Below are 72,089 nucleotides of genomic sequence, written 5' to 3' on the forward strand. Positions count from 1 at the left end.
AAGGAAGCATAGGGTTTGTTTTTTTTTAACACTTCAGCAGTGGTTTTGTGACTTCAACAAAACCATACAAACATGTACATACAGAGATTTACCTTTTTCTAGAGATATTGAATTAGGATATATGGAATATATTCAAGTATTTAAGTATAGTATCCCTGTAGAAATTCTATAAGTGATGAAGTTGGTTATTAAAAAGATAGAGGAACAAAAATACTGTTTTTATGTTCATTACTTTGTTTTTCTAGTAAGAACTATTTGCAAGTCAAAACAGATCTAAAGAGGTAAGTAGAAAAGCCTTTTGAGCTAAATCATAAAGCAAACCTTAACTCATAGAAACTAAGCTTTAGAATAGATAACTTCTCTAGGTAGCATAGACATTTTCACAATATTTATTCTTCCAATCCAGGAGCATGGAACATTTTTCCATTTCTTTGTGTCTTCCTCAATTTCTTTCATGAGTACTTTATAGTTTTCTGTGTATAGATTTTTAGTCTCTTTGGTTAGGTTTATTCCTAGGTATCTTATAGTTTTGGGTGCAATTGTAAATGGGATGGACTCCTTAATTTCTCTTTCTTCTGTCTTGTTGTTGGTGTAGAGAAATGCAACTGATTTCTGTGCATTGATTTTATATCCTGACACTTTACTGAATTCCTGTACAAGTTCTAGCAGTTTTGGAGTGGAGTCTTTTACTTGCCCAACTGACTTTAATTTAAAAGAGCTGTGTTTTGCAGATATTGGCAAGGGAGAAAAAAATCAATTCTTCCCTCTAATATTGCACAGTAATTGGGGTAATTTATACATTACTAATTTTCATTATATTGGTCTTGAAGCAAAAGGTTTTCAGGTTCACTTCAGATTAACCAAACCAAACCAAGTGGATTACATCATACCTTGTGAGGAGAATAAAGCCAGATTTAGTACAAACTATTGACATACTACCAAATAAGTCCATTTTAAATATTTCTTAGAGGCAAAGTCCTTCCTGTGTTTTATTTTGTGTTATAAGGATCTACAAAATTGCTTAATGCTCACACTTAACTTTCTTATTCCTTAGGCCTATGGAAGAGCTTGACTTATAAATTTGTTGTTTTGTTCTATATGTTTGTTTGATTTTGGTTTGCCCACAGTATTGTGTGTTTCACTTCCTCCATTAATACATTCGATAATTTTAGTCCCAGTAGACCTTATAATATAGAGCAAATAAACTATTTTTAAATTATAAGGATACCTTCTTACTAAATGTTATATAGAAAACCTATCTGTAAAGCAGGGGGTAATTTAGCTCTCTGAAAAGCCTTCTTTTTTTTTTTTTTTTTTTTAAGATTTTATTTATTTATTTGTCAGGTGCAGGGAGAGTGGCAGCAGAGAGAGAAGCAGGCTCCCCACTGAGCAAGGAGCCTGATGCTGATTTAATCCAAGGACCCTGGGGTAGTGACCTGAGCTGAAGGCAAATGCTTAATTGACTGTGCCACCCATGCATTCCCTGAAAAGCCTTCTTACTCCAGGTCACTGAAGCAACTCCATGGATGCTAGGATTTTTTTGAACTTTAGTTTTCTTATCAGTAAAATAGGAAAAACACCTGTTCTATCTGTATAGTGGACTTATTAGGAGAATCAAAATGAGGTATTTATGTTTATTGTAGGGTAAATTTTGTTCTGCACTTTGACAATATTTAGTGAGATTGTCATTGTGGTTCCCATAATATCCTTTACAAAGAGAAAATAAAGAGTAGCAAATCTCCAGGCTTAGCTTTTCTAGATGACCAGTATATCAAGGACATAAGCGTTCTAGAGACAGCTAGAAAGACCAGGTCAGTTTTTCATTGATTGGAAGCGAAATATTTTTCATGTGCGTGTATTTGTGGACAAACATCTAAATTTTTTTAGAATAGTTTTAGATTTAAAGAATTATTGCAGAGATAGTACAAAGTGCCTATATACACCACATCAAGTTTCCTCTATTGCTAATAAATTAGTTTGGTACATTTATACAATGAATTAAATAATATTGATAAACTGGTATTAACTGAAGTACATAATTTATATTCAGATTTCTTTAGTTTCTCTGCCAAATCCTATCCAGAACACCACATTACATTCCCCCCCCCCATCATGTCTCTTTAGGCTTATCTTGATTGTAAATTTCTTAGACTTTTCTTGTTTTTGAGAACCTTACAACTGTTGGGAATTGTTAGGTAATTTGTAGGAGGTACCTCAGTTGAGATTTTCCTGCTGTTTTTCTCATGATTATATCAGGATTATGTATTTTGGGGAGGGACCACAAAGGTAGACTGCTTGTTTCATCACATCATATAAAGGTCACACAGTATCTGCTAACCGCTTACCACTGTTGATGTTAAGCTTTGGTCACCTGCCTTGAGGTTTCCCCACCATAAAGTTGTGGTTTTTCTCCTTTCTACACTGAATTTTCAGGAAGGAAGCCACAGTGTGCAGCCCACACTTAAGGGATAGGGAGCTGTGCTCCATCTTCTTAAGGACAAAGTTTCTGCATAAATTTTTTGAAATTCTTATGCATGTGAAATTTGTCTAGTCTCTCCCACTTATTTATTCAACTATTTATTTATCTCAGTATGAGCTGTTCAATGTATACTTTGGGTTATAAATCCAATACTATTTATTTTGTTGTTTAAATTATTTCAGCTTTGTCCATTGAGCATTGGCTCCTAAAATATTCCATACTGATTGGTGTTTTCTGGCCCAGTCCTAGTGTTGGCTTTTTCTCTAAGGGGCCCTGGCTCTATTGCAGAGTGATATTAGAAACCAAGATTTTGTGCTAGGTGTGTTCATTACTGTGTAATGAATAACTATGTGTCATTGCTTCTAGGTCCTTTTAAGTCAACAGTGCTGAAAATATAAATGTGTCTATACTAATACATGAATATTCACATATTTACATGTAGCTGTTGATCTAAACGTGTGTTCTTACTGATGTCTCTGACCTTAGCCTATTATCACATGGGCCATTTTAGCCTTCTACCTTATTTATTTGTCCCTCTCACTCACACAGTAAGATACCTAGATCCCATCAGCCACCTCTGTATTAATTTGCAATCCATTAATGATAAAGTTGAACACATTTTCGTATGCTTATTTACCATCTGTATATATATTTTTTCAGATTATTTGCCATCTCTCTCTATATTTTTTTTCAGTTTCTTTTCCTTCTTAAAATTGTTTTTGAGTATAGTTGACATACAATGTTACATTAATTTCAGGTATACAACATAGCAGTTCGTCTTTTCTATATCTTACACTATGCTCACCACAAATGTAGCTGCCATCTGTCACCATACAATGCTATTATAATATCATTGACTATATTTCCTTTGTTGTATCTTTTATTCCTGTGACTTATTCATGCCATAACTGGAAACTAACCCTTTACCCATTTTGACCATATCACCATCCCACTTTGTACTGGCAACCATCAGTTTGTTCTCTGTATTATAGGTCTGATTCTGATTTTTGTTTGTTTATTCTTTTTTTTATTTAAAGATTTTATTTATTTATGGAGAGAGAGGGAGAGAGAGCGCAGAGGGAGAGTGTGAGGGAGAAGCAGACTCCCCACTGAGCAGAGAGCCCAATGGGCGCCTTAATCCCAGGACCCTGAGATCGTGACCTGAACTGAATGCATATGCTTAACTGACTGATCCATGCAGGTGCCCCAGTTCTTTTGTTTTTTTTTTTTTTATATTCCAAATATGAGTGAAATCATATGGTATTTATCTTTCTCAGTCTGCCGCCTTTTACTTAGCATACTAAGTATGGACCTTTAGGTCCATCCATGTTGTCACAGATGGCAGGATATCATCCTTTTTTGTGGCCATGTAATGCTCCAGGTTGTGTTTGTGTGTGTGTGTGCACACGCACACATACACCTTATTTTCCTTATCCATTTGTTGGAAAAACATGACTTTAATTTCCTTTTTTTCCTGTGCTGAAGATCAGTTGGTTATATTCCTGTAGGACTATATCTGGATTCTCTATTCTCTTTCACTTGATGGCTGTGACTATACCTTTGTCATTATTACAGTCTTGATTACTGTAGTCTTGTAAGTCTTGAAATCATATAGAGGGAGCTCTCCAGCTTCCTCTCTTAATTGTTTTGTTGGCTCTTTTAGAACTTTTTCATGTAAAATTTATAATCCATTCATCAATATCTACAAAATTACTTCCTGGGAATTTGATTGGGATTGCACTGCTTCTATAAATTATGTTGGGAAGAATGGCGTCTTAACAAAATTGAATCTTCAATCCATGAACATAGACTATCTCTTCATTTAGTGAGATCTTTGATTTTTTTCACTAATGTTTTTTACTTCTTTTGCGTTCTGTTAATATTTTGTTAGATTTATGCATCTATCATTTCAAATTACTTTCAAATTATTACAAAAATTTCAAATTATTACAAAAAATATTTTGTTTTCTTTGGGTAAATAGAATGAAATTATTGGATCATCTCGCATTTCTATTTTTAATTTTTTGAGGAACTTCCATACTGTTTCCCACAGAGGCTGTACCAATTTACATTCCCATCAACACTGCATGGGTGTTCCTTTTTCTCCACATTCTTGCTGACGTTTTTGAGTGCTATATTAAAATTTACTATTTGTTATAAATTTCAAATTTAAATTTTTTTTTAAAGATTTTATTTATTTATTTGACAGAGAGAGAGATCACAAGTAGACGGAGAGGCAGGCAGAGAGAGAGAGAGAGAGAGGGAAGCAGGCTCCCCGCTGAGCAGAGAGCCCGACGCGGGACTCGATCCCAGGACCCCGAGATCATGACCCGAGCCGAAGGCAGCGGCCTAACCCACTGAGCCACCCAGGCGCCCCTCAAATTTAAATTTTTTATTATTGGTATGTAGGAAAGCAATTGACTTTTGTATATTAATCTTGTATCCTGCAATAGTTTTATCTTTTCATTTCTAAAATGTGTAATTTTGATTTCCTTTTTTTGGCTTATTACACTACAAGGATTTTTCCATATGATGTTGACTAGGACTGATAAGAGGGGTTGCTTTGTTTCCAGTCTTAGTTGGAAAGCATCCAGTCTCATCATTATATAGGATGTTAGCAGTAGAGTGTTTGAAAATATTCTTTATCAAATAATAAAGTTTATCTCTATTCCTAGTTGCAGGGAATTTTTATCATGAATGGGTATTAGATTTTGTGAGAGGTTTTTTCTTTGACAATTGATGGGATCATATGATTTTCCTACATTAGTCTGTTGGTGAGGTGGTTTATAGTCATTAATTTTTGAATTTTGAACCAGCTTTGTATACTTAGAATAAATCCTGCTTGGTGATTGTATATAATTCTTTTCATATATTGTTGGATTTGACTTCCTAATATTTTATTGAAGATGTTTTCAGTTATGTCCATGTGAGTATTGAGTATTGATATGTAGTTTCCCATTGTAATTTTTTTCTGATTTTGATGTGAGGGTAATGCTGGTCTCATAGAATGATTTATGAAGTGTTTCTTCTGCTTCTGTTTTCTGGAAGAGATTTTGGAGAATTGGTATCATCACCCATGCCCCTCCCCACTCCCCCACTGACCACTTGATTGGAAGAATTCACTGGTGAAACTGTCTGGGTATGGTGATTACTTTTGTGCAAAGATATTCATTATTGATTTAATTTTTAAATAGTTATAAAGCTTTTCAGACTGTAAATATTCCTACTGTGAGTTTTGACAGTTTATATCTTTGAAGAAGTTCTTTAATTTTATTTATATTGTCATATTTATTAGACTAGAGTTGTTTATTGTACTTCTAGTTTGTAGAATGTACAAGCTAAACCTTTTACTTACTAGATTTTTTGTTGGTTTTGATTTGGTATTTTTGATGGAAGCATAAAGAACTGAATGATGTATCTTTAGTCAATCCACTTAAGAAATCTTTTTTGATTACCAAATGTCAATCAAGGACTGTGGCTAAGAGGCAGGTGATGAAAGTAATATTTGTATAAGCTAATATGTCATCTATCTTTTTGAACTTCATATAACCACATTTACTACAATCCAAGAAATATCAGATTTCAGTAAATATTTTCAGATTTAATAATAACATAATGAATTATTTATTTTTCAATCCCCCTGCTTTTAAGAACTTAGTTTTATATTGAAATCCAAGCAAATTCTAGGGTAGTTACCAACATTATTTTTCTTCGAAAATGCATCTTTCTAGGAAACTTTCCCTGTTTAAACAGACCCATTAGTGTAGGAAAAACATAAAGCTGGTTCAAAAGGAAATACGTTAGTTGTTACAATAAATACTGAAGAAATCAAATTTGTTATCACAATGACTACTGTAGTCTTTGAAATAAATATTCAAGAAATTTTGTCATTTAGAAAATCACATTGAACAGCAGAGCTTGTAGACAAATGTTTCTAATTTTGACTAATATGTTACTTATAGGTTACATATTTTTCTGACATGTATGAATATACTTTTCACATTGAGAAAAAAAGTATGGTATTTTCCCCCCGACAGTGGGCTAGATAACTTTCAGTTCTCAAATTCTAGATACTTTGAATAAAGGAGAAAAGACATATAAATGTGAAATAATTTTAAAAAGGAAGAAAAGAAACCAAAGTAAATTTAATAAGGGAAAGTGGAGAAATAGAACTAAAATAATAAGGTACTTGGATCATTTGAGGCCTAGGAATGCTGGATTTTGAACAATTCTGAAATGTTCAAGTTTTGTCTGTAATTGTACACTTTCTAAGAAAAGGTACAACCTGTTGAGAAATAATAGCAATTAGAAATTTCTAATAAAATATGTAATAAAGTGAAAGAAACATTAAAAAAAAAACTACACATCTTAGTATTTACTCATTTTGGCTGCTGTTTCAGACCTTTTGTAGCATCAAGGAGGTATTTTTGCTGTATTATGAATAACAAAAGCATAATTTTTTTTTTTCAAATGGAGGTGACTGTAAAAATAATCCATTATGACTGGTTCTTTAAAAACTGATGAAACTGAAGTCCATTTAGTGGGGGAAGTAACTCGTTCTCAGTCACACAATGTCAGAATTAAGACAAGAAGGAAGTCTCTGGGGCTCCCAGCTAAAGATATTTTTCTCTATCATTCAGCATCTCAGGGGAGCACACTGTCATTTTTAAAACCATTTAAATCAGATGGAATTAGCTTCTTCCCCTCTGACTTAGTGGACCTAAATAAATAAATTATTTGCAAACAGTTAAAAATCTGGAGAATATTTTCCTAAGTTCCTTAGTAAAATGTATTTCCTCAAGAATGTGGTTCCCAAGTTCGATTTAAGGGAATATAATCCAGTCATCAGACAGTGGACAGCTCCCTAGTACAGTAGTTCAGACAACTAAATTGACCTTAATTTGAAAACTGATGAAAGTATTGTAATTTTGAATAGTTATATAGAGGATACCTTTACATATTATGCTTCCAACGGGATTCAAGAAGAGAGGAATTAAGCTAAATCACCCGTACATTATCTCCTCCTGTCTTTATATATTTGAATAATTGTCCACTCAGAATTGCTAGTGACAGTGATACCTTGAGCTAAAAATTAGCTTGGAAGGTGTAAGGAAGCAAATTCTTAATATTTTGGATTAAAATTTGACAAATTAATTAGAAATATGCAATGATATAGGTGATGATACAATAACCTCAGCTGGGAGTTCTAAAGTAACTTTCAGTTCAGTCACTGATATCTTCTTCTGAATTGTACTGCTGAAAATTTCCAACTGATTCATGGATGCCTCATTTAGTTACCCCTTGAGGCTATGCTTTTGTGCAATTTCTACATTTCACTACCCTCTAATATACCTTGCAATCTTATACTTATTTTTATTAAGATTCTGAAAGGTATATTGGTAACATCAAGTTATTTCTAATATTCATCCATCAAAATAGGTAGAGTATGGTTATAATCAGATATACAATATTATTCAAAAATGAGGACCAACAAGCTAAAAAATTAGCTCTGAATTTGGCAGTAATTTAGATTTCAGTAAAGTCATTAGTTCTTTAGAGCCTTCTCCTAGTCAAAGTGCAACAGAACACAATAGTTAACTATAGGGAATCAAAACATGGTTGAATTTGTGCTTTAGTAATTAACAGTAAGAAATGAAGCCAGGGTCTTAATGTTTCTTTTACTTTTCCTGTTTTTAATATCATGTAAAAAGTATGAGAACTTTTCTTCCCAACTTAAATTCCTGCTCACCAGCTCATCCATTTCACAGTTTCAGCTGGCATATATTTAAGTGAGCATGTTCAATGTATTGTGCTGCTGCTGACATTTTTAAGTTTGAGTTGATTGGGAAAAGTCATAATTCAGCTTCCCCTGAAAATCACCTATCAAGATGCAAAAATCTAAAGCTTTCCCTTAGGGAACTCATCTAAATTCCGTCTTTTGCCTGTGATTTTTTTTCTCAGCTCCTGGCATTGAAATATATAGTAGTTATTGATCATTCTGACATATTTTTAGGGTGCTCTTGCAACTGGAAATCTTTGAACTTAATTTTCCAATTTGGAATATTTTGAAAGGGGACTTCATTCAGCTCTGCGAGATAGATAGGTAGATAGATAGATAGATATCTTAAACTAGAAGGCAGAACTAGCCTTTATTAGGTGAAGTTGGTGGAGTACAACACACTTAGCCTGGTCTGAGGAGTTGGAAGTCCCACCTACCCCCAAAATATTGTGGTTTGCTAATACCTCAAATTTCATTCCTAGGGGCATCCGTGTGGCTCAATGGGTTAAGTGTCTGCCTTCTGCTCAGGTCATGATCCCTGGGTCCTGGGATCCAGCCCCATGGCATGGAAGACTGTGGGCTCCCTGCTCAGTGGGGAGCCTGCTCTTCCTCTCCCTGCCCCACCCTCTCATGCTGTCTGACTATCTCTGTTTCTCTCAAATTAATAAATAAAATATTTTAAAAAATTTAATTCCTAGATTTCCAAACATTTGAGCTTTATACATAAGACTTTATGGTACAGGAATTTTGGGAGAAATAACTGAATAACTAAATTTAATAACTGAATAACCTGTTCTTTATAGAATGTGAAAATTCCTTTCCAGAGAACAAACTTTCCCAAAGTAAAAAAGTGATGAGAAAATAAAAAGACTCAGAGATTAGAGGGAAGGGTGGGGGAAGCGGTATCACCAAGGATGTAGAGAAGGAATGGTTTAAGAATATTAAAATGTTACCAAATTTGCCTCCTTCACAACATTTGCTTCACACTAAGCTCAGAAGTATGCCTTTTCCCCAGGAGTGGGATATTTTCCCCGAAGGGCTACATTTCTGATCTTTTTTGGAATGGTAAAGATGTCTGTTTTGAGAGAAGAGTTGTTCCAAGATGTTATCCTCTGGTTTATGTAGCCCTCTGGAAGGGAAGCTCTCTTTTGCTAGTGCTTAAACTTTCAGGCTGAATGTTACTTTAAAAAGAGCCCAGATACCTTTAATGGTAGAGTCAAGACAAGGTTCCATTCAGTCAATGTGAAGGAAACAAAAAACAATGTGACATTATACTGTATTTATAATAGCATTTTGCATTCCAAGAAAAGTTCTGCAAAACAATGTTATCATCTTTGAATGGCCTCTTGTTCAGGATGCTAATTATGATCCTGGTGTTCCTGAATTGAGTTGGTGTTGCTCTATTCCTTGATTATGAAATTCAGCTGAATTTTAACCAACCATTTCATAATAGTATGCTGTCAATCACAAGGTGGAATGATGGAAGAGAATGGATTCAACAATACAAACTAATAACTAAAATCTTTAATGCACATTGAATTTTACTATTAGATAAAGTACTAATTGGATGTCCTTGAAAAAGTCTCTTAATCTTTCTAGGTCTCAGTTGTCCTCTCAAGTGAAAGAACGACGTTACCCTCAATGATCTCTGTAATTAAGATGATATGTATCATCCAAGGGAGAGCTCTTGAAAACAAAAGGGGACAGACAGTGTTAGTGATTATACCTAAAACATAGGCATAAACTAGAATGCCTCAGGAAAACAAAAATGCATGAACACCCTACCTAAAATGGGCAGATAACTCTTGGAAGTTATGGGCAGTCCCACGTGCTAGGAACTTCCTGCTTCCTCCTCACAGCAATGATGAGCCTTCAGCAACCATTTTTGTAAAATATAACTTTTGTGTCCCAGCCTTAATTGGGTGCTTGAGGGGTAAACCATTTGAAAAAGCTGGGTCTGTCAGAGTTCTTCATCCAGGAATTTAGGATTGGAACTAAACTTTTATAGTTTCTTCTGCCTTTTAACTTTGAAGGGGGAGATTTAACCTATGCATTATAAATAAATATTCAGAAACCAAAAAATAATTCTACAGAGTACGAGTAGAGTAAGGGAGATAGACCCTTAATTTCTGTCACATTTACTCAGCACAGTGACCATCATAAAACAGACACTCAGTGAAAATCTTTTAAATGAACCTTCTGTTTATTAGTTGGTATTTAAATAGTGTTTGTCAGATTTCAAATCATATTTTCTCTCTTTGATGATTACATGTTCTCCAAAATGTGTATCATACTTCCAATAAAGATTCAGTGTGACTGACATTATTAACTTGCATATTAATTAAAAGCAAAATAAAATTAAGGGTGTTGATGAGTCTCTTGGTGATAGGAGAGAAGTAAATGGATCAGGAATTTTGTGGCTTTTGAGCATTAAATATTTTTTTGTGGTGAGGGAAGGGATGAGAGAGGCATTTTATGTAACAGAAAATAATTCTGGGGGCGCCTAGGTGGCTCTGTGGGTTAAAGCCTCTGCCTTTGGCTCAGGTCATGATCCCAGCATCCTGGGATGGAGCAAATAAATAAATAAAATATAAAAAAAAAATTCTGGGAGGGAGATTTATTGGAGGTTTTTTTTTTTTTTTGGATTTTATTTATTTATTTGACAGACAGAGATCACAAGTAGGCAAAGAGGCAGGCAGAGAGAGAGGGGGAAGCAGGCTCCCTGCCGAGCAGAGAGCCCGCTATGGGGCTCTATCCCAGGAACTGGGATCATGACCTGAGCTGAAGGCAGAGGCTTTAACACACTGAGCTACCCAGGCGCACCTATTGAAGTGCTTTAAGATAACATCATAATATTAAGGAACAGTACCAACCTTTGGAAAAGAAGAGAACAGGGAGATCTTTGGGACCTCAACAAAGAAGTTGGTTATTCTTCTCTATAGTACGTGTTCTCTAATATGCCTGAGCATATTTAGTCTCTCTTTAATTCCCTGGTAGAGATAGTATTGACCACCAGATTTTTATTCAGATTTTAATTCCCTGGTAGAGATAGTATTGACCACTGTGGGTCAGATGCTTCTGTTACTGGGCCAGTCAGCTATGATGGGGAGAGAAGAATCATGCAGCACAGATACGGCCATTGAAATATTTGTTGTGAGTTAAGAAGCCATCTTATAGGTGCTAAATAAATGTTATATCCCAATTTCAAAGATGTTAAGATATGGGGAATTTTAGCATTTTAAAGACAAGTTTCTTAGTTTGGGTTTCCCCAGGCACAGACCCTGAGAAAAGTATTTGAGTACAAGAAGTTTATCTGGAAGATAATCCCTGGAAATGCCAGTGGAGAAGTGAGAAAGTGTGACAACAAAGGAAAGGAGGCCAATAAAGAGGATTTCATCAAGCAAGTTACCTCTGTGAGCACATAGAGCTTAATATCACTGAAAGATGATATTAGATATCAGATATAATATCTGGAAAATGATACAGAATGTTCACCAATTCATGTGAGTTATCATTTGAGCTACACTTCTGGGGAACCTTCCTTCCCTAGCACTTCTGTCCCGATTATGGAAAGAGAGAGCAAATCTGTTTTGTTCCAAAAATATCTGGAGCAAAGCATCCTCAGGAAACAGGAGATAATCAATGAGCTTGTGGTCATTCTGAGCTCTAAAAAGAAGTAAAAATTCAGTCAAGTGAGAATTGAGTAGAATACAATATTGTTATGATATTTAGTTGAAACATTTACCAGGTTAGAGGACAATAAAGTTACTGTACATTGGTCATTTTCCTTTGAGGAGTTTACAATAGATTATTTAAAGTCTCTTGTTCATTCTTATGTGAACAGGCAACACAGTTAAAAAACTTTGTCAGGGGGGCGCCTGGGTGGCTCAGTGGGTTAAGCCGCTGCCTTCGGCTCAGGTCATGATCTCAGAGTCCTGGGATCGAGCCCCGCATCGGGCTCTCTGCTCTCTAGGGGAGTCTGCTTCCTCCTCTCTCTCTGCCTGCCTCTCTGCCTCCTTGTGATCTCTCTGTCAAATAAATAAATAAAATCTTAAAAAAAAAAAAAAAAACTTTTTCAGGGGCGCCTGGGTGGCTCAGTGGGTTAAAGCCTCTGCCTTTGGCTCAGGTCATGATCCCAGGGTCCTGGGATCAAGCCCTGTATCAGGCTCTCTGCTCTGTGGGGAGCCTGCTTCCTCCTCTCTCTCTGCCTGCCTCTCTGCCTGCTTGTGATCTCTGTCAAATAAATAAATAAAACCTTTAAAAAAAAAAAGCTTTTTCAGATTAACTATTGGTATTTAAGAAAATCCCTTTATAACTTGTGCAAATTAGTTTATTCAGCTAGGGGAAGCACACTAAATCATTAAGTAGAAAGCCAGTATCTTTATTTTGGTTAGTTAATTAATTAATTAATTAGAACAGGGTGGGAGGCAAAGCAAGAGAGAAAATCTTACAACCCTGATCATGCCCTGAACCAAAATCAAGTTGGACGCTTAACTGACTGAGCCACCCAGGCACCCCTATGTTATTCTATTTTTAAGTAGGCTCCAAGCCCAAAGTGGGACTCTAGCTTAAGTCCCCAAAATCAAGAGTTGCATGTTCTACCAACTGAGCCAGCCAAACACTCCTAGAAAGACAGCATTTTAAAAAATATAGGGCACCTGGGTGGCTCATTCAGGTAATTAGTTAAGTGTCTGCCTTCAGCTCAGGTCATGATCCCAGGGTCCTGGGATTAGGGATCTACCCTGTATAGGGCTCCCTTCTCAGCAGGGAATTGGCTTCTCCCTCTGTCCACCCCCAACCCATGCTCACTCTCTTTCACTTTCTCTCAAATATACAAACAATGAATTTTGGAACACTTTAAAAATTTTATTTAATTTTTAAAAAAATCTTTAAAAAAATTAATTAAAAAAATTTTCCCCAAATTCTTTTGCATGGAATAAACACCTCCTTCCCTAAATATTTAGCTTCAGTCAGCGGGAAAGTACAGCAAAGCTTTGGATGATCCAGAGAAAAATGTGGTTGGGTTTTTTTTTTTTCTCTTTATACACATAGTTTCTGCAGAACGTAGTTCTGAATCATAAGGATATGATGGCTTCTACATTCTTTCTATGTATCAAAATACCAATATTCATATTTCTTTGACATAATTTTTACCCAAAGCTTACCTGACAGCTGAAAATACTAAAATACTACAAGTAGAGAAATTTTAGTTACAGTATAATTTTGTACATTTTATTTATTATTAAATATGCAGTGTATAATTTGTGATTTTTAAAATAATCTGTTTTTTTTTAAGGTATTAGGGATCTAACTCTGCTGAAGCTTATTGTGAAATTATGGTTGTAATGCAATATAAGAACACATATAAATATACTTCTGCATGCTTTTAAAAATCACTGTTAATAATGAAAGTGAAAGCTTGTGAGTATAACATACTGGTATTGAAAAATGCATTTTAACATTAACTGTACAGTCACTAACTCTCTCTGTATATCCCAGAAATAATTTCTTAATTAAGAAGTGCCAGAACTTGAGTTTATTTCTTGGTGCATCAGATCATCTGTTTTTTTTTAAGTAGGACTCTAATTTTAGTTGTTACTACTAGCATTCCTTACCTAAAAGGCAGACATGGGAATATCAACAATCCAGGAAGGGTAGAAACAAGAAGAAAGGAGTTCCAATGATAGGAGATCAACATAGAACACCAAAAATGAGAACAATGTGTGTGACAAGTATGTACATATTTTGTTTTAAAAAAACTAAGACATTAAAATAGTTCAGTGATTCATTGACATATATTTGGTTATGAAGGGTATACATGGTTTCATTCATCTCACATATGATACAATCTGTATAATCAAGTTATTGGAACATCGACTTAAAATTTTCTACAAACCAAAGACTAGTTTCCAAATGAGGAAGGAGATTTTGTCAAATGCTGTTTCTGATTAACTCACATACATATTTTACAAACACTTTTCTTACAAACACTTTTTTCTCCGTGTTAAAATTCGTGACTTTTTTATTTTTTAAGCTGGCCCACTCACTCTATATGAGTACAGCATGTGTGAAGCTGATCAGGAATTTATTTAGTAAGAATGGAGTTACTTGCTTTTGGTGGTGTGTGCCAAAGGTGCATATTCTGTCTTAAGGAGTAAAATTAGAACTGTTAACCTATCTGGGATGGTTATTTTTAAGAAACTAACAAAGCATGTTGTGTGTATTTTTGTTTTGTTTTGAGGGCTTCCCTATATTGCAGACCAGTCCTTTTTCTGGTCGTTTCCATTTGTTGGGCGCCATGATTGTTATCATTGGAAATGGTCATTTTTTCCTGAGCGTTGATGTCCATTTGTCAAAGCCAGTTGAGTGCCAACCTTTATATTATATATCTAGCAGACCTCTGGGTAGGCCTTGATGAAATCCTGAAACTGTTGGTGGGTTTTCTCTGGATAGCAGGATAATCCTTTGCTGGAGTAATTATTTTTAAAAAACTTCCAGTGAGGAATCCGAATGAAGTCATGCTCAGTTCAAACATGGTAAAACTAGATAGAGATAAATAAAGTAGATAGATTAGATAGATAGATAGATAGATAGGAGATAACTAATAGATAGGAAGATGGATGAATGGGTTGGGAAATTTGAAATTCTACTCTCAGTGAATATATACGGAATATTCTCATATATTCATCTTCCTATTTTGGGAAGATTCTGATTTTCTTCTTAGAAGTGAAGGTGATAAAATATGGGTACAGCATCTGATAAATTCATAGCTAATGGGAGAAAGAAATGACTGTTCAGCAATCTTTATAAATAATACTCCATTGAATTAGGTAATTTTTCTCATTTTCTCCCTGCTCATTTTTTTATTTTATTTGTTCACTGCAGATTTATAATTCCTAGATGCCTCTGATTTGACCATTAACATCCTAAGAACACATTAATGAGTCAACGCATAGTATCTTCTATACTATCATTGCATTACAATGTCATTTCTGAGAGTCAAGTATTTATTTACCCACCTATATAGAAATTCTTTCAACATTCATAAAATTATGGAATGTAATTTGCAGATTAGCTTCTTCTATTTCCAGATTACCTGGTTAAAGAAATAGGTCTGTAGTAATCAAGGTTTTCTGTAGAAGGGACTGGCTTTGAGTGGAAAAGGAAAGATTCATTAGATCTCAGACACTGTGCCATCTTTGGGGTTAACGAATTTCCTTTGGGGATTACTGAAATCTGTTTGTAGGAGATTGGCTTCAGAGAATGGAAGTTGTTTGTTTGTTTACTCTTTCTTTACCTTTCTCTTTATTTTGTTAGAAAAGAGATTTGAAAGTTTTGGACCTAGGTGCACTTTGTGAGATCGAACCTGTTGAGCTGAGATAATGGAAGGCCTTTGAGAATTAGGAAAGGAGAGGAAAGGAAAGGAATCGGAGGATTTGAAGAAAGACTTGCCTAAATTAGGTTAGGACCCTGAGTGGGCATCTCGTGTGATGGGTGAGCATTGGAAGGGTAGTTCTTCATGGATGCTTTTCTATGTGTCTTAGAATTGAGACAATAAAAATATGTGTCATAATTATTAATTGTTGGAGTCAGGGTGTCAGGACTTGTTTCTGTGATGGCAACACTCTGTTTCTTTTATTCCCAGGTTTCTTTAGCATCTACCATTTCTGTCTAGTGTTTTCTTTTCCTCTGTCCCCTCTTCTCCCTTCCATCACCACTGACCTTCTCCAACATTTTTCTTGCTTTCCCCTCCCTCCTGCCCATGCTGAAAAGATGAGAGGGGAAGTAGAGCAAATAGCTGTTTTTTTTTTTTTTTTAACACATAGGTTACTTCCTAATAAGAGCTGAATAAATCAAGTGTTTATGTATTTAAATTATCTCATGACTTGTTTATTGAATTCCCACCATCTGTTCCTTTATTTTCCTGGATATTTGATTTCTTTTGCTAACAGGGATATTTGTCTATAATCTTCCCTCTGTAGATGCTGATCGCCTATTATATACATAGAATTACAATATGTATGATCTTCCTTCTTTTGTAGCTTTTTTCTTTCTCTTTCTTTCCTCCTGCCATTTATATACCACCCAATATTTGAAACAATAACTCAAGTATAGATAACTTGACAGTATGTGTTTTCTAACCTACCTACTTATTCAGCATTTGGCTGTTACCTAAATCACTTCAATTTGGGGATTATCTTTTGACCTATGTTCAATATGTTCAAATAATCATATTTCTTCTAGAATAGGGGCATACAGCCATCCAAGGACTTGGGACTGCAGGTAGCAGAATCACTCAGGAAGCTTATAGATAAGATTGACTTGGAAGGAGCATGAGCAAACTGGTTTATACTAGTTGGCCAGGCTGGATCAGGGTTCTAGTTTTATTTGTATGTTTTGTAAAAATCATATTGCATATCATAAATGGCTTATAGGTGTTTGATAAGTTTGAAGTTAGTATTAGTCCATCAGGTTTCTAGGGAATATGGAAACATTTTGGTTGCTTTTACCTGTGCTTGTTTTTTTGCCCGTGTAAAGGAACTTCATAGTTATAAATAAAAATGAGGTTAGAGCTATATAAATTGTGGAATTTCACAGATAACAGATTTGCTGAGGGGCTTTTTGTCCTCATAAAATTTATGAGTATGTTAATATTATAATGAAAAATTGCTGAGGAGTCAAATTCATAATTATAAATGACTTAATTTAATAAAAATGTTGATTCAAGTAATTATTTACTTAAAACTTAAGTTTACTGGAAAGCCTCTGGCAAATTTTTTATTAACATCATATAATAAAGTAATTGTGATACGTTTAATTAAATTCACAGAGCAATGACAGTATACTAATATGATTTTTTCTTTCCTCTGTATCTTTGAAAATTGTGACTTATCTAATCCCCTGATTCAAGATGTCAGAGAATCAAGCATTTAGAAATATGAGATAATCATCCATCAAGGTTGGAGTTGAGAAACTTGGTTCATGCTTTCAAGGTGCTAGAGCAATTTGGGAAAGGAAATTAAGAAATGTGTTTCCAATATTGAATTGTTTTTAGAGGCTGTAGTTCTCAAAGCATAAAGTTTACCTCTTGATTGGGACTTCTCTGGTGAGAAACAGAATAGTTAGTGACTTCAAAATAATAGATTGAAAATAGGAAATCAATAGAAAATGTCTTTAAGGGGCGACTGGGTGGCTCAGTTGGTTAAGTGTCTGCCATTGGCTCATGTCATGATCCCAGGATTCTGGGATCAAGCCCACCGCTCCACCCTCAGGCTTCCTGCTCAGTAGGGAGTCTGCTTCTCCCTCTCCCTCTGCCTTCTGCTCCCCCTGCTTGTACCACCTCTCTCTGTCAAATAAATAAATAAATAATTTTTAAAAAGAAAATGAATTTAAAACCCTTTAAAAAAATAGATTTTATTTATTTATTTGACACAGAGAGAGAGATCACAAATAGGCAGAGAGGCAGGCAGAGAGGAAGGGAAGCTGGCTCCCTGCTGAGCAGAGAGCCCAATGTGGGGCTGGATCCCAGGACCCTGAGATCATGACCTGAGCCGAAGGCAGAGGCTTAACCCACTGAGCCACCCAGGCATCCCCCCAGTCTTTAAAATTCTTGAGGATCACATTTTCATATTATCTTAATGGAGGTTTCCAGTAATTGACATATTCACCATTTATAGAGTATTTCTGAACATCCCTTCCCTCTCACATGAGATTCTTATTCAGTCTGCTATTGAAGAATGAAATGGATTTGTTTCTACACTGCAACATCTGCACACTTAGGAACTCTCCTTAAGCACGGCATCATGAAACCTAAATACCTTTGGATCAACCTTGTCAATTTTCTCTAAGCCACCATCATGGAGTGAAGTTATAATATACCGTATCAGAGATGGCAGTTTTAAAACCCTTTAAGTCTAAGAAATCTGTGTTTAAACATAGTTGCATAAAAAAGGTAAACATGAAAATTAGGATAAAGTTGAACTGCTCTCGTTAGAGTTGGCCCTCCGGCTCTGAGTTCCACTCTCTCACACATGTGTAGGGAACCCGAAGGGTACCTTTTGGCAGAAGGTTCATGAACCAATGGTCTTCAGGACTGTACAAATTGGCTTGAGAGGGACGTCTGGGTGGCTCAGAGGGTTGGGCCTCTGCCTTCGGCTCAGGTCATGATCTCAGGGTCCTGGGATCAAGTCCCACGTCGGGCTCTCTGCTCAGTGGGGAGCCTGCTTCCTCCTCCACCTCTCTCTGCCTGCTGCTCTGCCTACTTGTGATCTCTCTCTGTCCATGAATAAATAAAAATCTTATAAAAAAAAAAACAAATTGGCTTGAGATTTTGCCATTATTAAACACATGGACAATTTTTCTCTTAGAAAAGCAATGAAGAACTACCCTCCCATTGCCTACCCTCATTTCTCTCACTGCTTACCTATTTTATTTATGATAGCATCATGTTGAGTAAAACAGATGATACCCTAGGTAATTTATTTTTTTCTCAGTTTATAGTTTATTTTAAAAATATATCTAAAATTCTCTCTTTGATTATAGCATAATTCATACCTCATAAGAATATTACAAAGATTATATAGAATCATTGTGGAGTGAGTGTTTTGTAATATTCTTGAGAGGTGTATTTTTGTGATATTAATTGCATAGTTGAGCTTAGAAGCTAAGTCCTTTCCTCTAGAGCATGCTGCTGAGAATTCCACCACTTTATTTAACAGTGGGCCATGGAATATGTGGCAAGACCAACTTCAGCTCTGAGAGTAAATGCAGCAGTCTCTTGAAGTCCTTAGTTAGTCCTCACCCTTTTTTTTTTCTTTTAAGTAGGCTCCATGCCCAATGTGGACCCCACTGTGGGTCTTGAATTCACCACCCTGAGATCAAGACCTGAGCTAAGATCAGATGCTTAAGTCAGATGCTTAAGCGACTGAGCCACCCAGGCACCCCAAGTAGTCCCCATCTTGCGTATTAGAGAGAAATAGTAGTTTTTGTCTATATACTTATATTCTTGTGTATTTTATATTTGGCTGGAAGGCTTATAACACAAAAATTCAGATACAGTTTTATTTTTGTTAATTATATTGTAATGACATGCTTGGGTTTTAAATTTAAATTCTGAAGCCAAGGACCAATTTTGAAAAACTTAATTTTAAAACAGGATTTGGGCTTCTCCAATTCTGCATAGACAGCTTGTCAGTGGTTATTCTTTTACTCACCTTTCCTTGTTCATTCTATTCTTAGCTGTGTCGCTGAACTAGGTTTGTTGATGCTTCTTACTCATTTCTGGAACCATCAGTTAGATATATCACAAAAGTGCAGAGAAATATTTTACAGTTATAAAAAACCATAGTGAACTTAATTGTAGGCCTTTTTTTTTTTTTAAGATTTCATTTATTTATTCAATAGGGAGATCAGAAGTAGACAGAGAGGCAGGCAGAGAGAGAAGGGGAAGCAGGCTCCCTGCTGAGCGGAGAGCCTGATGCAGGGCTCCATCCCAGGACTCTGAGGTGAAGGCAGAGGCTTCACCCACTGAGCCACCCAGGCACCCTTAATTATGATTCTTAAACATAGCTCTTAATGGTTAAAGAATTAAGGTGTATCCGTGTGATAGAATACCATTCATAAATGAAACATGATTTTACAAATTAAACTTAGGAAATCAAAAGGAAAATATACTCTTGTTGAGTTGCCAATTGAAAAACATTATTTTCTTTAAAATTCTTTTTCTATGTATCTATTTCATCTTTATCTGTTTCAAAAAAAAAAAAAAAACAACAACAAAAGAAAACTAAACAAAATAAAACCCAACACCCTTGCTGTAGGACAGTTCTTTTCTTTCTTGTTACTTCGTTTCCTTGTGTTAAATTGTTGACAGAGTAAGATAAGTGAAATTTGGATTAGGACCAGGACTGCTGCCCTTGCATATTTTGTTACTCTTTGCTACCCTCATTAGCCTCCACATTTCTTCTTCACTTATGAAAGGGATGGTTCTTCAGAGATTAATCAGTATTAACAGTTGTATGACAGGTTATTTACTTGCCTGACACTTTTACTAATTCTTAGGCCTGATAATAGCTTTTCTCCCTCATGACACAGAACAATTTTTAAATGATTGACACTAAATGTTATTATAGTGTTACTGGACTCAATTAATTTTAGTCAAATGTTGAAGCAAGGGCTTTAATTATGAATCAAGAGCATTGTTTTAATATTGAACCATATTTTTTGTAATACAACAAACTAATAATTTAAATTTTAGTGTGCAACCTCTGTTCAGTTATATATCTCTCACAGCAAGAGATAAATTGTTTATTGCATTTCAAAAAGCAGTTCATAGGAATGTTAGTATAAATATTTAAGAATATCAAATAATTCTAGATGTAATACAAATAGAAAGTATTAGAAAGTTTTAAATCGTATCATTTTCATTCTCCTTCTCTTTTGTTCTATAATAATCACCAGAGCAGGTATCGTCCGTACTCAAGAAATATATTCTACAATTTTGAATTCTCATTTTTGACATGTATTGAAACCCATGTACATATATATGTCTCATGTTTCCTGCTTTCAAACATGGCACAATAATAATTATCATTTTATTTTCTTTAAATTCCACAAAAAAGTATTAATGCTTTTATTTTTTTTATGTAGAATTCAGTTTCCTCTTTCTTCTATATAAAATAATCACACTAGAATTAATAAAGATTAGAATAACATAATTTTACCTTGCATAAGTAGTTATAAGTAATGCCACTTATAAAAAAATACTGTAGGAAAGCCTGGAGCCTCTTAGAATCCTAAAAATACTAAGAGGAAGTAATAGAGGTTTTTATTTGTTTCAATTTAGCACATTTCTTAAAATGTAAAGCTCTTTTTTCCTTATGTTTAGCACATGATACCCCATCATAAGATAAATTTAAACAGATTTTTAGTATTGAAAAGTGATTATAAATGTCAAAATCGGTTTATTGTATTTTAAAATGATTTCTATGTGGAAATCAAATGAGTCATGGAATTCAATGTTAATATTCAGTATTAATATTCAGCTTCTAATCAGTAGGAATATAACAGGCAGCATGTAAAATATTTTCAAACTTATCAAAAACAAATTTGATTAAGCCAGATCTAGAGACTATTTACTTTGGATAATCATATTTTAACCAGAAAAACTACAACCGAAACTCAAATGTCTTTTGAAGTGCATACAAGAAAATTGATTTCTGTTTATAATGTTTTGACTTGAAATGAGCTTATAATTATCCTAAAGTAAGTCTGTTTTCTGCGTGGTTTTTCTGTAGTAGTTCAATTTGGGAATTTTTTTATATGTTAGCTGAGCTAGAAGAGTAGATTAAACATTTGGATTATTTGCTTGGAATTCAATTCTGTGCCAAGAAGACAAACCACATTTAGGTTGTTAAGAGAGCAACAATTAAATAGGCAAAAAGGAGGGGGTGTAGGCAAAATTATTTGAGCCCTGCAGGTGAGTTAATTAGAAACAAAGTTGAAGTCAAGGTATATCATAAGCCTCATATGTCAAAGTTAAAGTACAGTAGACTCTTATTGCCATGTATTCACTACTCTGTTCAAAATGGCATCATGAACAGGAGTCGTCTCTGCCTACTGTTTGGGTACTAAAAAATTGCTTTTCCTTTTCCATTTCCTTTCCTTTTTCTTTTCCTTTTTTTCTTTTCTTTTCCTCTTTCTTTCTTCCCTTTATATTTCTGTGACTTAGATATATTTTCAGTTGGTGATAGTTTCTTTTTTCTCTTCTGGTTGGGAAATATAGAACTTGACAAATGCGCTATTTTGAATGCTTTTAATAAGTTCATTTATGTGGCATAAAAAACTTATGGAGAAAATAAAATATAAAGACCAAATCAAGCTTTTCCTGAATTATCAGCATATAGTAAGTAATGTGAATGAAAATTAAAATATCTGAACAATGATAAATATATGTTGTCTTCTCTCCTTTGCTTAGAGCTAGTTGCATCATATATTTTCGTGATCCTCTAGTGCTTTCCACACGTGCACAAAGTGAGGTTTTAATACATGTTTATTTAATTAAGGTAATTAATGTTCACTTGGAACTTTTAAAAAATGAATTCTAAATGGGATGACTTCAGTGATGTACTGACTAAATTTCAATAGAATTATTGTCTGCAGTGAGAGAGACACACACAGAGACACAGAGAGAGAGAGACAGAGAGAGAGAGAAAGAAGACTAAGAGAACAGAGGAAAACAGCAGGGGCAAGGACAAGGAGTAAGAGGGAGAGAGAAAAAGAGTAGGAATAAGAAGAGGAGAAACTAAGATTTCTTGTGCACAGATAATATGCCTAGACTCTCCTTTTTCTTTTCTCTCCTGATTTTAAGATTCCTTCAGGCAAATAAACTTCTGTTCATAAAACTATAGAAACCATACTAAATTTATTTTCATTATTTTGTATTTATTGAATTGCTGGATTTTTTGTAAAAATTATTGATATATATTGTGGTTTTCTCCATAAAACTTGAAAAATCATGGGTTAGAGTTTATGTACATTTTCTCTGTATTGTGTCCATATTAAATGGTGCCTGATGTACTTTAGCCTTGCCCTGAGAGTGATCTTCAGTCCTTGAGTAACAAGCTTCAGCTTCATCATCTCAAAGGCACTTTTGAGCTTTCAAATTCTATTCCATGAGACCATGACAGTTTTAAAGTTGACATGCTTTTTAGAAAATAACTTTTCCTCTTTCGAGGAGAGGTGTCAAATACTTCATCTATGGCTGACTAATTTACCACTTCACTGATCTTATTAGCTAATTATATTACATTTCTTAAGCATATCATCTACATAGTAGTGGTAATCATTAAAATGATTTTTAAAAAGTATACATATAAAATAAATATATAAAATAATAAAACAAAAATATACACACATTGCTATAGGCATAGTCTTTCAAATGAGAACCTTTATAAACTAGTTGAGGCAAGTTAATTAATTGGGACAAATAATTTCCCACATTGAATTATATTTACCAATCTCATAGATAGTAAACTAAATAGATACTCTAGAGTATAGATAAAATCAAAGAACACTTAATGAGAGGATAGACTTTACTTCAGGAAATTACTTTATTCAAAAGTATGGCTTTAGATCTGTAAATTGGAGCCTGAGTGTGTAATTTGGGAGAACACAGGAAGGGGGAGCTGTAGGGAAGTGGAGACTGCCAAACTGTTCTAGGTAAGGAATTATCAGGAGATGATTGGGAGGTTGGTAATTAATAGGGAGGTTGGGAGGTAAGGAAGTAAAGTACAGAGAGTAAGGGGAATTGGGCTAACGAGAATAAGACTCCATCCTCCAAGGGGAGCAAAGGAAATACTGCAGGCAGGTTGTTTTAGCTCTCTGAATCTTCAGTCTTCTAAAAATGGAATGAATAGTATCTAATCTCTAAGAAGTATTTTGAATATTAAAAGAGATGTTCATAAGACATCTAGAGTACTACTTAACATACAGTAACTGCATATCATATATTAGGCCCCCAAGATACATGTTAATAACAATGAAACAAGCCTTATGTTTACAACTTTGGTAATCAAAAAAACCCTGTAATGAAAATAAAATCATATACTTTATTTTCACTTAATATCATAGACACATAGACTCTTAGAAGCTCCTACTTCAGCCAACCTCAAACTCAATGAATGCCTACATTTCTGTTCCATTATTAAGAATAACTTATCCCCAGAATAAGACATTTTAGGATAAGAAATATGAAACGCAGACTTTATGCAGTGATCGTTCTCCAGGACATGATGCCAATATCCTACATTGTCTTGAATAGTTAATACAAATCTGACCTATATAGTTTGGGGCCAGTATTATTTTGGGAGTTGAAAAATTTTGCATAAGGTGACATGGTAGAAGAAAAGGAGAGTAGGGCTGAAGTGGGAAGATGATCTGAAGGCAGACCTCTTTTCAGTGGAAGTAGTAGAAGTTAAAATTGAAAGAATAAATTTAAAAAAACACATTATTAACATTTGTTATGTAACTAGTTACTTATCTTCTTGGTCCTATCCTCTTCCATTATAACACTTAGAACTTTAATCTGGATCTTGATGCAAATAGATTACATATCTGTATTTCTATCCTTCACTCTTCGTAGTCTTTCTCAGCCGCATCACACTCCCTGAGACATTAGAGGACAGCTAGTTGCAGGTTTATACAATAAACCAGAGCATTAATAGTTCTCTGCAGTCAGAATAATCTTGCTAAAGCCCTTGTAAAAGGAATACCAAAATAGATAACCTGAATTTTGCAGTATTAGATGCTAGTATCCCTAGCTCAGTTTCCATTCTTGTATCATTCTCTATAGTTGAGCATCTTTCTCTCTCCTGTCTCATCCTATTCCCTCTGCCCCGCCAAAAAACCACCTAGCTTTCATCTTCCCTTTCTGTTTATTCTCTCACTTAACTTATCAAATCTTTAGCATAGATTCAATGCTTTCTAATTTCTAATTCTAGCATTATTTCATGATTAATATTCTTTGTCCACATGAATAAGAATGAAAATTACTTAATGAAATTTTAGAAAATTTCATGTAGTCATGCCTGATTTATACAGACAACTCTTCAGCTTTCTGAGATTTGGATAGTACTTAAACTTTATTGCATAAACCTGCAGCTAGTTGTCCTTCAATTTATAAATCTCCACATTATTAGGAGTCTGGATAATCTCCATTGGGAATCTCAGTACACAAGCTTATTTTATTCATAACTTGGGGAAAAAAACCAGAGTAGGGAATCCAATCTATGGTAACCAAAGACAGAATCAGAGCAATGTGACTAAATCAAAATCCCTAGAATGTACCAAGAATTAAATCAGCCATTAATTCCAAAAGCCAAGAATGAGAATAAATATGGGAGACGCACATCCCATAATAATGAGATGTCTATGCCTCTTGGCTAGTGACCATCTGCAGAGGCTGTGAGTGAGAAAGGAGCTCTGAATACTGGCCTGGTCAGCTGCAGAGAGGTTTAAATAGAGTTAGAATCCGTTACACACTATCCAAAATGTCTAAGTTCCAATTAAAAATAGTTATATCATGAATCAGGAAAATCTTAACTTGAATAAGAAAGACAACCAACAGATGTCAACACAAAGTTGACATAAATATTGAGAAATAACCATTTTAAAGTAAATATCATTAAAATGTTTTAATAAGCAATTATAAACTCTTGAAAATTTAAGAAGTTAGGAAGTCTCAGCAGAGAAACAAAGGATATAGAGAAAACCTTAATGAAAATTTTGGAACTGAAAAATATAAAATGAAAACTCACTGGAAGGACTCAATGACAGAATTGGGTTGAGAGGGGCGCCTGGGTGGCTCAGTGCGTTAAGCCTCTGCCTTCAGCTCGGGTCATGGTCTCAGGGTCCTGGGATCGAGCCCCACATCGGGCTCTCTGCTCAGCAGGGAGCCTGCTTCCCTTCCTCTCTCTCTCTGCCTGCCTCTCTGCCTACTTGTGATCTCTGTCAAATGAATAAATAATATCTTAAAAAAAAAAAGAATTGGGTTGAGAGAAGAAAGATTCAGTGAAGTTGAAGATAGATCAACTTTAGAAACTGTCAGCTAATAGAAATTATCCTATCTGAAAAAGAAGGTTAAAATGAGCAGAGTTTCAGGGACCTCTGGACAATAGCAAAAGATCAAACATTCATGTCATTGGAGTCCCAGAAGGGAAAAAAGGGGGAGGAAAAAATAATTGGAAGACATAATGGCTGAAAATTTCTCAAATATAGCAAAACACATAAATCTACATACAGTTTTAAGGAGCTCAGCAAATACCAACAAAATAAAGCTAAGGAAATACACATCCAGGCATATCATAATAAAATGTCTCAAAACTAAGGAGAAATAAATAATCTTATAAGCAACCAGAGAGAAATAAAACATTACCTGTAAGGAAACATAATCCAAATGACAGCAGATTTCTCTCCAGAAACCATGAAACCAGATGAAGCAGCACAAAAATTTTCTATTACTGAAAGGAAAAGTTACCCCACAATTTTTTTTATAGAGCAAAAATACCCTTCAGAAACAATGGCATTCTTAGATGAAGAGAATTAGTCACCAGCAGTCCTGCTATAAAAGAGGAACTATTACTACAGACCCTGAAGACATTAGAAGGATAATAAGGGAATACTGCAAATAGCTCTGCACACATAAATTTGACAACTTAGACACAATGGACCAATTCCTTGGAAATAATAAAACAAACTGCCAAAAGATTGTTAAAGAAAGTTCTTCAGCAAAAAAGGAAATGACAAAAGAAAGAAACTTGAAATACCAGAACTAAAAAAGTAACAATGATATAGGGAAAGATGTAGGTATATAGAAAATATTTTTTAACATTTGAGTTTTCAAAATTATATTAGTTGCTTAAAAGCAGAATTACTGTATTATCTTTTTGACAGTGTCATCAATGCATGTAAATGGTATCTTTATGACAACTAATCATAAAGAGGGTAACAGGAGCTAAATGGTGCTAAATTTCCTACATTTCACTTGAAATGCCAAAATATCAATATAAGTTAACAGTGTTATATATTTAGAACTATCACCAAAAAAATTATACAGTTATATACTCAAAACCCCAAAATAAAGCAACAGGAAACATTAAAGAGGATCAAGTAACTTATAGGAAGGCAGGAAAAGAAACACAGAACAAATAAAATATATAAATGGAAAACAAATAGTAAAGTGGCATATTTAATTCCTGTCAGTAATTATAATAAATGTAAATGTAAATGGTCTAAATACAGAAAGATACCAACTGGTAGATTGGACTAAAAAATATGATCTAGCTATATTTTTTATAGGAAACTCATTTCAAAAATAAAGACAAAGGTAAGCTAAAGGGATGAAAAAATATATCATGTAAATACCAATCACACAAAAGAAAGCTAGAACGAGTATACTACTATCAGAGCATATAGATTTCAGAAGAAAGAAAATTACTAGAATAGGTAGAAATGCTCCATAATGATGTAAGGGTCAATCCACTAAGTATAAGAGGATATAATAATTCTAAATGTGTCTGCACCAAACAACAGAACTATCAAATATATTAAGAAACAATCAATAGAACTCAAAGGAAAAATGGACAAACCTATGATTATAGCGGGGATTCTCAGGGCCCTTCTTTCAAAACAGAAATGACCAGCTGAAAAATCAGCAAGGGTATAACATCATCCAACAGGATCTTGTTGACATTTATAGCACTCTCCATCAAATATTTATAGAATATGTATTCTTGTCATATACTTATGGAACACTCACAAATAGGCCTTATCCTTGGTTATAAAATAAACATCAACATATTTAAAATAATTAATACATACATAGTATGTTCTCTTTCCCTAATGGAGTCAAACTAGAAATTAGTAACAGAAAGACATCAGGTAAATCTTCAAACATGGAAATTAAATGATGTACTGTTATATAATTCCTGAATAAAAGAGTCAATCTCATGGAAAATAAACTACCACCAACACTGAATTATATAAAAACAAAAAGATAGCATATGAAAACTTGTGGGATGCACCAAAGCAGTGCTTAAAGAGAAATTTGTAGCACCAAATGCTCATTTTAAATAATGAGATTCTCTGAAAACAATAATCTCAGCTTTAACCTCAAGAAAGTGAAAACAAAATAACTGTAAAACAAGTTAAATGAAGGAGATTAGAGCAGAGATGAATCAAATATAAAATAAAAAACAAATAAAATCAATGAAATTAAAAGCTAGTTCATTAAAAAAATAAAATTTATAAACTGTTAACAAAATTGACAAAGGGAAAAAGAAGATATGCATTACCAATATGAGGAATAAAAGAGGGTATATTACCACAAGCCCTGAGATGCTAGAAGGATCATAAGGGAATAGTATAAACAACTCTACACATATAAATTTAACAGCTTAGATGCAAGAGACAAATTCTTTGGGGGAAAAAACTACCAAAAGTAACTCAAAATGTTGTAGATAACTTGTATAGATCTACAATTTTTTTTTAAAGTTCTGAAAAAGAAACTTCCAGGCCCAGATGGTATCACTGGGTTTCACCCAAATGGGTTTCTTACTTAAATAAGAAAGAAAACAAGATTTATACATCTCTTTTCAGAAAAATGAAGAATAGTACTTACCAATTAACTTTTTGAGGCCAATCATACTTTGATACCAAAACCGAAGATGGTAGAAGAAAACTACAAATGGCTGTCTCATGAATGTAGATGTAAAAATCCTCAGTAAAGGGGCGCCTGGGTGGCTCAGTGGGTTAAGCCGCTGCCTTCGGCTCAGGTCATGATCCCAGGGTCCTGGGATCGAGTCCCACATCGGGCTCTCTGCTCTTCAGGGAGCCTGCTTCCCTTCCTCTCTCTCTGCCTGCCTCTCTGCCTACTTGTGATCTCTGTCTGTCAAATAAATAAATAAAATTTAAAAAAAAAGAGATTTAAAAAAAAATCCTCAGTAAAATAATAGAAAATCTTATCCAGCAGCATATGAAAACGGCTATATCATAACAAAATGTAGTCATTCCAGGAATACAGTGTTGTTTCAATATTTAAAAAATCCATCAATGTAATGCACCATTGTTAACAGACTAAAAGAGAAAAATCTCATGGTTTTATCAATGCAGAAGAATCATTTGACAAAACCCAAATTGATCCCTAACAAGAACTTCCAGCAAATATGGAATGAAAGGAAATTTCTTCAATGTCATTAAAAAACCTCTCTAAAAAACGTTTGGTTTACGTCGTACTTAAGAGTGGAACACTGAATGCTTTCCCCCCCAAATCAAGAAGAAATGAATGATGTCCACTCTTACCACTTTTATTTAACATACTAATGGAAATCCAAGGCAGGGTATTAATACAAAAGAAATAAAGAATGATTAGACAGAATTGATATTTAAACTATACTTAGAGATAAAGATTTAAATTGTGTTGTGATTTTTATTAATGTACTATCACTATATTTCATTTTATTGTTTAAGCTGCTTTTGATAATTTAATTAATGAATTTGATTAGATAATATAATAATAGCTTCATATATCTTCCTTACATTTGAAGGATGATATTTAGCTTTCCAAAATTTTTGGTAATTCACATCAACTATGACTATTCACTGTAAATATCCTGTGAAACTTGAGTATGTGTTTCTTATTTGACCTAAGCAGTTACAACAGTCTCTGTTTTAGAAATTTATGGTTAAATGAGGGAATAAAGTGCAATGTAAATATGAGGGTAAGGAAAAATAGTTATGCACTAGATGCTTTAATGACTCCCTAGAAAAAAGATACAAATTTAAGAGGAAGCCTCATTTATCATCATATATCCAACAGTGACACATGAGGGTAATAGAAGAAAACAGTTTGGCTGTGTGTGGGTGAAGGTAAACATATAGATTAAGAAAACATAAGTTTTAAAATTCATTAATTATGAAGAATGATGTCAAAACTATATAAATAAAGGGTGGTTTGGGGCTTCATTTTGTATCTACTTAATTTTTTTGTTTGTTTCTATTTCTCAGGGAGACAGTAACCAGCATTATAAAGGAAATGAATTTATCTTTACACATAATTTCAATTTGTTATGGGCATTACTTGGCAATTAAATAACATACTATTTTTATATTCTGAGAATGGGGTTGTTTCATTTGATGCATTCAAGATTACATTGAATAGTAATTTAGTGAAATGGACAACAAAACCAAATAAGAACAAAATAGATAAACCAGACTGATGTAGGTGGTATATTAGTGAACAAAATAGATAAACCAGACTGATGTAGGTGGTATATTAGTGATGCCTGTTTCTGTAAAACCAGCCTGATAGAGCTAGTAAATAATTCCCAGTACTCTGGTGGGCAATATGCACTTTCTCCGGCTAGAGGAATGAATCGTTAAGGCAAATAAGAACTCATTCTTCCCACCTGTTGTTCACCACCTAGCAAACTCATCTTTTTTTCTGGACTGCAGTTTTGCTCAGCATCTGTGGCATTGAATTTGCTTGGCCAATTTTCATTTCATATTGTGTTTGGGACTATTTGAGTTTCTGCCTCTGGGAAGTAACAAAGTCTGAAAATTGAAGTCATTCTCAAATAATGTTTTGAAAAATCTGGAATCACTCTTAAAAGTCTCTAATTGAATGTAAGTATAAAGCTATGGATTAGCACAAGAATCTGAAAAAAAAAATTCCATTGAGCTAAAGTAAAATTCTCCCTGATAGAAGCAATGCATTTTTTTCTTAAAAAGAAATGGAGATTTTTAAAGTTGGGTTGAAAAAAAAGAGACCTCTTTACTTGTAGTCATTTTTTATTATTATGTCTGTGGCTGATTATGATTAACACAGTGGGTCTGAGTTAATGACCAGAAAATTGGTTACCAAAATGCCTCAAAAGCTGATGTTGGCTAATACTGACTTTCCGGATGTTGGCTTATCATTCTGTGTGTGGGACAACACATAAAAGCAGTTATGTCTGATGAGCACTTGTTTTCTATTATTTTCTTTGTGAATACATATAATTGTGAATACATATAAATTTTGTATTCTGTTTTAAATGCAATAGCTAAGTGAATTTGAAAATGCTACTTTATTGAGGATGATGATAAGATCACATGTTTTAGTTTTTATTGCCCATATTTTAGCTTATGAAAATTATAGGAGAAAGTATCCAGAGAGTTGTTTTTTTTTAAAGATTTTATTTATTTATTTGACAGACAGAGATCACAAGTAGGCAGAGAGACAGGCAGAGAGAGAGGACGGACGACGTGGGGCTCGATCCTAGGACCCTGGGATCATAACCTGAACCAAAGGCAGAGGCCTTAACCCACTGAGCCACCCAGGTGCCCCTCCAGAGAGTTTTTAAAGCCATATTTGGTTCAGTCCAGGGTAAGGGATTAGCAAATCAAAGGTACTATTATTAGCATATATTGTTTTGATTTAATCCTTGTGAACCAAGTGGACTATGTAACTGTGTTTAAAACCATCCTACCTCAAAGAGGCCTTTTTCTTACAGAAAAAGGACACATTAATGAATGAGTACCTTTGAGACAATTTTAGTTTGTGTATACATACATACGTACAGATCAGTCATGAATGAAATAATTTTAAATACTTGGTTCCCCTCTTTTGTTTTGTTTTTACATTCAGTATACATCTATAAATATTCATACATGTGAAAATGAGTATCCACATTTTTAAATGATTTTTGAAAATATTTTAATGACTATAAAAGGAATGAGGAACATACAGATGAATCACTCCTATATAATGAACTTCCAGTGTCTTCATAATGACTCTGTTACTGTACACAATTGCTTTTCTTTTTAAAAAATTTTTTTAAAAGTTTTTAAAGATTTTATTTATTCATTTGCCATAGAGAGAGAGAGAGAAAAAGTACAAGCAGGGGGAGCAGCAGACTCCACGCTGAACAGGGACCCCCAACACGGGACTCAATCCCAGAACCCTGGGATCATGACCTGAGCTGAAGGCAGACACGTAATCGACTGAGCCACCCAGGCATTCCCACAACTGTTTTTCTTAAAGTAGGATAAATATATAGTATAAAATAGACACAGATTTATTTTTAAACAATTTTGAGATTTAATTTCCTTATTAGGCTCTATTTTTAACATGTCACAAATTCTAAGTAGTGCACACTTTTACATATATTAATTTTTTCCTGATTCTACCCATAAACATGATAAATTATGTTTTCATCATTCTATAGGGAAAGTAAATCCTTATCTATCTGAACTAGTCCTTCTTGGCTTCAGGACAAAAACTTGGTTCTGTTGACTTTTACTGAACCAGAATAGTCCCCTAATAGTATAAGGCAGTCAGTGAATATGGGCATTGCTGGCAGTTATGGATTCTGCTTATAAAACTTCCTTTATTCTTTTTCCCTTCGATTTAGAACTCAAGTTCTGAGCTGATCAGTAACATCTTGGATTGCCTGGCTGCTCTCCAGGCACACACTTACCACGAATGAGCTCTCTACCCTTCTGTTTCGAAGCTTTCTCTTTTTCTGCCTCTACTGCTCTATTTTCCTCTTGCCTTTTTAATTCCTTTTTAATTTTTTTTAAATTGTTTTTTTAAGATTTTTATTTATTTATTTGACAGAGAGAGGTCACAAGTAGGCAGAGAGGCAGGCGGGGGGGGAGGGAAGCAGGCTCCCCACTGAGCAGAGAACCCGATGCGGGGCTCGATCCCAGGACCCTGAGATCATGACCTGAGCCGAAGGCAGAGGCTTTAACCCACTGAGCCACCCAGGCGCCCACCTTTTTAAATTTTTTGACTGATTATTTAAACCCCTGCCTTGCCTCCTTTCCAAGAACCAACCAGAATGTTTGTAGATTCCATAAAGGTTTACCATCCCTTCCCTCAGGTGTCTTATAATCCTCACTGATGCCATACATTCTGTTGTTTTCTCCCTAATACCACTATTGTACATAACAAATACAATCTAAGCTTTACCTGCTGTGATAAGAAGAGGTCCATTTTACAGTATTATTTAAAATCTCAGTATGCCTAGTCTCTATATGCTTATGTACTCTGCAACTTAAGTCACTTTCCAAGATCGCTCTGTGCAACTACTCCCTGTGCCACCAAAATTGTAATACAGGGATGTTCTCCTACACTTAAGATGGAAGGGGTTTGTTTGTTTGTTGTTGTTGTTATTGTTTTAAATTATGGAATGTTTTTAAGGTTTTTGAAGGTCTTTAAACTTCATTAGGGTAGACATCATGACATTTTTTTCCTTAACTGCTATATCATCACTGCCTACCAGATTTCTGTTCTTAGTAATAATTTAGCAATTACTGAAGAATGTTTAAGTGTTTGTGTTATTGCAATCTCACCATGTGGGTGGTCTTCATAGCTAGAGAGCAGAACCAGCGTATATATGGGCATCCCTTGGCTCCCTGAGCTACATTGTCATTTGCTGTTATTTGCTACTCACACTTGTGACTTCTGATGATGGCAGAGCTGACATTCTGTGAGAGAGGGAGAGAGAGAGAGAGAGAGAGAGAGAGAGTGTGTGTGTGTGTGTGTGTGTGTGTAATATCTTATTGGCTCTTATCTACATGTCTTGTCCATTTCCTCTCTACCTCTATGCTTTTGTTTTACTTTTGCCTGAAGAGAGAGTCATTGTAACCCCACTGCCGTTCCACAAATTTCTTCCCCAAGGCCTTTGATTCTTGATGATGATATTGCAAAAATACTAATTTTATTGTGTTCTTTTAATAAGAATCTTAAAAGTCTATGGAGGGAGATGAAGTAAAATACTGCTTAGAAAATTGTAAATCTTTTGACAAAACTGCTAATTAAAAATTAAAAGTGACTACTTTCTAATTTTTCCTAATCCATCTCTTCCTCAAATTAAGATGCTTTAAGTTTCTAACAGTTGATAACACTCTGCTATCAAAAAGAGAAAGGTAAATTACAATCATTTATATGCGTCTTCAAAATTTTAACTTGCTTCTGCTTTAAGTCAAGATCTCGGTGACTGTGACCTCTTTCTCTTTCCTAGCTATTAATTTACTGTCTTCAGGTCCTTGTTATAGTGTATTTCCTCTTGTATTTGCCACAAGTTTGACCTTTTCAGATTCTAACAACTGTATTGTGTGATAGTTTCCACCTTTGACAGTCTGTCTTCCAGAAACGTCTTCCACTATGCTCCCATTATTTATCAGCCACCCAGGTTGAGAAAGTCACTGGAAAATATACAGCTCTGAAAAGTGTTTTATTTGAAAAGAGTATCCAGATGACTGAATAGGTCCTTAAGTGTTAAGTTTTCAGTATTGCCTATTTAGAAGACGTAAGTGTAGGTGTGGCTCTCCTTATTTTAAAAACACAACAAAATAAAAATATATTATACACTTCAGTTTTGATGGTATATAAATACCTACTTTAGAAATAAAGTGAATAATGATAGTCTTCCTTTCTGAATTTCACTTAAAAGATGAAAGCACTTACTGTTTTACTATCCCAAATTCATGGAATTAGAAGCATACCATTGTTTTATACTGATGATTCTACAATGAGTTTTTTCAAAATGCAAGTATTCTGTTCATTCACTCTTTACTGTCAAAACAGTGTTATTTGAGGAGGTGAGCAGCTGACTGAGGATTTGGAAAAAGCACGATAAATACATATATATGTGTGTGTGTGTGTGTGTGTGTGTGTGTGTGTGTGTGTGTGTGTGTATAATAAAACAATTTGAAATATCCTTTGAGCTAATGAGACATTTCAGTTTATTTTCTGTCCAGTATGTACAGGTTTAATCAATGCTAAATCTGGGTTACTGCCACAAAAATTAACAACAAGCTATATTTTATTTTCAGATTGAATCGTAGACTAAAGTAATCTGCCTCTAGTAAATTCTGTATTATAGTGTTAGTCTCATGTTTCCCAAGAATACCCTGAGTGGACCCTATATTGAATGAACATATGTATGTATAGTTTAGTGTAGTATGGTATAAGATAATCAATGTGTATGTATATATAAATTATTCATATTATTTCCAATATTTTATTGATTTCTGCTAACTACATTACTTAAACCAGTCAACTCTGGCTGTATATTAGAGTAATTTGAGTTTTTCAAAATACCAAAGTTTGGGCCTCATGCAAGAATAATTGAGCTGAATCTCTTAAGTGTAGGGCCCAGGCATCAGTATTTTAAAAATTCTCCAAGGTGATTCTAATATAAACTCAGAGTTGAGAACCACTAAATGAATAAGTGAGTAGAGAGCCTAGCAAGCCCTGCAATATGTCAGTTTCTAGATTTCCTTAACTAAAGCTTGGCAGTTTTCATGTGATGTGAAGAAGCCACAGAGGAAAGGACATTTGAGTAATTAGCAGTTCTAAAATCCATTCTTCAGCATCCACAACATATACATCCTCTATAAAATGGACTGTAATTAACTTCATTCCACGAGTGCAGTGAAAGAAGCCAATTAGAACATAATTTCTTTTTATTAAACTTCAATATGTGTATATCTTTTAAAAAGCTTTCTATGATGCTTTCGAATGTGAATGTCCTGTGGCTTCATTCCATGAGAAGGCGAGATTTTGCTTGAAGATATTATTTTGGAAACCAGAATCTAAATCTTAGATGGGCACAAGAGAGGAAAAGATCAGTCTTGAAAGGATCTATCCTGAAGGAGTTGTCATAATTAGGAATGTTAATGAAGAATGTAGATCTAGATCTAGATATAGATATATGTAGATATATATCTTCTTTATATAACTGCTTCTTGGTTTCTAAATAAATCTGGGAAAGAATCAGTTATATTCTTATCACTATTCCTTGAACCTCTGAAATCAGGAGAATGGCAGAGACAATTAGAATTCATGTGTCACAGTGTAGGGATGTGAGAAGAGGTGATTTGAAAGGCAAAGTAGTCTCATAGTTAACCAGATTTTCCTTCTTTAGCTTACTGTGAATATATTTTTACTCCCATTATTGGAAAAATGTATGTTGAAACATCAAAAATGAATTTTAACTAGAAAGTTTTTAAAATTTTGAGATTACTTGACTCATAGGCTGTTGAAATAAGGGACTCCGTAGCTGGAGAAGCATAGAAGTTCCATAATATTAGAATTTTTAAAATTAGGTATAAAATATTAATTTCCTTATATATTTGTACTACTGTGTGCTGTTTTGTCTTTGTTTTTGCATTTTTATAATACATTTAAAAAGAAAGAAATGTTTAATTGAGTGCTAATTTTGGTCAGGCATCTGTATGACTGCTGTCAGCTATAAGCATGTCTTTAAAATCCTACTTCAAGATAGAAGATACATACTTTCAAAATTATTGATTTTCAGTTTTGACCTTGGCAAAAAAGAATAAACAAATCATCTCATTCAAAACAGGGCCATAATATCACACAAATGTTTTCTTATGGTTTGATTTATAATTTCAGTTGAACATGAACTTGCCATCTATTTAAAGTTAACTCACTTTCAAGGACAGATGGGACTACAATTGGCTTTGAATGACTTTAATTTTTTTCTCCAAAAATTTATTAGAAGTTCTGCATGACCCTTGTGAGTCACACGCACCTACTTGTGAGTGGGATTGTTTGAAGATATGGACTGGAGCATCACTAAAATAAAAAATAGAGGGAAAAGCTTTTGCTAATCTCCAGGAAGTTAGTGTACCTTCATCAGTATGTGATTAGTATCATAAAGCCTCCATTAGGAAAAAAGATCTCTAATCACTTTTCCTGTTGAGGTTGTCTTCCTACTTGATAATTGTTTGGGTAAAATATTTTAAAATGGTTGTAAATTGTAAAATACTATTTCTTTTAAAAAATCTTACCATCAGATCTATTTTTAATTTAAAGCAGTAAGTAATAGAGTTAGGTAATTTAGGTCAGATGTGTTAGAAGGTTACAATTTTGGCCAAAGGCTGTCACAAAACTATTTGTATAGAATAGGTAGAGCACATTCTCAGAAAAACAGTTTAGGGTATAAAACAGAACAGAATGAGATGACTTCGAGAATATGTGAATACATAACTTGGTTGCATTAGCAAAGGGGATGGGGCTTAACAGTTTATATTTAGGGCATTTTTTAAAATTTAAAGTGTTGTGTTTTTGTTTGTTTGTTTGTTTGTTGTTTGTCATGGGAGGGCAGCCTTTGCTTTAAGTAAAAAAAGGAAAGAAGTGGTAATGTATTTATTCTATGGTAAAGATAAAACAGCTTCCAAAGCAGAGAAGTTGTTGAGATGGAAATGATAATAATTAGCTTCAGCAGTATATTTAAGAGTATTAGCTTCAGCAGTATATTTAAGAGTATCTTTAGCATCAAAAGGATCACTGAAGTTTTTATAATTTAACTTAAATATTTAGGTTTTGTAGGGCTTACTTTCTAAGTATCTATCTATGTAGTTGCAATATTTATTCTACAGCTAAATGTGTCAGTTATACTGAAGACAAACATTACAGTAATTATGAGTGGAAGAGAAGGGTGTTGCTCAGATAAGCCAGGTTAGTTTCAAATATCTTGTGAAGTTAAATGGTTAGTATAAAAAAACATGCTGGGGTGCCTGGGTGGCTCAGTGGGTTAAGCCTCTGCCTTCAGCTCAGGTCATGATCCCAGCATCCTGGGATCGAGCCCCGCATCGGGCTATCTGTGCAGCGGGGAACCTGCTACCCCCTCTCTCTCTGCCTGCTTCTCTGCCTACTTGTGATCTCTCTCTGTGTGTGTCAAATAAATAAATAAAATCTTTAAAAAAAAACATGCTGAATTTGCTTATGAAATTGAACATTAGTTAGGTATCCATAACTCAAAGAAGGAAATACATTTTTTAAAGTAAAAATGCCTTTAGGGCTTTCTATTTCTACTTCAGAATCAGGACTTTTCTGTAGTCATTTCCTTCATCACTTGTGTATAACATCCAGGGCTCATCACATCACGTGCCCTCCTTAATGCCCATCACCCAGTTACCCCTATCCTTTCCACCCACTTGCCCTCCAGCAACCCTCAGTTTGTTTCCTGTAGTTAAAAGTCTCTCATTTTTCTCCCTCTCTGATGATTTCTCATTCAGTTTTCCCTCCCTTCTCCTATGATCCTCTGTTCTGTTTCTTATATTCCACATATGAGTGATACTATATGATAATTGTTTCTCTGATTGACTTATTTTGCTCAGCATAATACCCTCCAGTTCCATCCACAGTGATGTAAATGGTAAGTATTTATCCTTCTCTGATGGCTGAGTAATAGTCCATTATATATACATACTATATCTTCTTTATCCATTCATCTCTTGATGGACATATGGGCTCTTTCCACAGTTTGACTAATATGGACATTGCTGCTATGAATATTGGGCTGCAGGTGCCCTTTTGGATCACTACATTTGTATCTTTGTGGTAAATATCTCACAGTGCAATTGCTTTAGTCCTTTTCTTAAACAAATAAGGTTTTCTTTCTGGTAAAAAAGAAATGAAAAAAATATTTCGGGGGGTTAATGCAGAATGTGATGCTCAGCGAGAAACATCTCACACTGAAATAAAACTCCTTTCAGTAAGCACTAATCTTTTACCAAAGGAAGTGCTATTAATCCATCTTTAAATTCTAGTGTCTTAGTCATTTATAAAACATATAATTACTTTTGGCCCACTGTGATTTCCTGTTAGAGAAAAAAATCTATATATTTTTTTCTCAATTTTAATTCATGGATCTGTTTGACTTATTATGAAAAGAAATACTTCAGATTTCCCATTTTACCAAAGAGAGAGTTGGACATCAAATGCCATATGATTGAAATATAATTTATTATAATTATTCTGAGCTGTTCCTAAGAATAAATAGCTCTTGCTCTTTGAGATCTAGGCAGTTAAGGCTCATCTTTGAATTTCATTGTGGAAGGATTTTCAGATACCAAGATAAGAAGTAACAGCATAGATGATGGCTGTAGTAAGAAGTGCCCTAGGGCTCTTTTGTAGAAAAATCGCATTAAAGATTTGTATCTTGTTTTATGTCTTTTATTGTCCATATATCACATCAAAAATTGCCTTATTCTTGTTTTTAATCTATAGATTATAACTCTAATACATTCATAGGTATTGTATTTCAAATTAAAATCTTATAACAAAGTCTTAAATATATGCCATGTATTTATATTCTGATCTTATTTTAAAATAAATGTTAATGCCATTCTCATAAAGAAAAACCTAGTATGTTACTGGAATAGTATCTATAATTTATAAATAATGTTATATATAACAAATAATCTTATAAGTAAGTATAGGTATAAAATATAAGTAAGATTATATTATTTTAAAATAATTTACACATAAGCTATATAATTTAGATCTTCTAGTGATAATCTCTTATTCAGTTTTTATTGAGTATTTACTAAATTAATAATAGAAGTTATTTACTAAACAGTAGTAAATACTTGTAGGAATATTATTGCAATTAAATCTCACAAGAAACAAACTCCTTTGAGTTTTAATCCCTATCTTTTGGATGAAGAAACTGAATTTTGGAATTAATTAAATAAATAACTTATTAATTATATGTTATATGTCTAATAAGGGGCAAAAGTTGAATTTAAACCCATTTCTTTGACTTTAAAATCAATGATTTTAATTATTATAGTGTAATGGGTCAGTACCATGTTGTATGTAGGATACAAAGAAATATAATAATTTCTGTAGCCTTTCAAGCAATATTTAGTATAGTTAAGAATTTAATTATTGGAAAAAATGTCTAAAAATTTTTAGCAATTTAAAAATTGTTGATTTTCTTAATTACAGTTTGGCCTTCTTGCTTGCTTGTATAAAATCTTGGGTTTCATTTCAGTGTATCAGATGAAGGAATTGTACTAGATATTTATAGTCGATTACACTTCTAAAAGTTTATGATTATTGTTAACTGAAAGCAGATTAAATAATTCACTTAAAAATAACAGCATATTATTAGGATCTCATTCAGGTCTCTGTTCAGATGCAACCCTCTCAGAGAAACCTCTCCAGTCCACCTTTCCTAAAATGGCCACAGCCCAGATTTGAAAGAGTGTTTAGAAAGTTTGAGAAAGGAATGCATGAGTAAGTGAAAAAGTCACTAATATAATTTTATAATTATGTGTCAATAAAAGTATAACAAGTCAGGACAAAAAGAACCAAATTACCTGTTGTGAGGAGTATATATATAGTTACATATATTTTTGTCAAAATTGTAACTTCCTGATTTCCCTTAAAAGGACTATATTTAGGGGCGCCTGGGTGGCTCAGTGGGTTAAGCCTCTGCTTTCGGCTCAGGTCATGATCTCAGGGTCCTGGGATCGAGCCCCGCATCAGGCTCTCTGCTCAGCAGGGAGCCTGCTTCCCCCTCTCTCTCTGCCTGCCTCTTTGCCTACCTGTGATCTTTCTCTCTGTCAAATAAATAAATAAAATCTTAAAAAAAAAAAAAGGACTATATTTAGAATGGGTAGCATTTTATTTTCAATAATGTTTTCTGATTATTCTGATTATTAAGTAATGATTTCTGATTATCTTAGATTATGATTATGAAATCAAATTGAAATTAAAGCAGTGCTCTTCATCAGCCTTAATAGAGCAAACTTCTGGATGGCACAAGAAATTAAAACACTATAACCTAGTTTTTGGATACTATTTAATGTTGATTTACCCTGACACTGAAGTTGTTTAAGCTTCATTGTAAAATTTATTACATTCATGTCCTTTGGTTTCTTTTATTGTGCACATGTTCTATAAAACCTGCCTTATCGCTAGACCTTACGTGATAACAAAAGAACCAGAAAGTATTCCACCTAAGGAAAATTGGTATATTAATTGAAAACAAAAGCTGAAGTATAATGATTTCAAATATATCATATATCCTTTAATTTGTCATATTATAAACAGTTCCTAAATCTCATGGGAAATTTTAAAAATAGAAAACGGAAGGAATGTCACATTTTTTTAATCACTGATATAAGAATATTATTAGCATGTTAACATTGGTAATAAGAATGTTGTGATATTTTTCCTTTCAGCTGTTTGATCTATTCAGTTTTTCATTTTTAAATTTTTTGTATAGTAATACTTAAATATTTCCTATAAATATTCTGGAAGAATGTTTAATTAAAATTATTTCTGGATATTTTGTAATTATCATTTTAATTAACATAATATCCCATGGATTTTTTGATATATCATGGTTTACTTATCTACTACTTATCTATTGCAATTCTTCAAGTATTAATTGAGCACTTATATGTGCCAGGTATTTTTGGGGTCTCAGGAATTCATCACTAAAGACCATAAACTTTGTAGGCCCTCACTTTGTAGAGCTTATTATCTATAAAGCAAAATAACCAGTAAACTAATAATGATACGGCATACATCAGGGGATTATAAGGGCTGTAAAGAAAACAATAATATAGGATGAGTGTTGGAAGGGAAGAGAACAAAATCCACCTATTTATGGCCTCAAGGTTTCTATTTTTTTTAAGTTTTGTTTGTTTGTGTATGCTTTGCTTTGTTTTTGCTGTTACAAATACAGAATTGAGAAGTAGAACCAGAGAGATAAATGAAGGGCCAGGCACATAATAGATACTCAAATATTTGATGCATAAATTTAGAGTGAATTTATTCATTCTAAAAGGTATAGATTTGATTCTGATGGAAATAGAAAGAAACTTCAATATCTTCTCTTTGTTGAATAATGTCAGTAATAAATGTAGAGAGAATGAAGCTGAAAAGTAATACTTATTAATGTAAATTTTTTTAAGATTTTATTTATTTATTTGACTGTCTGACAGAGATCACAAGTAGGCAGAGAGGCAGGCAGAGGGGGAGGGGAAAGCAGGCCTCCTGCTGAGCAGAGAACCCAATGCGGGGCTCGATTCCAGGACCCTGGGATCATGACCTGAGCCAAAGGCAGAGGCTTTAACCCACTGAGCCACCCAGGTGCCCCTAATGTAAGAATTTTTTCAGAGAAGAAATAAATATAAGTAGCACTATAACAATGAAGACAAAGAATAAGATAGAAAACCAACAACCGTAAAGGAAACAAAATCTAGTTGTTAATTTGAAATAGAAAGAATTATCTTCAGGGCTTAGTTCTTCTTTCCTACTTTTTAAAAGAGTGTCTTACAAGAAGCTCCTTCCTTATTCCTTTATGGCTTTTACTGATATGTTAATGTAAGATATTAATAAACTTCCTAAAATAGGTCTAGACTTTCATTCTTGGTATACATTAGATGTGATTATTATAATTTCAGAAATATTAATAAGATTCCCTTGTTTCAAATGTATTAATATGCAATTAAAAATGCTTTTTTTCTTATAACTTTTACTTGATGTATTTATTTTCACTATGTTTTCTTCTCATTCTAATTATCATTATTTCTATTTTTTTTACTTTTATTAGACTTCTCTCAAGGGTCTAATTATTTGTTGTTAGTTTTTTTCCTTGAATGTAGGTATTGATTATTTTATCTTTGTGTAACCTAATTCAGGTGTTTTGCCTTTACCTTCACTAGGTAATTTTTTTTCTGTTCTCCTTTGAATACTATTTTTTTTCTGTTCTCCTTTGAATACTATTTTTTTTTCTCATTTTACTTCTGAAAATGAATGAGTAAACTCATGTCTTTTCTCTCTGTTATGTAAGAAAACCATACTAAGGTATAAATTTATGACTTCACCCTGACTTAAGTCCTATTCTTTTAAATTATTTTTCTAAATTGTAAAATTGTCTATTTTTGTTTTTCTCCTAATTGAAAGTTGCTCAGGGGAGAGAAAAAAATGCAAAATGGTTCTAATCTTTTTTTTTTCTCTACTATTATGGAAAAGGTCAATGATACACTTAACGAGAGAAATTAGTATAATAGCTTCATGTCCTCAGCTTCAAATATTACCTGTTCATGGTCAATCTTATTTTGTTGAAACTCTCAGCTACTACTTCCCCAAAATCACTTTAAGGCAAATTTTGGATGCTATACAATTTCATTTGTAAATTGAGAGTGGTTGATATGTTTCTTAAGTTTCTTTAAAAGGTGTTCTTCTGCTGTACCTGTTTTTCTTTTGCATTTATTTTTTATTTTTTAAGGATTTTAAAAAAGATTTTATTTATTTATTTGACAGAGAGAGTACGAGTGCACAAGCTGGGGGTGTGGGAGAGGGAGAAGCAGGCTCCCCGCTGAGTAGGGAGCCCAACGTGGGACTCCATTCCAGGACTCTGGGATCACGACCTGAGCCGAAGGCAGATGCTTAACCGACTGAGCCACCCAGGCACCCCTGCATTTATTCTTTACTGAAGAAACCAATGGCATATCCTTAGGAGGTTTTAATCCGGATGTTGCTGACTACATTCCCACATGTCTATTAACATGTTTCTATCTGTTATCTACTCTTTCCTATGAATTGGGAGGTAGACTTAGAAGTTTGATCAAAACCAGGTGTAAAGTTTTAGCAAAACCACTTCATAGATAGTGTTTCATACTTATATCTAGAAGTAAATAATTTCTCTATCTCTATGATTTAGAGCAATTGATGAGTATTGGCAGTATCTTTCATTGTAATTAGGGTTTAAAAAGAGATGATAGTCTAATAATTTTTATGAGCTGTGATGTGTTTGTGTTTGTGATTTCATTTAAGACTAGTCTATTGTATTATGGAGAACAAGATAAATGAACAATAGAAGATAGTAAAATAAAATACAGATGTTAAGCAAGAAGCTTCTGAAACATGTTAGATACAGATAAAGTAAATAGATCATTTGTGTGCTGACATAGATAGAAGGAGATAGAATGAACAAGTATTACATACTCAAGAAGCATCAAATTTTATGAGTTATATCACCTTTAAGTGAAGTACCCATTGTGTCATCCAGGGGCCTCACGCAGCCTTTTTCAGAGACCTGTAGAAACAAGCCATAGCTGCATAGCAAGGTATATGAGCTATAGCTCCTGGCCTGGAGTCTGGCCCCTGTATCGTTTTCATAAAATAAACATGTGTGTTATTTCCAGACACCTTAGTTGTCTTCAGCTAAGCCACTTTGACTACATTTGACTCCGGGCCTTATAGCCACATTATAGTGGGGAAGGCTGATGCAAGAGAGCTAATGGTAGAAAAGGAAGGAGGCACAGGGAGGGATCGAGTAGTATGATCTGTCCCACTGGTCCGCTGTCATAACTGTGTTAACCTACATTGTTTGCTGTATATTTGAAATTCTTTCAATAAACCATGTAACCAGAGCATCTTAACTTATCTGGAGTCATATATAGAAAGTATATATGATAGTATATATGACAGGTAACAGCATCACAGCATTTTCCAGAGTAAAAAGAGCTAAAGAGGGGAGATGGCTTTATAAGGTGTGAAAATTGTCCAGAGGTTATAGTTGGTAGTAGGTTAAAAATATCACCTGTGTGTTGTAATCTCCATAAACAAAAAGCAAGCAAGCAAACAGATTGCCTCTGTGTTCACAATGGGAATCTTAGACCATACATACCTATGGCAATCACCTAACTCCAGGCACTGGGCTGTTTTTTGTATGTTAAAGCAAATCTCAATCCCATCCCAGGAAAAACTGATCAGAACTTCTGTGGCTGAGAGCTAGTAGTTTGTTTCTTTTGTTTTGTTTTATTTAAAAAAAGATCCCAGCTGGCAGCAGCTCTCTTCTGCCCAAGGGTCCTGTCCCCGTGCTTTAATAAAACACCGTTTTGCAGCCCCCCCCCCCCAAAAATCCCAGCCATTGTAATGTGTATCTAGGACTGAAACCCCCAGTTGAATACATGCATTTTATTACTAGGCAAATGAGTCCTAGAGAGTATTTAAGAACTGGATATGTAGTCTTTGAAGTCACCTTTGAATCTCAAACCTTATGTAATTGTGACGCTGACTTTGTGCTGTGAAATTATAGTTTATCTGACTCATTAGCAGCGGTTAACTCAATGCATGAAACACTCGTTCTACCTGGGTTTCACTTCACTGTTCTCTTGATACTCTTTCCCATCACTTTTCCATTTTCCATTATTTCAATTTTTTCATTATTTCATTATTTCTAACTGGAAATCTAGTTAGATCCTGAAAATAACAAAACTTGTTTTTGTAATCTGATTGGTCAGTAAACTTCCCTGATGGTGGTCTTCGGAAATGTGTATATCTTAAGAATGGGGAAATAAATTCTACAGTTTATTTTTAAAGCCCAAACCCAAGGAGCTATTGTTCTTCTCCAGGATTTCCATATAATCCTTAATAACTGCTGCAACTAAACTTTGAGTACCACTTACAGAAGATGCTTTCTTTTTTGCAGTGAACTTAAAAAGTAAGTCATTTTTGCCTCAGAAGGAATGATAACTGTTTTGAAGATAAGACTAATCACATTAGGTCTTCAACAAACTCCTTTGTATTCCACAGTTTTATTTATCTTCAAAAGGTCTAATCCAGTTCAAGGAAAAGATGTATGAAATCAGTTTGATTCCCTAAGGCAAACCCAGAAAGACTCTTATATTTATTTCTTTTAGTAAACTTATGGCTGCTGTCTAAGCCAAAATTAAAAGCATAAATAACAAATAGGAATGGACCATGAAGCTAGATAAATTGACTTCACAACTAGATTTACATTTGGATCATCAAAACTTTACATGGCCCAACCATTAATTTATAAATGCTGTCTTCAATTTGAACTCTCCCATCCTTTCCTGTTGTTCCCCAATCTTCTACATTAAAGTACCTTGGCTTTCCCCTTAAATATAAATCCTTCTCTGACAATAATGAAATAGGTAGAAAGACACCATTTATTAAATTTCTTCTGCTAAAAATCTTATCTGGTGTATAATCCCCTTCTTCCCTCTTAGAGCACATTCTAGGAAAACCCTCTTTAGGGCTAATGAGAAAAAATAAAGAACTGTGTATTTAGTTTCATACACATGCTGATAAGATTTAACACTATGTTTTTGAAATTGATATGGCCAATAGGGAATGTTTTTTAATAAGATATATAATGTAGAGACTAACTTTTTAAATGAAAATTTCCAATTATATGTCATATTGGCTCCTCTGAGAGTTAATAAATGTTCATATCTAGTGAAAATCACAGAATAATTATTACAAATATTAATATTATCATTAATAATCTGGGCGCCTGGGTGGCTCAGCGGGTTAAAGCCTCTGCCTTCAGCTCAGGTCATGATCCCAGGGTCCTGGGATCGAGCCCTGCATCAGGCTCTCTCCTCAGCAGGGAGCCTCCTTCCTCCTCTCTCTCTCTCTGCCTGCCTCTCTGCCTACTTGTGATCTCTGTCTGTCAAATAAATAAATAAAATCTTTAAAAAAAATAATCTGGGTTTCTGATACTGAATTTTGATTACTTTTGATAGTATTCAGCTGTACTTACTATCTTTGATTCTATGTGATGCTCTTTATCATCATAATATATTTAGCTTTTTTACCTTTTTAAACTGCCTTGAGTAAAATTATAAACTGATGATCAATTCATGCAAAACAATAAACCAGTATGATCAGGAATAAAATATATCCATTGGTTTAAAACATAAGCTCTTTAGTGAAAAAATTATTCAATTTGGAAGGTGAATAGACAAAGTATAAAGAAAAAACAAACATTTAGAGAAAGGAGACACATTGCAACATTGTACCATGATAAAGGGTGTAGATATAATTACCGTCTCCCTCTCTTCCTTTCTCTCTCTCTTTAAATATGTATTCTTTAAAAAAAATCACTTAATATGGATTGAGCTCTTACTATGAGGGAGGGACAATGCTAAGTCCTTTAAATTGATTTAATCTTCACAGGTATCTACTTTAATTATATATACACAATAATATGAATAATACAGTGTAAAAATAGTTGATAGGCACATGTGTTACTTATAAGGTCCACAAAGACTTACAATCTTGCTATGTTTAGTTTTTAGCAATCCCTCTCTTTCAGCATTATCTAAGACAATCTATATTCTTTGTATTGTATTTTATTTTGTTTATCATTTTTTAATTTATTTTCAACTTAACAGTATTCATTGTTTTTGTACCACACCCAGTGCTCCATGCAATCTGTGCCCTCTCTAATACCCACCACCTGGTTCCCCCAACCTCCCACCCCCCCACCTCTTCAAACCCTTCAGATTGTTTTTCAGAGTCCATAGTCTCTCATTGTTCACCTCCCCTTCCAATTTCCCCCAACTCCCTTCTCCTAACTCCCCATGTCCTCCATGCTATTTGTTATGCTCCACAAATAAGTGAAACCATATGATAATTGACTCTCTCTGCTTGACTTACTTCACTCAGCATAATCTCTTCCAGTCCCGTCCATGTTGCTACAAAAGTTGGGTATTCATCCTTTCTGATGGAGGCATAATACTCCATAGTGTATATGGACCCCATCTTCCTTATCCATTCGTCCGTTGAAGGGCATCTTGGTTCTTTCCACAGTTTGGTGACCGTGGCCATTGCTGCTATAAACATTGGGGTACAGATGGCCCTTCTTTTCACTACATCTGTATCTTTGGGGTAAATACCCAGTAGTGCAATTGCAGGGTCATAGGGAAGCTCTATTTTTAATTTCTTGAGGAATCTCCACACTGTTCTCCAAAGAGGCTGCACCAACTTGCATTCCCACCAACAGTGAAGAGGGTTCCCCTTTCTCCACATTCCCTCCAACACATGTTGTTTCCTGTCTTGCTAATTTTGGCCATTCTAACTGGTGTAAGGTGATCTCTCAATGTGGTTTTAATTTGAATCTCCCTGATGGCTAGTGATGATGAACATTTTTTCATGTGTCTGATAGCCGTTTGTATGTCTTCATTGGAGAAGTGTCTGTTCATATCTTCTGCCCATTTTTTGATATGATTGTCTGTTTTGTGTGTGTTGAGTTTGAGGAGTTCTTTATAGATCCTGGATATCAATCTTTTGTCTGTACTGTCATTTGCAAATATCTTCTCCCATTCCGTGGGTTGCCTCTTTGTTTTCTTGACTGTTTCCTTTGCTGTGCAGAAGCTTTTGATTTTGATGAAGTCCCAAAAGTTCATTTTTGCTTTTGTTTCCTTTGCCTTTGGAGACATATCTTGAAAGAAGTTGCTGTGGCTGATATCGAAGATATTACTGCCTATGTTCTCCTCTTGATTCTGATGGATTCCTGTCTCATGTTGAGGTCTTTTATCCATTTTGAGTTTATCTTTGTGTACGGTAAAAAACTGCAGTTTCTTCTACCATGATAATATTGACACCCTATGTCAAAAGTCCTATTTGTTTTATCTATTCGAATAAAAGGGTATTATCTCCAAATAGTTACTATTGGTAACAAAGAAATACCCAAATTAAATAGGTAGACACTCAGATAAATTTTCCAAATGGTTATTTTTTTTAAAGATTTTATTTATTTATTTGACAGAAAGAGAGAGATCACAAGTAGGCAGAGAGGCAGGCGGGGTGGGGGGGGAAGCAGGCCCCCTGCCGAGCAGAGAGCCCAATGTGGGACTTGATCCCAGGATCCCGAGATCATGACCTGAGCCGAAGGCAGAGGGCTTAACCCACTGAGCCAACCAGGTGCCCCCAAATGGTTATTTTTTTAAATATCACTTATTTATGGTCTTTGTCACTCTCTCTTTCTCCCTTTTTGTCTCTCCTCTCTTTTTTTCCTTCTTTCCCTCCACCTCTCTTGCCTTTCTGGCAGGTGTTAGAATATTTGAGTTCTAGTCTCTGCTAAATTGATTTAGAACAGTATAACCTTGAGCAAATGAAAAAAGGTAGTTGGGATTCTAAATTTCTGTTCTTTAAAATGATAACATAAAAATAGATGGTATCTGGTGTCACTTGTAGACCTAAAATTCTGTGGTTCAAGGACGTAATGAAACACTACCTGAGGTTATATAACGTGGACAATGATAAGTTTCAAATGAAGACTTTTTGAAAGTCCCACATTTGCTTGAAAAGATGCATTTAATTTGAGCTGAAATGCCACATTGACCATGTTTCTGTCCTAGATACTTTTGTTTCTGGGAAGAAAGAGTGAAAGAAGCTAGGTTTAGCCAAGTGTTATTTATTGTGAAGATATAAGTAGAACATAATAGAAATTCACAAAGAAGAGACTTCATGAAGCCAACTCTCATGAAGCTTGGCCTGGATATTAATGCCGAACTCTGAGTATGCTAAGGACTCAGCCATAGCAGTCTCCACTTGGGTCCCCTACCATGGACATGACCCAGAACATGTCTCTTATGCCACATGAGCTCTCTTTTCCTGATTTATTTTCTTCCTCTCTTTACTTACAGTTTCTGTCCTCTCATGCCTTCTCTGTGCATTTGACTTTGATTTACCATAACCCTCAATCTACTTTCAAGTCAGTCTTTCATCTCTAACACCCATTGCTAATCAGCTAATTTGTTTTCTGTTCAAATTAGTGAGAGAGAATCTCCTAAGTGTAGTATCTTTTTTCAAAGCAAGCTTTTTGGAAGGGATTAGACTTTGGCCCAATTAGCTGTGGTAGGGATTGCACTTAGGTATATGTAATAAAAAATATGACCATCAAGGCTGTACTCTTCAGTAAGGTATGTGGGTTTCACACTTTGCCTTGAAGCAGGTATGGCCATACAGGTAACAAGACACATGTTAACTCACACGATGGACTGGGTATAAGATTATGGGCCACAGCAACTGCTGCATGCCTAAGTAGTACTGTTTGAAGCATTTACATAGCTTTTTTCAGGGGAAATTAAGAAAAGGTAAGTTATATTGAGTAAGGAATGTTTGAGGAGATTTAGTGTGTATCTCCAAAAGAAGGTGGACATTGACTTTTCTTAATTAAAGCAGGTACTATAAAGGAAATTGAAGTAAGAAATGAAAATTCCTCTATCTCTCTGCTGACTATAATGGCATAAAACCTCAAAAGCTTATGTGAAAGCAAAGCCTAATTGTTATGTTTAAGTCAAGATTTTTTTTCAAAGCTACATTTTTAAAAATTATGTCCACTTAACTACCTCCTGTCCTTATTTACTTTCTTAGTAAATGCAGAAGTTAAAAATTAAAAATTATCTATGAATTTGACAGAGAAGAAAAGACATATTACAAGAGCAATGGGGATTTGTTGTACTTGTGTTTATACCTTAGAAATGATGATTATTTCAAAATTCTCTTATGTGAATAATACAATGAATATGTGAGGCATTCTGAAACAGCTACTAACAGTAATTATTTTATGTTAATATTTTGTTTATATATGGAGCCTTTTAACTGGTATGAGACAATAACCAATCTTTATATCTCATAAAGGGTATACTGTACCACCAAATGGTGAAAATGAGCTGGAATTTGTAACTCATTTATCTGAGGGATTTTTTTTTTTTAAGTACATACAGCATCCAGGAACATGTATTATTCATCTAAGCTGTTAACTCATTTGCATTTTCATTAAACTGTAAAGACTGTATCACTGCAATGTGAGCAGAATTTTAATTTGGTTCTGTTTTGGACATACAAATGCAAAGTTCTTGTGTTTAAAACTCAAAGCATTTACTAATAGACATCTATACATGTATACATACAGACATGTGCATATCTGTAATTGAGAGAAAAAGCCTGCAAATAAAGCATCTAATACCCAGTTTATTTATTTTTATTTGAAATAAGTTATTTTCCCATAGAAGTGAATCTTCCAGATAAATGAAACATTCTCTTAAGCGCTGAAACTTAAAAATATTACTATTGTTTGAAATATGTTACTACTTTTCTCCTTTTAAAGCCAAGTATACTAAATGTTATTCTATTATTGATGATCCAAAGATACAAATTTCATAAGCTATTAAAACTTGAAGGTTTTTTCCTTAAAAATAGATGGCTACAAAGGCATGCTTTTTAAGTTTCATATATATTTTTATATATTTATATATAATGTAAAACATTTTTATAAATATTTATAAAATATTAAAAACATCTTTATGGCTTCTTACAGGCTGTGAAAAAGGAAGCAAGGAAACAGCTCCCTTTTAATAATGGTTGTCCTCTTCTAGTTTGTTTCTTCAAATTTACTTAGTCAATCAGTAAATAAATATTAATTGGTGTTTATGAGAAGGCACTGGAAACAGAAGGAGAAATAGTCGATTTTGTTGAGGAAGGAGGCATATAGTAAACTGGTGAACATTAAAATGAATAAAGAAGACTTCTGGTATTACTCAGGATTGTTTTATGCTGTTAGAATATTAACAACACTTAGTAATTATCAACCATACTTGCAACCAGTATCAACCAGGTACTCTTCTTTTGGTTTAATTTATTTGTCTTCTTAAAGTAACTTAGGAGGTGTCATTTCTCCTTATTACTCCTCCTTTCCTTATATTTCACAGGAGGAAAGTGAGACAGAAATGTTAAGTAACTTGCTAGTTCATAGCTAGTAAGTGTTGAGAAAATAATTTAAAACAAAATTTCCTATTCTAGATAACCTCTTCACAAAAGTAGAAGAGAAAGAAAACAGTTTTGTTATTGAATAAGCATTAAACTAAAATGCACCACAGGCGATCTATTAAGAGATTTCAAAGACAAAAAGAAATCTCACCTTAAATATTGCTAAGTAGAATATAACCCATTTTATACACATTTTCAAGACAAACAATAAGTAGTTCTTGAGAAAGAGACTTGATGGCACCATTTGTCTTGCATACATCACTATAGATTCACTTGGTAATTGGGGTGACCATTTGTTTTAGCTTATTGGCTTTATCCAAAGGAAAAATAAACATATCTTTATGACAGGAGTTAGTTTTACATCTTGGAATGTGGCACCTGTCAAAATTAGGCTCCTAACTTTCCAAAGAAATTAGGAGATAAGAATATTATCTTCCTTAATGATTGGCTATCAAAGAGATGGTCCCCAGATTCTTGTAAAACTGGCACAAGACTTATTTAGCTTTTTTAAAAAATGTACATAGGTTTTAAGAAACAGAGAAAGAACTTACAATTTTAAATTTTCTAAAGTAAATGTGCTAAGAAAAAAGGGAAATGTTACTTTCCCTTTTGTTCAACAGGAAGAGTTAAACTTCTTTATTTTTAATTTCTGTTTGCCTTTACATAAGTAAATAATAGAATTAATATTTGAGTCCAGGAAATGTTGGCAAAGCCCAAGCCCTTCAATACATCCCTATATAAAATTCTGCTAAGTGTATGCTTGGCTTGGTGATGACTGTCTTCACTTGCTTTCATACTTATATCATGAGAAGGATGCAGCCATATAAGCTCCAGGGAAGGAACATTACAAATACATGAAGCATTGAGTCAAAAGACCTTGAGACCAAAAGAGATTTGATGTGTCTAAGGGACACAAAAACCAGTTTGGCTGGATATAGTGGATGGGGTGAAACCATACACTTGGACGTTTAGGTAAAGGTTAAATCTTATAGACACTGTAGGCCATAGGTTTGGATTTTATTTTAGTGGCAATAGAGAGCAATTTGAAGGCTCTCTTAAGCAGAGAAATATAAGGATCTCATTTTTGATTAAGAAATTATTTTTCTTGTTGTATGAAGAAGTTGTGTTATGTTAGGAAGTTGACAGTGGAAGCAATGTAGCCAATAAAGGCTATTGCAGTAGTCTTAGTCTATGATTACAGCAATGAAGATTTGAGTTAAATCTTGCCTATTTTTGGAGGTAAAGCTACAGAACTCTGTTGATGTTTTGATTGTGAGGTGGGAAGAAAGAGAAGAATCAAGGGTGATTCCAAGAATTAAGCTCTAAAATAAATGGTGATAATTATCTACTGGCTTAAGGAAGACTACAAGTCTAGAACAGATTTAAGGAAGGTGTGGGGAATCAGTACTAGTTTTAGCCATCTTAATGTTGTAACATCTTTTAGAGTGGGTCCAAATGGTGATGTCAAGTTAGCAGTTGGATTTAGGAGTCTGTGGTGTTCAAGGTAAATAATCTAAGCTACAGATGCAAATTTGAGGGTCTGAGGCATTTGAAAAGTATGCATGTAACTGTGGGATCAAGAATGCATGAAATTGCCTATCCTTGAGGGCAGATAGAGAAAAGTGCTGAGGACAGGAGATTTCTTGGGTATACATGTAAACCAAAGTAATACCTTCTAAAGGAGTATTTGTCCTATGGATTATTTGTTGGCAAATAGAAGGGAAAAAAAATCTTTGTAGTTCTATAAAGAGATAAGTAGAAATCCAAGAAACAGTATTACTATAGAAGTGAATGAAGGAGATAAATTGTACAGAAAAGTCAAATTTGGCAAGAGTGAAATGATCTCCAGTGGGGTTAAGAACTAAATAACTTGAGTACCTACTATGTTTCAGGGACGTGTCAAATTGCTTTACATATATTAACCCATTTACTTTCCTCACCCAGAGATAAAGACAAATACTACTGAAATTTCACAAATAAAGGTTGAAGTTAATTAACGTCTTTAAGGGCATACAACTTGTAAGTGATGCAGTTGGATTCACACTCAGAAAGTAGGACTCAAGAGGCTATGTTCCTAACAATTACGACTATTGGTGATTTTTTGGAAGCCATTTACTTTTCCCTCTCCTAGGAAACTCTTCCCCAATATGTAAATATGCCTCTCTCTCTCACACATACTTCTTAAGATCTCTGTACAGTCTCACCTTAACAGAGATCCTTTTCCTAATATTCAACCCAGATGTCTCCTTGCACCACTTAATTTTTCTTCTTGGAACTTGCCAATTCCTGTAATTATTATATATTTGTCTGATATCTCTATGTCTATCTAGCTATCTATTAGTAAGGACTTAAATTTGTTCACCATAGTGTCAACAGTGCCTAGCCAATGGTTATAGCTAAATAAAGATTTATTGGCCAAAGAGTGACAATAAGTTAATGATATGTTAATGAATAATAACAATAAGTTAATGAATGAATGAACATAGCTTTGGTTGCAATTTTGACTGTCTAGCTGTTGTTTGAGACTGTGGATCTTTAGCTTCACTAATTCTGAGGTTCATGTCCTTTTCTCCAGCAGGGCTCTGTCACCAAGAGAGGTAAGATGATTGTGGGAGTGAGTCAGGCTCTAAGTAACCAGAAAGGAAGAGAATTGGATAATTTTAAACAGAGGGAAAAGAACTGTTGAAATAGAAGGAAGAGAGTAGTAGCAGTATAAAGAGTGTTAGGGGAAAAATAAGTCTTGGAGAATACTATTGGATTGGGAGGGAAAAGTCAGAGAGAAAGGCATGGGAAGAATTGAAGGATTCAAGAAAGAACTGGAGTGGATTAAGGGATATAAAGAATCAAAATGATGGAAAGCTGTAGTTATTTTGTGTAATTCAGAATTTTAGATTTTTGTAGATTATTAACCATGATTATGCAAAGGAGATAAGGTGTAAAAATAAATGTCTAAAACTCACAAAAATGTTTCCTTAGAATTTCCCACCAGCGTTGACATCAATAAAATTTATTTATTATTAAAGAATGTGTACAGGGTATACAGGGAGAAGGGCAGAGAGAGAAGAAGGAGAGAAGCAGACTACCTGCAGAGTGTGAAGTCTGACATGGGGCTCTATCCCAGGACTCTGAGATAATTTCCTGACTGGAAATTACTTTTTTTTTTTTTTAAGGATTTTATTTATTTATTTGACAGAGTTCACAAGTAGGCAGAGAGGCAAGCAGAGGGAAAGGGGGAAGGAGGCTCCCCGCTGAGCAGAGAGCCTGATGTGAGGCTTAATCCCAGGACCCTGAGATCATGACCTGAGCCTAAGGCAGAGGCTTGCCCCACTGAGCCACCCAGGCGCCCCTGGAAATTACTTTTAATCGACTGAGCCACCCATATGGCTCAAAGTTTTATTTTTTTTTTTTAAAACATTATCTCCTTATGAACACAATCATAGCTATATTTTTTAAAATAATATTTTTTCAATTTAATAAAAACATGCATATGCATGTATAGTCATAGACATTTTATAACTTAAATGTTTAGATTTTAAACTGTCAATAATCAGACATTCTAATTAGAGCCATCTCTATTGTATGGGCCAGTAGGTATAGGAACATTGGTTTTGAGTTATTCTTTCATAACTGATTATTTGAAAAATCTTTATTCAGTATATTCCCTTCTAATCAACAGACTTTTTCTATTAGATAGCTGGCTGGAGCAGTTGATAAAATTGATGCTATTGATCTTTGCTTCTTCCTGCATGAGCCTATATAGGCCTTCAAAAAGCAGCAACAAGAGCAAAAAAAAACAGAGCAAAACAAACTAATATCTTGAACTTCATTATCAGTGTGAACAACTGTCCAATACATTCTTACAAACTAGCTCTGAGGTGTACATACATAATTTCAAAATATAATTACATATGATGAAGGATTTGGGGCAATATGATCTTTAAAAAGCCCATTTACTTATTCTGGAAATGTTCAATTTTTGTATTTGGGAAAAATATATATTTTTTCAATTATCTTTTTCTAAGATCGTAAAGGAGAGCAAAAGTTACCTTCAGTTCCTCAAATTGAGAGGACCATTTAAAGGAATTTTATAATGTTAATAAATAGGAAAACCCATTAACATCTGATTTACTAGGGTGGTCAGGATTTGTAGCATGGTTTATTGCAGTTCATTTAACAAATAAGGCATGCATATTGTTTTCAATTTCCTTATACTCCCAGCTGAGTAGTAAAACTATTCTAAGTAGTATATTAGTAACAATAATAGAGGAAAAGCTGGAGGGGGTTCTGGAATATCTTAAGAAATTTATTTCTACTTCTGCTGTAACAACCACTCAAGGCATAAAGTTCTTAATGTGGCACTTACAGACTTCAAGGACCATTTAAAATAAAATCTAAAACAATAAAACCACATTGTTGTAAAGCAGGAAATCATGTTAAAAATCTCTATTCCTATATATGCAGACACTTGTATGTATCACTCTCCTTTGCCACAGTCATCCCTCTTTTATCTCAAATGGGAATGTTTTTATTGAAATCAGAGGGAATTCACTGTTAAAATAGTAATTGTGATTTTTACATTTCACTTATAGTTTAAAGGTTTTAAGTCAGTAATATTCAACTTTAAATTAGGTCTTTACAAGAGGAGTTATCCTGACCTTGGACTCTGAAACTTCACATACACATAGGGACGCAGCTTAACAGGGCAGTAGGTCATGAGAAGAAGGATTATGTATTCCTTTACTGTCATGGAATAATGTGGAATATGGATAATTTACTTGGATCACGTCTGGTATCGGTTCTTAAGCCATTAATTCAGGGCAAAAAAATAGGGGGTCTTGAAATAAAACGGTGATGGTACACTCTGAAAAGTCAAGATGGATAAATAATTGCAGATTTTATTTACCCTCTTAAGTTTTATAGGTTATCTCTTTAAGTGAAGAATTGTGCTGGGCTCAGAGCACTCAGTGCTATACAAGGCAGATCTGGTTCCTGTTTTCCTAGTATTTACATTCTAGTTTAGAGACTGGACAAACACAGTAGTGGAAACAAATACACAACCATGGTTCTGACCACTGCAAAGAAGCCAGTAGGGACTGAGGTAGTGACTTTTGGTTGTGCTACATTTGTTGCTATTAAGATCAGTGGAGGCCTCTTTGTAGAGGAGACCGTGTACTTGAAATTAAATTTAAGAAGGATTTAGCCATGATGATAACTGGGGGAAAAGTCATAACGGGGAGGAAAAAAAAAAAAAAAACAGGAACAGCAAAAGAGAAAGTTCTAGGAATAAGAAATGTTTAAGTTGTAAAGTTACATACAGAAAGGAAGGCATTTTGGTGGCAGTCTAATTAGAGCAGGATCAGGGTGTATTGTGCTGTAAAGTTGGAGAGGAGAGGAGGCGAGCTCTTGAGGGACGTTATAGGTCAAGAATTGTTTAATTTTGTGTAGATGTAGTGGGAAACCAGTGAAGTGTTTGGACCAGAGAAATGATGTGATTTGATTCACGTTTTTTGGTCCCTGGATTTTGGGAAGGTGGCAGTGGATTCAAGAAGACCAGCTAAAGAGCTACGTGCAGTTTTTCAGGAGACATAGTAGTGTCTTGGCCCGACACTAGTAAAGACAGAAAAAAAGGTAAAAATTCAATGTATATTTTGGAGATAAAACCTACCTGAGCAACTAGTACATTTATTGGGGGTGACAAGTGAAAAGGAAAGAATTGTGTGTGATTTCCTGTCTTTGGCATGAACAATAGGGTAGGTTGGGGGGGCATGAATGGTGCTATTTGTTTAGATGGAAAAGATACAGTCACTTGTTTGTTACTCTGATATTTGAGAATTATTTCTGTAGCAGGATTGAAGTTCTTAAGATCTATGTTCAGAAAGTTTGACAGTTTCCTGAAAGCCTGTCTGAAAGAAAGAATGTTCGCTTGATTATCATTAGTACAATTTTATCTCAGTGATATATATGCCAGTGAAGTATTACCAATCAGATGAATGCCAGGGAACTTGATCTTCTGTTTTCCTTATCTCAATACCGTGTTGAGACACGATCTAGTTTAGAAAAACAAGACATTTCCTTCTCCTTTCGCATTTTTACTCAGTGAAACTTTTAGGAAATTTGGTCACATTTTTATTTTCTGTTTTTTCAAGATTTTATTTATTTTTCAGAGAGAAAAAGAGCACAAGTAAGGGAGTGCAGGCAGAGGGAGAGGGACAAGTAGGTTCCTGCTAAGCAGGGAGCCTGATGTGGAGCTCCATCCCTGGACCCCAGGATCATAACCTGAGCCAAAGGCAGAGACTTAACCAACTGAGCCACCAGGGTGCCCCTACGTTTTTATTTCATTTCGTAAAGTATACTCCTTTTCATATATAGTTCCATGAGATCAGGCAATTGAATAAGTTGTATAAATACTATGACAATCAAAGAATAGTACTGTCACCCAAAAACTTTCTTCATGCTGCCACTTTCATACCACCAAACCCTGGTAGCAGCTGATTATATATATGTGTGTGTGTGTGTGTGTGTGTGTGTGTGTGTGTGTGTATTTGTCTTAACATTGTGCCTTTTTCTGAATTGTCATATAAATGAACTTATTTAGTAGCTTTATGATTTTTATTCACACATGTTACTGCATTTATTTATAGTTCCTGTTTCTTGCTGACTAGAGTTTCATTGTCTGGTTATACTAGATTGTCAGATTTGGTGATTATGAATGAAGCGACTAAAAACGTAAGTTTTCATTTCTTTTGGGTAATACCAAGGAGTACGATTGCTGGATCATATGGTGAGTGTATATTTAATTCTATTAGGAACCGTCAAAGTGTCTCTGATATTTTGTATTCCCACCAGCAATGAAGGATAGTTCCAGTTTCTCCATATCCTCAGCAGTCCTTGGTATCATCAGGTGTTTTATTTGTTTGTTTAGCCATTCCAGTAAGTGTGAAGTGGTATCTGTTGTACTTTTAATTTGCATGTAGTTAATGGCCAGTAATATTGAGAATCTTTTCATGTTCTTTTGTGCCATCTATAAATCTTTGGTTAAATACTAGGCCAAATATTGCCCATTTTTTAAAATTAGGTTGTTATTTTCTTACTGAAATTAAGAGTTCTTTATACATTTTCTGATATATGATTAGCAAGTATTTTCTCCCAATCTGTGGCTCTTCTTTCATTTTATTAAAAATGTTATATACGTAGCATAAGGTTTCTTTGATAAATTCTAATTTAGAGCTTCTTCGCTTTTACGGACTGTGTCTCCAGTGTTATACACAAGAACTCTTTGCTCAACCTGAGATCAAACATTTTTCTCTTCTATTTTTTTCTTGTAGAAGTTTTGTAATTTTAGGCTTTATATTTAGATTTATGATCTACTTTTTTGCATATAGATGTCCAAATGTTGTAGCATATTTTCTTGAAAACACTATCATTAGTCCATGGAATTGTCTTTGTACTTTTGACAAAAAAATATATGAAAGTCTATTTATGGCCTCTCTCTTCCATTGATCTACATGTATATCCATTCACCAATACCATGGTGTCTTGACAATTGAGATTTTATTCTAAGCCTTAATATCAAGTAGTATTAGTCCTTCAATTTTGTTCTTTTTTAAATTGCTTGAAGGGAAAGTCCAAAAATCCTTGTAAGTGATACAGAGTTTCATATCTAGAACTTATCCAAGTCATCCTAATCTAAATTCTTTTCTTTTACCAGAGTTTTTAATAGCTTTCTGACTTTCTGCATTCTTTTCCTCTATTTATTCTTTATGATGCCACTGTATTGCTTTTCCAAATGCCTGCTATCATTGTCCTATAGCTTGAACATATACCTTAATTTCCTGTGAAATAGTCAGGTAGAGTTCCCCCTCTCCAAGACATTTCTTATCAGCCATAATTAACTTCATAATATTCCTCATTCTAGCCATGTCTTTTACTGTTTTGTTATAATTTTTGTAATTATTTTGATACTATATTATATTTATAATATGTAAGTGAAATATTATATATAAAACTATTAAATACATTAGTATTATTGAACACTGCTTCATTTTATGTACGTGAGATAAATCACAGTCTTATACAATAGACATTATGGGCCCTATTTAAAATCTTTTGAGTAACTCAGGGCTCAGAATGGTTAAATAAACTGGTAAAAAAAAAAATCAGCATTACAAATATTAGACATAATTAGATTTCCAGTTTCATTTTGCCTCTATGTTTATATCACCATTCCCTGTTTGTCTCAGGACTCCCTAATATACACAATCTATAACAGCAGAAATGACTGCAGTTCCTTGATATACACAGAGATCTTACCATTTCCTGGTTCTCTCAGGACCCCCTAATATACACAATCTATAACAGAAGGTATGACTCCAGTTCCTTGGTATACACAGAGAGATATACACACAGATCTTACACAGAAACTTCAGTTCCTTGAAATACACAGAGATCTTACCCTTATTTTGAGTGTGCTTCCTCCTTCTCTGTATCTGTTTAAAACCTAATGATCCTTCAAGCTCGTTAATGCTGCTGCTTCTTCCGTAAGTCCCTCAGCAACGTGTAAAGTTAACCCTGAATTTCTATTTATCTGGAATTATTTTTCAGCCTTATAAAATATCTTTCATTTAAAATTTGACTTTATGATGGTTTTCTCCATGTTATGTTTATATCTTAATCTAAGTTATAAGCTTCTTGAAGACATGACTTTATCATGTACTGCTTCCGTGTACTCCATAATATCAAATATTCTAATTGAAATATTCTAGGTTCATTGAGATTTTCCGCTCTATTAAGGGCTTCTTACATCACCAATATTACTTCATTTATTACTTTAATATTGATAGCACAATACTTTTTCAACTTCTGTTATCATATAATATCACATCAGGTACACAGACATACACATATGTATGTATATGTGAAGTTTTCTGCTTGAATATTGGTTAACATATTTTGTATTAGAGATTATAGTTAAGAGCTCAAAGCCCAGTACCTTAAAAAGTTAAAACGATACTTAAACTTCATGGTCATTAGAATTATCTGAAGAATTAAATATTAATTCTCATTCAGTTCGTCCAAGCTTGGGCCTGGAAATTACATCATTTAAAAGTTCCTTATTAATAAAAATTAAAAGATTCTGAGGTGCAGCTAAAATTGAGAATCCTTGGTATGTCAGGCAGGTAGACAGTAGAGCTGAGGTTGGATTTGATAATGGTGAATTAAGTATTAGTGAGAAAAACTCCAAAATATGCCTACGTCACTGTGACTCCCATGTTTCTAACGGATTTGGTATGCTGTTCTTTTTTATTTTTCTGATTAAAGATTTTATTTTTGAATAATATATGTTAAATTAAAAATTGTATTGTTATCTGGATCTTACATAAAGTATATACCTTTGTTTTGTACAATGGATTATGTAGCCTTCTGAAAATTAGTTACACAGAGCCAAAAATTAGAGTACCAAAGAAATGCCATAGCATAAATGACATTTTTGGAAATATTTGGAGCCTATAGGACAATTTATTTGTGATGCCCATTGTATCTGTATTGCTAATGCTAAGAAATAGAAGGGACTGATTACAATACTGTATCTAAATATTTAGTCATGCTGAATGAGATAATTTTTCAAACACTAATGTAATACAATAGGTATTAGTACTGTATTTCCAATGTGACTGAAAAGAAATTGATGGTGTAACATGTTTTCCATGACTTTATAATAATAATGATGTGTTCAGTAGTGATTAGAGTAAGAAGAGACATAATCAGAGGTAAATGTTAGCAACAAATGCACTCATTACTAAAAAGGCAGCAGGCAAATAAATGAACTAATCATAACTTACAACATTAGGAAATAGTAAAAAATTAATTCATTAATAAAAATTAAAGCAGTAATTAATATATTATGAAACATCTCAGCAGTTGAATGGAAATTATTAAAAATGCCTTCTGCTATTCTTCAAACACGAGAGAATAAAATAGAAATTTCTAGGTAGCCTAGCACAGCAAAAATATAAACACCCCAACAGAAAATTAGTTATGAGAAAAGAGACAAAACCACAGATTCAGGGAAAAAATAAAAAGAGAAAATCATATGTGACTGTGACCTACAAGTCTATGTTGCTGAGGATAGAAGAAGAAGGGAAAGCAGATGACAGTATTAGAATATTTCAAACTAGTATTTGTCCTTCCTACAGTCATTTTTCAAAAGTATCAGAGGAAGTTAGATGTCTAGAAAACAAAAACAGTCAAAGGAATAATCTCCAAGATTTTTACGGTGAGATTTATTTTCATGAAAATAATTTCTTAATAAGCTAGGTAAACTAAACATACTTATTTGAATTTTTATTCTATTTTGCCTAGGTAGAAGCAGAACAATATTGCAGAGAGAAAATAGACCATGAAGCCACTTTTTTACCTTAACTCCTAACGCAGATATGATGTATAAGGTGCTTACGTTGTCATTACAACAGTGGGAAAAGGCCAGTGAAAGAATGTACCGGGCGACAAGAGGAAGCAAGTACAGGAAAATGGTTTGTGAGCAAAAACAATTATTTCAGTTTGCAAACAACAGAAGGAAGTCTAAAGGAAAAACAATTATTTCAATTCTTGGACTTTTCTAGGGTCATAAACTCTAGAAAGTTTTACAGTTCTTAAGCCTCTAAGTCTTTCTGGGGTTTTCTGCAGTAATTCTGGCTTTTGGCTTCTATTCAACTTCTTTCTTCACTGCCCCCCCCACACACAAACACAAACAAACACACACACCTGACTGCCACTTACCACAGTTACTTAAATTTCTACTTTTTTTTCTAGTTTGCTCCATCAGTTACTACCTTTCCATCAGCTTCCAAAAATGTGTTGACATCTCCCATGCAGGGAGAGTACAGATACACACATATGTTCATTCTGCTAGGTTTAACTAACATCTGTTTTTTTCTAATGGTTTTGCTAACAAGAGATAGAAATGAGAAAGAAAAAAAGAATAGCGTAGATATTGCATATTAAGTGTGGTGATGCCAGGGGTGTTGGAGGATACATGTGAGATACCTTCTAAGACATAGTGGGAAACATTTGCAGAAAGATGCACCTGGCCACTCCAAGAGTGATAGCTTAGCTTTCTGATACTTGGGCAATGAAAGTTAAAAATAGAATGTGATTTTAAAGAACTCAAGTTATAGAATAATGTGATTAACTGAAATTTCACCTGTACTCTTTGCCAAGTGAGTGAGGTTGGGCAAGATTCTTAGCGACTTGAGCTTTGGTTTGCTCCAATCTAAAGTAGGAAGTATAATAGTCCTAAATGCTTGGGAATGTTGTAGAAATAGACAACATGAGTGTGAAAATACTTGGAAGAATGTTTGGGCTATGGAAAAGATTTACTACTTCCAAGTGATTATCATTATTATTAACATGTTTTGAGTGTTCGCTGGATGGTGATGCCAGTACAAACAGCAAGTAAGGAAGATTCAATAAGCATATTGAAAACTTTATTAACTTTCTATAAATCAAATCGATTTGATTATCTTACTGTTCAAAATATGGGATAAGGTGAAATTCAACATCCCTTTTGGTATGTAGGAATAAAAGTTAAACACATACTCTACAAAGTAGGCATAAAAATGTGATTATAGGGGCTCCTGGGTGGCTCAGTCGTTAAGCGTCTGCCTTGGGCTCGGGTCATGATCCCAGGGTCCTGGGATCAAGCCCCATGTCGGGCTCTCCGCTCAGTGGGAAGCCTGCTTCTCTCTCTCCCACTCCCCCTGCTTGTGTTCCCTCTCTCGCTGTGTCTCTCTCTGTGTGTGTCAAATAAATAAATACATAATCTTTAAAAAAAATGTGATTATAATATTTATATCAAAATAAGAATGAGCATCATACTCAACAGTGAAAAATTAGAGTCATCTTAATTAAAATCAGGAGAAAAACAAATATGCTTTTACTGGTCATATCTATTAAGCAGTGTTCTGAAATTTTAATTATTTCAATATCCAGGACAAAGAAATAAGACCTAAGAATTGGAAGAAAAGAGATTATTATTGTTTGCATATTATATAATTGCTTGCCCAGGAAACTTATGGAATTCAACAAGGGAACTATTAGAAATAAGAGTTTAGGAAGGGCTAATTGTACATTCATTTTATATATATCAAAATGGAAAATGGAATTTTCAAATGGAAGAACCATAAAACTGATACAGTATATGAGTCCCCAGGTTCCAGGTTTTGAACGACACCCTGTGAATGCAATCTGTGAGAGAAGGGGAACTCATGTAGTGAGCCCCATAGTGACCATAGCTTTTTCCCTGAGGACAGTATCTTGACCATGGATCAGCAAGCTGGAACCCAAGCAGATCACAGCCACTCCACTGAGCTGAGGACACAGACATGGCAATCCAGGGCACTAGAGGCAAGCTGGAATCTGTGGAATGGGGCAAGGTAGAGGAAGAAGCTGTGCATATGGCCAGTAGTCTCCGTAGGGGACTTCTGAAAGACCTTGGCTCGGGATGAGCTGTCTAATATGCTTAGGCTAAAACTCTCACGTGTTTACAAAGAATGAATGCTTTGAGAATGAAAGTTGAACTAGACATAAAACAGTGCTGGAAGACATGGAATTCTGGCCCAACAGGCCAGGGAAATTAAGAGATTTAGAATTCAGGGGCGCCTGGGTGGCTCAGTGGGTTAAAGCCTCTGCCTTCGGCTCAGGTCATGATCCCAGGGTCCTGGGATTGAGTCCCGTATCGGGCTCTCTGCTCAGCGGGGAGCCTGCTTCCCCCTCTCTCTCTGCCTGCCTCTCTGCCTACTTGTGATCGCTCTCTCTCTGTGTCAAATAAGTAAATAAAATCTTTTTTTAAGAAAGGCTATTTCTTGTTTTGTCTTTCTTTTTTTCCCTTTATTTTATTTTTATGTTTCTTAAATTCCACATACGAGTGAAATCATGAGGTATCTCTGTCTTTCTCTGACTGACTTATTTCCCTTAGCATGATACTCTCTGGCTCCATCCATGTTGTTGCCAATGGCAAGATTTTGTTCTTTTTTATGGCTGAATAATATGCCATTGTATGTATATAAAAGTCTATTTCTTGGGGCACCTGGGTGGCTCAGTGGGTTAAAGCCTCTGCCTTCGGCTCAGGTCATGATCCCAGGGTCCTGGGATCGAGCCCTGCATCGGGCTCTCTGCTCGGCAGGGAGCCTGCTTCCTCTTCTCTCTCTCTCTGCCTGCCTCTCTGCCTACTTGTGATCTCTATCTGTCAAATAAAATAAATAAAATCTTTTAAAAAAAAATTAAAAAAGAGAGATTTAGAATTCACAAATTCACCCAGCCAGTGTCTCCATCCCTTGTATCAGTAACACACTATTTCCCCAGCAGGGCCTGCCATTGACAAGATAGATCCAGGTTCTGTCAGCTGTCAACTCTGGTATCTCATGGAAAGTGTATTTTCATCTATAGTAATTCCCATTCCCTGCCACCCATCCATGGCTTTGCTTTCTGTGTTTTGGTGGAAGCAGGTGATTCTCCTGACAATTCATTAGAAGGTCAGTGGTAGCCTAAGGCTGCGGCATAATGCCTACACCATTCACTTCACTTCATTTCGTCATGGAGACATTATCACAGAAGAAAAAGGGTGACTACAGTACAATAAGATATTTTGAGAGAGAAAGCATATTCTCATAATCTTTATATTATGGTTAGTGGTTATTGTTAGTGGTTATTGTTAATCTCTTACTGTGCCTAATTTTTAAGTTAAACTTTATCATTGGTATGTATGTGTAGTAAAAAACATAGTATGTCTATGGTTCAGTACTCGTCACACTTTCAGGTATCCAGTGGTGGTCTTGAAATGTATCCCTCATAGATAAGAAGGGACTACTGTAATTTTATTTATTTATTTTCTGTTAAACTAATCTCTGTTAGCTAGGAAGGTTAGTACATTAGAATTTATTTCAGTGATAATAGATCTTTATTTCTGTCCTTTATGCTTTCTCTTTCTTATTTTCTATCTTCCTTTGGATTGAATAAACTATTTTTTTAAAATTCCACTTTTCTCTTATTCTTATCTTTCCCTTTTCTTTTTACATAGCATTTTGTTCAGCATGTTAATTCAACCATGATTTATTTTTATTCTGCCACATTTATTATTATAATTATTATTAATTTCATGTACTTATTGGTTCATATTTAGCTACATGCATACCAATATCTTTGTTCATAATTTCTTACTGTATCTTAGTCTTTCCTTCTGGTTTCAGTGTTCTTCTCAGAATACATCTTTTAGAAGTTCTGTAGTGGGATTTAACTGGCGATAGACTCCTTCCGGTTTTATTTGTCTGAAATGGCTTTGATTTTGCTTTTTAAGACTTGACTGGACATAAAATTCTAGTGTTGCAGTTATTTTCTCTCTGCACTTTTATTTTTCAGCTATCTGAAGTTTACATCTTGACTGTTGAGAAATCTATTCTCAGTGTATTTCTCAATCCATTAAGAAGTCCGTTTTTCTCTCTGGATCCTTTTAAGATTTCCTCTTTATTTTTGTTGTTTCATAGTGATATTGTGTTGTTTCTTCGTATATGCTGTTTATTCAAACTTGCTTGATTGCTTGCATTTCAAAAGTAAGGATATTTAGGTATTTTATTAATTCTGGAGTTTCCGATTCACTGTATCTACAAATAATGATTCTGTTTCATTATCTAATTATATGCATGTTAGAACATCTTAATCTTTTAACTCTCTTATTTTCCACCAGTTCTGCATTCTATGTAATTTTTTAATATTTATTTTCTTTCTCATTCAGTCTCTGTTCAAGTATGTACTATTTCTTTCATCTTTCGTAGTAGATCTATACAACCATTACTCTCTGCATAATCTAGGTTTAATTCAAATTTTCTGTTTTATTTTAAGAATTATTTCTTCTGAAAGTTCATCTTGAGTAGGTATGCCTCCTTTATTTCCTCATATACCTTTATGTATACCTCTATATAAGTTTTTAAGTTTAGGTGTTAACTAATGAAATAAGGAAAGAATGGCTTTCTCTCCTGTTACCTCTAATTTTTGTAATATCTTAGGTAAAACTTTAACCACGTAGTATTTGATACCTTGCTTCTTTATAAAGGAACAAAAAGCTTAATATTAATTTTCTGTAAATTGTGATTGATTTATTAAAGTCTTATAATACAATGAAATGTTCTGGTTATATGTGGTTATGTAATTAACCAATCCTAAATTTGGTAATTTAATATAATTCATTATTATATCTCAAAGTTATATGTGTAACCTGAACTTAATTGGTAAGTTCTCATTTAGTCTCTTTCAGGTGCTTGTGGATAGATTAGAGGCTTGATTAATCTGGCCGTGCATGATGGCTCACTTATATGGCTTACATTTGATGGATAACATCAAATATGCATGTTAACCAGAGTACCTACATGGCCTCTCTACCTGACTTAGGTTCCTCACAGCATGGGTTGGGTTCTGAGAGAAATCATCCCAAGAGTGAGCATCCCAAGAGACCCAAGAAGAAGCTATAAAACTTCTTATAAAATTCACACAGGTTGCCTCCACTGCATTCTCTTGGTCAAAATGAGTCATAACCAGGACAGACCCAAGAAGAATGGACTACACAAAGGCACAAATACCAGAAATTGTTTCCTATTGCTGCTGTAACAAATTATTACACATTTAGTGGTTTAAAACAATATAAGTAATTTTCTTATGGTAATGATGGTCAGAAATCAATAAACAAGGTGTTGGAAGGGCTATATGCATCCTCAAGGCTTTAAGGGAGAATTTGTTTCCTTGTCTTTTCCAGCTTCTAGAGACCACCTACATTCCTTGGCTTATGGGTTCCTTGCTCCATCTTTTAAGTCAGCAGCATATGTCTTCTCTTTTCTCTGACTTTCAGAGCCCTTGTGATTACTTTGGGCCCAATCTGATATAAAGATCATTTCTCTGTGTCAAAATTCTTACGCTTATTTGTGAAATTGCTTTTGCCATGTAAGGTAATGTACCCACAGGTTCTGGGGATTAGGGCATAGTCATCCTTGAGAGACATTATTCAGCCAAATGCAGATGGTTTCTGGCATGTTATTTCTAGAATAGTATTTCTCTCAATCTGAATTCATCTCAATGAAAAGACATACCCTAGCAAACAATGGTGATATAAAGGATATTGTTTCTTAAGAGTGGTAGAGATGAGAGCACAGAGCAAATAAACTGTGCATAGCAATTCTCAAATTTAGCCAGACATGATACCATTTCCTTGGTTATATCTCAGTACTGTTTCCTGGAAGTTATTCTTTATGGCTCTTAGGTGGTTATCATATATATGTAGGCTCTTAATTTTGCTGTCTGGACTCTTGACTACACTTTCTCAATCAACCTTTCTTTTTTACAAGACATTGGTGGCTTTGTAGCTTTCTCAGCCTGATTCCTTTCTATAAATGGTTCAGGGACTAAAGGATTTATTTCGTTTTTAATTATATCTTTCCATTTTGATGGAAATTAACAATATTTCCTCAAATACTTAAAACCTTTGTGATTTTCTTGTGACTATCATAGATTTACTCAGACAAAAGCCATGGCTAACAATCTCTTTAAGACAGAGCCTTTCCTTGTCAGAGTGTTGGAGCAATTCTTTAAAAATTCTTAGAAATATTTTTTCCTGTTTTCCTAAAAAAGTTAATTCAATACAGGTACAGAGATAACTTGCTTATGAGTTGTGCCACTGATTAGCTGGCCCAGCTTTACAGGGAGAATGGGGATAATGAAGGCTGTTAGGCTGTTACAGAGGAAACACATTCAGCCCACTCCTTTTTTTTAAAGCTTTTTAAAGATATAACTGACATAAAAGTCATATATTTTTAAGATATACAACTTGGTATTTTGATATATGCATACACTGTGAAATGATCACAAGAGTCAGGCTAATTGACATGTCTATTACCTCTCCAGTTACCATTGTGTGTGTGTTGAGAAGATTTAAGATCTATCCTGCTAGTAAATTACAAGTATACAATGCATTATTGTTAACTTTGTTACCATGCTGTGCTTCAGATTTCCAGAAGTGTCTTTGACCAACTTCACTCCATTTCCCCCACCCTCTAACCATGACAACCATCATCCTACATGCCACTTCTTATGAATTTGGCTACTTTAAATTACACATATAGGTGAGATCATACAGTATGTCTCTTTCTGTGTCTTGCTTATTTTCCTTATTATAATATCCTCCATATTATTGCAAATGGCAAGATTAACTTTTTTATGGCTCCATAATTTTCCAAACTCTGGGTGTGCGTGTGTATTAGAAGCATTTATGACTACCTGAGAGGGTCTGTGGGATGGCCATTAAATCTTTTTAAAGTTTTTTTTTTTTAAGATTTTATTTATTTATTTATTTATTTGATGGAGAGAGAGAATGTGAGAGTGTGAGAGGAGAGAAGGTCAGAGGGGGAAGCAGACTCCTCATGGAGCTGGGAGCCTGATGTGGGACTCCATCCCAGCATTCTGGGATTATGACCTGAGCCGAAGGAGTTGCTTAATCAACTGAACCACCCAGTCTCCCAAATCTTTTTAAAGTCTTGATAAATCCTTCTGCAGCCATGCTGTTAAAATGGTCCATAGCCCCATGACATTTCTTACTCTGAGAACTTCTTTTTCCATTTAGAGAGCCCAGGAGAATATGATGCCTTTTTAAAAAATTCAGAAACTCCAAAATAAATAAATAAACCTTTAAAAAAAATTCAGAAACTCCAGACTTATTTTTATTTCTCCTAAATTTTGCTTGAAATTGGAACAATTTATGTTTTGTTTATTCCTCTCTATCCATACCTTATCATATACAGTTACAGAAAACCCGGTGGTACTTGAAAGCAAGTGGAAATCTTGGCAAAACGTACCAGTTTATTTAGTACATTTTGTTTTCCTTGTTATCATAGGCAACACTTTTACTAAACTTTTAACTGTTTTATAATAGAAGTCATCTTTCCTCCAGATTCCAAGAAAAATTTTCTTACTGTCCTTGCCTCTTTCATTAATAATCTTCTTGATACCCTTCAAGCCTCCACAACCCCATTCTAGGTACCAATTTCTCTTCCCCTTATTTCTGCTTCATAACAAATCATCTGAAACCTTAACTACTAAAAACAGTTTTAAGGAAGTAATTATCTGTCATGACTGTGTTGCTTGACTAGGTTCAGCTAAGTAAGCACTTGTGTTCTCTTATGCAGTTGCCATTAAATAACAGTTGGGGACACGGTAGGCTTAGTTAAGCTGACTGTCCCAAGATGCATCACACACATAGCTAGTATGGGTTCTTGGCTCTGATCTCAGCATGTACTATAGACTGAAATGATTCTGTTGGACTGTAGACTGTGATCTGTCACCTGAGTTTGCACAGAATTAACGGTTGGGATCCTAAAGGCTGCATCACAGCAAGTGTTCCAAGTGACCCAGTTAGAAATTGTGTGTCTTCTAATGATCTAGCTTCACTGTGATCTGTTGGCCAAGGCTAAGTCTTGATTTTAGGAAGGAATACTACTCCAAGGCATGATCACTAGGAGATGTGGTCAATCGGAAGGCCATATTGGAAGGCTAGCCACCATATGAAAGTTATTAGTATCTTAATGTTTATTACAAATAAGCTTTATTGAGTGATTTCAAATTCTCCAGAGCTACATGTATAAATTGTGGATGTAATTTTATTGGATTGTTTTTAGGTTTCCAGAATAAAGAGCAGAAATTGTGTGAAATTTTTCATATGAATATTTTTGGAATTTTCTTTGTTTAGAAGGTCATATCAGCTTTGCCTTTTTATTTCCAACTACAGCTTTAAAAGTTGTAAGAGTTATTGGTTTCAGAGTATCCTTAGAATGATGTTATCAGTTTTCCTAAGTTTCTCTCAGATAATATTTATGGTTGTATCTTTTTAAATAAAAAATTAGAAAAATGTGGGGCACCTGGGTGGCTCAGTGGGTTAAAGCCTCTGCCTTCAGCTCAGGTCATGGTCCCAGGGTCCTGGGATCGAGTCCCGCATGGGGCTCTCTGCTCGGCAGGGAGCCTGCTTCCCTTCCTCTCTTTCTGCCTGCCTCTCTGCCTACCTCTCTGCCTACTTGTGATCTCTGTCTGTCAAATAAATAATAAAGAAAATCTTTAAAAAAAATGTTTTTAAAAAAAAAGTAGAAAAATGAAATACATATATGAAAATATGTACATGGTTAGGCACATAGTAAGAACCAATAATTTTTAGTTTAAGTAAGTTTTTTTTCCCATTTTTAAATGTTTTAAACTCCCAATTTTTCTTCAGCATTCACTATTACCTCATAAATATGTTGTAAAGATTAATAACTTAATTAACAGCATATGGAGGGCATTTTTAAGTTCTCAAAAAAATGTTCTCTAAATGATAATGATAATAATGTAATGATTATTTTCAAAGGGAATTGACCTTTTTTGAGGTAACTGATTTATTGTGCCTAAATTTAGTCAATTATACTTCTTTCTGAAAATGTAATTCCATTCTTAATAGTATCAAGGTCTATCTTATTCATATCTTCTTAGCGATTTTTACTTTACTTTTTTTGGATGAATCTTGGTGATTTGCAAATCTTTCTTTTCTGAGGTCCAAACTAACAGAGAAATTAGGCAAGTAATGTAAATAGAAAGTAACATATCTGCTTTATTAGGCCACAGTTTCTTTTTTATTATTCATGTGTAAATGAAATTAACCACTCCATCCTGCATTCCCTTCACCTTGCAGATGAAGGGTCTCTCACAGACCAAATAGGGGAGCATGGAGTGCGCATATTCTATGTCCTGAGTACAGATTCTCTCAAAGAAAGAGTAAAGGTTAAGCCATACATGCTCAGTTTTTTCCCTAAAATAAATAGCTAAGTCTTTCCAGTATCATAAGTGAATGAGGAAGAGGAGAGAGGTTGAAAGCTATTCTTTCCAGTCCTTCCAAAATTTCCTGATATAATAGAATAGGAATATTAGAAGAAAAGGATTTCTTCTATCAAAATTATGTAAAAGATTTCATTATCTGTTTAGATTTTCTAGATATTTAATTGTATATAATTTATTAGTAGCTAATAAAAATGCAAAGAGAAGGCAAAAACCATGAAAATAGAATATGTGTTTACATATACAAATTATTAGACTAAAGGTTATTCTTGAAAAGAAAAATTATGTGTAATACATAAATTGGACTGTTTAATGTTATTCTAAGAAAAGTAAACATTTAAGAAATCCCCAATTATAGAAAATTTCTGTTTTATTAGATGCAGATTATCTTCCTATCTCTGTAGTATAAAGAATTGATAAAATATCCTTGACTATAGAGTTAATTCATAATTTGAAAAAAATCAGATAAAGCTCTCTTACGATTGCATTCAGAATGGTAGCTTTAGGCCTTCTAAACCTTTTTCCTATACAAGTTGTCACATTACTTATCAGTGTAACTTGCTCTTACTGTAAGGATGTCAAAACATAAAATGAATATATGCAGAAGAATTCTTTGGTCATGATCATTAAAATTATTTTATAGCCATGTAAAACTATTTTAGATTACTTGTATTATGATTAAAGGAAAAAAATTCAGCTAATAGACAAAAACTAAGAGGATCAAAGGAAATCTCACTATCCTTGAGTATTCTTTCCTTGTAAATGGATATTTTCAATAATTTTTAAGCAAACAATTGAAATATTCTGAATAAATGGCTATGTTGACCATAGGCACACCTTGCTTATAGATAATCAGTTTCATGACATGCATCTCTTACCCCTTTAAATGAAGAAGTTTTATTTAAAAGTCTATGACACATGAGTTTAGTTTAGTCCTGGGTCAGAGTATTCCTATTCTTTTTGCAAATTTCTGCCCAAAGCATTTAGATAGACTATATTGCTCTGCTTGGTTTATCTCACAAAATATAGTGAAT

The sequence above is a fragment of the Enhydra lutris genome, unplaced genomic scaffold (assembly GCF_002288905.1).
Source record: "Enhydra lutris kenyoni isolate GAN:26980312 unplaced genomic scaffold, ASM228890v2 scaffoldscaffold16, whole genome shotgun sequence".
Taxonomy (NCBI): domain Eukaryota; kingdom Metazoa; phylum Chordata; class Mammalia; order Carnivora; family Mustelidae; genus Enhydra; species Enhydra lutris.